Here is a 72,089-nt window from a genome sequence, read left to right as displayed (position 1 = left end):
TCTCCTGTGATAAACACAAACTGAGCTTTCGGTCAGGTCACACTAACAGTCAGAGGTGAATTTATGTGTCATCAGTCAGAAAAGAGGTTGAATCTTGCTTTGATAATAGTAGTGTTGGAAAAGTAAATTTTTAACTCCTTATACGTCATATTTCTCATATATATACTCTCCAGAAATGTCTTGCTGCAAGATGTGTAGCAGAAGAACCTCATGGTTACTTTAACTGAATGGCACAATCCAATGCTTTGCTTAGTGCATTGACATTTCTCTTGACATGAAATAAGCTGACATTAGTCCACCTATCACAGCCAAAAGCAGAAATGCCCTTCAAATGTAACAGGTTATAATGACTTCTACTAGAACAGGGGAATTGGTACCTGGCTGAATTTCAATAGTTCCCCTGAATGCCCTGACTGACAAGTTAAACACGGTCCTATTGTGTATTTCTTGCGGTGTTAAGGCAGACACAGAGCAGCAAAGAGTACCTAGGGGGTAGGGGAAGAATGTGGCTGGAGATTTTGTAGGTAAAGCCAAATGTGCCTTTGCCATCTGTTCCAGTGCATAAACAGATTAGGAGTGTCATGCTTTTTATCTGGATCAGCTCATTTCTCTCCCATTAAGTCCCTGATACGCTATGTAAGTCCAGCTTTACTTTGACTAATTTGAATTTAGAACAATATTTTATCTCACTGGGCCACCAAGGCAAAAGTGATAACATAAAGGAGAATGTTTTTCCTGTCCTGTAATTAACATTTCATAGCCCCTATCTGCAACAAATTATCAGTTCAGAGTCTCTTCTGTTCTCTATTCCAGCCTGCTCAGGCAATTGCTGTACTAGCAGACATTAATGCATAGACTGTTTGAGACACTGTGACATCACATAGCTGGAGTTTATGAATACATCTGTGGAAGCTGTCATACAAAACCAGGGAAATGGAATCTTTCCACAGCTGTAGATATTGACAGAATTCATTGAATATTAATATGGTGATTGCAATAAGCAAAGTGTTTTTTCTTAGCCTTTAGAGAGCACCCAACCCTGTCCTGATTCACGGTGGGATTTACTTTATTAGCCCCTAAAAATAATTATTTGTTTTCTTCACTGTGACAATTTGACATTTCACGTATGAAGACCTATCTTAAGCAGCCTCTAGTGGCCTTCTTTCAAAATAAGTCCCCCCCCTCCTTTTCTGTGACTGACTAGCACAACAATAGGCAAAGTGTCCCGAGGAGGGAAAACACCATCTCACTTGCTAACAATTAAATCACATACTTTCCTAAGGCTTACACTGGGTTTCTTGGTGCTTTTTCAAAAATTAATCATCAGCCTCTAAACAGGGCTGGCAAGTCCTGTGATGTAGTCACAGGAAACAAGAATACTCAGTTCCCTCTAAGTGACTTGATGTGCCAGCACACTGAAGACACACCACAAGGAGGTGTTAATGATGTAGGAAGTTCCTACAAGCACCTTTCCTAGCTGGTTCCTCACTAAGATCAGATGGATTGTCTTTCCTCACATGCTGTGCCTTGAGCACTGCTGTCCTAATCCACAGAAACACATTTCCCTTGTGAAAATCCCTGGGTGAATTAATATCTTACTTCGCCTTCCATTATGGAAGTCACATCAAAATATTCCTTTCCAAGTTGGCTAGGCACAACTAGCAAATTTTCAAGCTTCTTTTTAGCTTATAATAATGTAGTGATGCCTCTTCAGTGTTGCCTGAAAGCAATAGAAGGGGATACTGCATATTTCTTTGATATTCTCTATGAAGGCTAGCTGAAAAATACATTTTTCTCTCAGGAATATGCTTCGTAGTTCTTCAAACATTATCACACTTCTTTTTGCTGAGGTTGTAGGGGACTTTCTTTGTTCCAAGAATCTTATGATGATAACCAATGAGCCCGAAAAAAATTATATAATATAATAACTCTTTTTATCTGTTAACATAAAATCCAGTATTTCACAATGAGCAATCAGTGAGCCCACAGAGGAGGTGTGACTTCCTCTTGAAACAAGGAAAACTTTATATCCGATTTTTATGGAGTGACTATTTTGCTTCTACACATTGCAGCAGGTAAAATTTCTTTCCAAGAAATGCTGACATCCATTCACTTTCTACTGAAATGAATGCAATCAAAACCTTTAACCTGATGAAACCAGCAAATTTCACCATCAGGAAAGTTGTCCATGGGGATCAAGCATCTTAAAAGAATTGACCTTTCAAAACTCAATGGGATGATGCTATTTTGCAGCAATCATCTTGCTGGTGTGTACTGAAGGACTTAGACAAGTATATGCACCTACAGAGAAGAGTCTCTTTTCTTGATATGATTCCCTATTCTATAAACACCACAAGATATACAGCATAGCTATGTCTCTCATTGGAGTGTATTCAGAGGGTCAGATTTTCGTTTCCTCTAAGGTGCTACGATGGAACCATGTTGTAGATAAGAATTCAGACCACATCTGACTAGAAATTTGTGGTGTATTAGAGAAAAAAACAAACAAAAGAGAAAAATAGAAAAAGGTAGAGAAAGCTACGAGTGCAGCTCTTTGTAGAAATGGGCAGAATATATTAGGGAAGCAAGAAGAAAGTTTTGTTAGCTGTAGCTGAAGGATAAAGGAGTGTACACAGGTTGAAGCCTGGCTAACAGAAGGGATGATAGAAAAAATAGTTATATCAGACATACTGATGGCAAAAAATCTTGGACAATAATGCACTTTGCCATAACAAATGATAAGGGATTTCTTATCAACCAAGTCAGGATGAGGAAAATCATAAAGGATTGATTAACCAGAAATGGCAAAATCAGAGTCTGGGGGCTTATGTACCTGTCATTCTGTTTTTCAGATATGTACTTGCATTTCTCTGAGATAATGGACAATAATGTCAACAGGAAATGATTCATTCTGAAAATGAGGATGGCTTGACACATGTCTCATCAGTGATTTTTATCCAAATTAATCATATGTATTAATGATGGCAAATAATTAATCCTGAGGGAATTCTAGTTACTTAGCTATAACCCAAAATTTAAAAGACATTTCACTTTCAGTATTTTTTTTTAACACATATCTTATTAATATGTTTTCTTATCATTATTCCCTCTGCTTATAACTTTAATTTTTAAGGACATTTCTTTTTCTATTCCCCTTTTTATACAAGAAAGGAATATTTCAATATCGGATGCATAAATGTTTGATAAAAAGACTGTGGCTAACCATTCAAATAAGAGTTTCTTATAAATGTTCTTGCTTATCAGTTTATCATTCTACTTGTCTCCTATAATGTTAATCACCCCTTTTTATCCTTTTTGGTTTTTTATACAAAAGCATAAAGGCAGGAAAGGTCCTTACTATGTATGTTTTGTAGCAATTTTGTTTCATCAGCTATAAAATCCCAGCTTAAAGAAAATCAATGTGACAAATTCAGTAGCAGCAGGACTCCACTTATGCTACTTTGGGCATACAGTTGTAGAAATTCAAGTATGTAAAACTTCCTTCCCTTGTCCAGTACGATCCCTGCCAATATCCTTCAGGGATGCAGGGAAAAGAAAATAATGAGACCTGTGTCTATATTTGAAATGCTCTGCTACAGGCCATATTCAAAACACAGTTATATAAATAAAATATAGTTATTACATATTACCATGATCTCTAGGTCAATGTTGTGTTTGAATACACATATCAGCTTGCCAGTAGCCAAGGCAACCTACTTCCCAGTGCTTCCCAAATAGTTCCTACATGCCTGTTGCCTACTACAGCTGCTGCTCCTGATCTTTACAATGGGTTGCTGGGCATCCTGTTTCATTTCAGTCTGACAGCAGAACCACTTCCCAGCATCAGTTCAGTTAGGTGTTCACCCATTTGCTCTGCTGAAAACAATAACTGAACTGAGAGAAAAGCCATGGAATGTATAGGACGTATAGAGATGGTTTATAGAGAAAGTTAATTCCTGGACCAAAACTGAACCTTGTTGTTCTGCCCCTCTCACCTATAAAGCAAATCAGCAATGCTAAATCCTCTAAATACTTACTGTGGCAAACATGCATAACCTGGTAGCTCTGTGGTTACAAATAGGGCTCTTTTGGGAAATATCTTTGACAGTCACTATGGAAAGCTAAGCTTAGACACTGAGTCTGCTATAATTCTTCAATCCCTTAAAAGACAGCATTACTATAGTTTTGACAAGAGAAGGACACAAGAAAAATAGGTGACATTTCCCCTCAATACATCCTGATGGACTCCTAAAATGCAGCCAATTCTGCTTCTTCACACAACTTGGCGTGCTGTTAAACAGCAGAATGACAAGAAAATGATGAATTCGGCTGTTGGTAAATCAGCAAGAGATTAGGGTGGCTCACCTTTAGCCTAGTGACATGACTGCTCCTGGCTCGTAGTGTCAGGTAGTAGACATTTTATTGATGAGAGGGACTCAAGCACTGTTTGAAGGTAACAAAAAGTATTAACTTTTCTTGCAACAAACCTCATGTTCTGCTCACCTCCAAGTTTGCACTACATTTTTGTCTCTGCTGCATGGTCTGCTTTTGTTTCTGGAGTAAATTTTATTTTTCATTTACCCCACGGAAATGCATCTGTGTAATTGATAAAAAACGAACATATTTTTACTCAGCAGCAAAAGAAATGCACAAAATGGATAAATACAGTAAAACTGGTAGGTATAACCTCATGACAGCTCTAGCTGTGATAGAATTCAATATTAGTTGGCAAGAGAGGAGTAATATTATCTCTGAGGTGACTAATGAGCCTTGATGCATTGTTGAAAAAGTTCTGTGAGAATCTCTGTGATAAATGGAGGTCAGTTTTAGCCTGCTGGTCTCCTGGACTTAGCTCAGGGGTGCTAATGTTACATGGTTTCCTCAAGAACTGAGCCAAAAGCTCTGTCTTTTTCTGTTTCCTGCTTGTGTTCAGAGATGCCATTGCAATACACATCCATGCAAGAAAGGCCACTCTCCCCTGAAGCCAGAAGCTTGATACAATGCATGAAATCTTAGTTAAGTAGTGAGTCTAATTAGGTTTCACTGTATCGCACGACAGTATTTTGAACAAGGAGAAAAATATGTACTTCTTTTATCAACACCTCCAGTCTTGTAGTCAGGGGAAAGTATCAATCAATTCCTAAATTGAAGGACATGTTTATTTGAATGTAGAGCTTTAGAAATGATAATGCATGAAATTGATTCTAGTATCATGATTTGCTCTCTCACCCAGAGAGATCATCAGAGAACATTTTTTTCCACACTGTTTTGCTTTTTCTTCATAGAATAAAGAGTAGCAAAGGAATGAAGAGACCACGGTTACTTTCATACCCACTGTTCTGAAGTATTTATTCAGACATTAGCAAAATCTTCACACTCTTTAGGTCAGTCATTTGAACACAACCTAACCTGGAGCCAATTCTTCTTTTTCAGTGAAAACTGTTCTGAGAAAATCACAGGAAGGATATGCTAATTGTAACACTATCAGATGGATTTAAAATTTTTATGTCAACAGGTTCAATACTTTCCTAATTTATGATGCTAAGGCTGCTTTGTTATTTTTAACAATAATCCTTTACTGTGAAAATAATTTTTCTCATTTCAACAGCACTTACAACATTATACAGATCTGTGCATTATTCCTGCACAGAGCATTCATAAAGAAAAGAGCAGGGATGCTTGAAGGGAATGACTTCTTTAGGCAAGTGGGGCCAGACACTTCACTTAAGAGATGTGCAATATGATACCTAATGCACTTACCTATGCTCCAGCTCCAACTGAATCAGATACTTCCATTCACTGCAAAGGCTTGATGAGTATGCATCGTCCTCCAACTATACCTCCCTGATTGGGAAAATTTTCTTGCAGATTGTGTTATTAGTATGCTCTGTCTCTAGTTATCATTAAATACCTTGGTCCAACATCGTAATTTTAAACCTATATCACAGAAAATTAATTTTTCTCCCTTAATTTTTCCAGTGATCCCAATGAGTTTTCTGGCCAGCTATAGCTGCCACCATTGCAACACTGTTGGTTATGTCTGCTCCTCTTCCCAACAACAAAGCAAGTGCTGGTGGCTTGGGAAAGGAGACAGAGATGAGAGAACACAATGGCTTTCCTTAGGGCAATGTATAGGGAAGCAGATCTTTCTCTCCCCACCACTGGATTTCTCTTCTCTGTTCTGTTGCAGTATAGGACTCCTGCCTTTAACATGCTGTTCTCACACCCTGCTGGCACATTTGATCATCAGAGGAATGCACTTTGTGAGCCACCCCTCTCTTTACTCTTTTTCTGTGAAAGATAAGAAAGAAGAGAACTGGGCAAGATCATGCTGCTATTGTAGGACAAGGAGAGACACAAGCCTGGCCACAATGCTGGAAGACATCACCAAAGGGATGGTGCTCTTTCTGCTCCTGCTATTGTAAATGAGGTGAGAAAGAGGACAACAGCTTTTGGTTTTGGCAAGATTTCACTCCTCCAAGACTAGCCAGCATCTCCTGCTACACCTGAGCATCTCCTTTCATAACAACATATCTCAACAGACTGCACAGAGAGATGGTGAGGATAATGATTGTGCTGTAAAAGCCCATCCTCTGTGATCCTTAGCCAGCTTTACAAGGAGTGAACCCATCTTTCATATAGTTCACACTTGAGTGTGATATTGTGATACAGAACTATCATTCTGCTGGGTTATTTCTCAAGGGCCCCTTTCTTCTTCAGGAAGAAGGATACCTTTCACATTACTGGAATTCTGAGTCTCAAAACAGGCCAAAATTAGGGAACCTAGTGCCTAGCAGTAGAAGAGCTCTTTTCAAAATACATTCATGGAATAAAAGAAATATTTTCTATGTTTCTCCAGCCAGCTTTATTTCTGATATAGGAGAAAGGCTTTGTAAAGGGGCCACATTGCCTGGCAACAAATATATAAATAATACTTTACAAGACACTGTGAAAGTGAATCTTTTGTGGAAGCTGTGCTGAGAGAGTCTTGAAAACAATCAAGGAGGTGAAATGACTAGTAATTAAGGAACAAAGTATGAAAGCCACAATGTCTGCCAAAAAGCAACAAACAAACAAAGAGCTAGAACATTGCTAATCAGTGTTTGGATTAGAGCACAAGATAGGGGAATTCATTCAAGGAGAAAGAATGTGACTTTCTCCAGATAAAACAGCTATTGCTGTAGGATGAGCATTTTTTCTTCCTATTTTCCTTGACTAATTCTTGATAAAACATGAGAAAGCCACAAGAGCTGAATTACAAGAATGTCCCTTTATGCAATGTTTTCTCCTTTTCTTTGTCTACTGAGGAGTCAAGGAGTTTGTGTATTATGCATTTTATTCAAAATCTCCCCACATACAGTCACATAGAATTAGCAGTGATCAATCTAAATCAAGGCACCTCATTATCATCCTCAGGAGGTCACTGTTAAATAGTCTCTTGATTAGAGTCGACAATTCCAAACATAATATTAGGCCTCTGTAAAATATGTGTGCCAATTTGATCTTCCTCATTTTACCAGAAAACATATGCTGGTTGGAAGGCTGTACGGATCTCAACTTCTTTTTTTTTTTGTAAGCAGACATTTTGCTATAAGAAAGGTGATAGGTCAAGCAAACACAAGAAGACCTTCCTGTTCATGCTGACACATCCTATTGTGAGTAACAGGTAGTTTAGGTACGCTCAGCCTGGTACAGTCCATTTGCACGTTATAAGCTAGAGAAAGAGAGAGAGAGAGAGAGAGACAGACCCTTGTAAAGCCTTCTGAGAACTGAGACAAAGTAGAAACAGAAGTAATATTTCTGTGTGCTGCTTTTTTCCCCTTTAAGTGCCAGTAAGAATTAACTGTGAACAGATGGGTAGTCATCAGCAGTCTCTGAGAATTTCAACTTGCATATATTGCCTTGCAGAAAGTAATTTGCACCGGTCTCAAGGAGGGCACAAGGAATTCCGTAGAAATGGCACAAAAAGGAACAGAAAGAATGTGTCCCTGAGTTGGTCCAGAGGGCACCACCACATTCACCACTGCAGGGTAACAGATGTAGCTGCTGCTCTGTGTTGGTATGGAGCCCTATAAAGACATCAGTGTGGATGCTCTCTGATGCCTTATGAGAGATAAGAGTTGGTAGCGTGAGGACAGCCAAGCACTAACGTGACTGAAGGACCTTCGCATGCAATCTGGCTTACATCTCACCAATTCAGAGCAGAGACCGAGCTAACATATGACTGTCTGCACCTAACTATTTAAACCAGGGATGTTTTAACCCTGGGAGTGTTATCCATCTTGTGAGCCAGGTAAAACCAGAATTAGGTTTTGCTAAAAGGAGAAAGTGCTTTGTCCGATGAATACAGACCGTGCACTGCAACTTGCTAGAAGGGGTTATTTGTAACAGAAAGAGATCTAAGCCAAAGGATAAAGAACCTCCTGGATAGAAACCTGTTTTTCTAGTAGATGAAAATGTAATGTGGCCTGTCATTGATTTGTCATAACAGAAAAAAATCAATAGAGGAAAAAAGTTTCAAACGGGGAGTTTAATTTAGATGGTGAAACAAAAACAACACTGAAAATATTTGTATCCAGCTGGAAACTGGAGGTGGCTTGAAATTGAATCAATGTAATGAAATGTAATTTAGATGGATAACATCCAATAGGTATAGCTTAACTCAACATTGTGCTTCAGATCCTCACTTCTTTATTATTTTGAATGTCCTGAAAATCTCTCTTCCCACCTAGTGGCTCTGACTCAAACCATTTCTCTCCTGCATACCTGCATACCTATTGTCATGTTCACAACAGGAAAAATTCATCAAATCAGCTTCCAAAGTATAGCTAAGGGACAGGTGGTGGAGGGACTATCAAGCAGTTTTCTGGCTATATGCTGAAAATGTTGGCCAACTGCTGCATGTTAACCCCAGCTGGCAGCTCAGCCACACCCAACACTTGCTCACTCCCCCAGGAGAATGAGAGAGAGATTCAGAAGTGTATTTCTACCTCAGAGTACCTGCTTTCCCAGTTTCTGCACTAAGTAAGCTTTAACTTTTTTAAAAAGGCACACAGAATGGTACAGCATCTCAGACTTTTTCAGTTTTTTGAATTGAATAAAAATAATGAGTAAGACACAATCCAGACCATACCCTGTTATTGACCCATCTGTTTTTCAATACACAGAGGTTAAGTCTCTTCTCATGCCATTCAGACCAATTTTCCTTTACTGTTTATGTAACACATATTCTCCAAGGCAACTACTTGACAGATCCAAAGTGTATTCACAGTTTCAGAAGTAAACAGACACTGCTGGCAGATATGCCAGAAATAGGATTTATTTTATGTTCTCACAATTAACCACACAAACAACATCAAAGAATTATTCCCAGCCGGATTATTAATACTGCTGCTATTATTATTGTTGTTGATGATGATTCAGAGAAAGAATCAAAATGTGGATAATAAGTAGCCTGTGTAAGTACAATACTTAAAACCTTTGAGTGTTTTAACGGTCTCGTTTACACTTGCATGCTTCCAACACTTCTGAAACCAAATTAAACAGATAATAGGTGCATGTAAGGAAATTTGTAAGGTCATTGTGCTTGTTTACTGCAGTTATCTTTGAAGCAAATTAAATTTGCTGTGTCTGTTTCATAGGTCACGTTTTCAGGCCAATACATAGCAGAATTTCAGCTGTGTGGATCTGAACTTACAGAGTGTTGTATCAGTCACCATTTTATTCAAATGCCAGAAGTACAAATGGTTATTTTATTGCAAATAACCATACCTGTTGTTCCTTTTGTATACAAGAAGAGAGGAGTAAGTGCTCACAGTCTGCAAAACTTTGCACACAGAAATTACAGTGGAACCAATGGCAGTTAACTAGGACTAAGCATCCTAATATTTTTTTATCTTCTGTGTGTGCAAATAGCCCTAAAAAGAGCAATGATCCTAAAGGATTATGGAAGAGAAGAGCTAATAAATAAATGTAGGGTTACAGGCCAGGCAACAAAAATATATTAGTAAGGCAAACTTCATTAATAAATGTAAATGAGAAAAGAGATTTGGTTCTGAAAATATTTGTGAATGAGGGCTTCCTTTCCTTTTTGGTCAATGAAGCCTTATTTACTTCTGTAGAGGTATAATTCATTTTCTCTGTAAAAACAATGTCTTAGACAATCATTAGTTCTATCTGCTGCTTAAGTGAGTTAGAACTGAATGGATGGAGAGTCATCTGCTATCTACCAATTTAAATAACTTGAACAGATTAGAGTAAAAATAACCAGATAGTGCATGTTTACTTTGTCCCATAAGAGGTTAAATCATGGTGTTTGTCTTCACTGCACAGGGTGATGCCATGCTATTGCTCCAACTCTGCAGCTGGAGACAGCATAGTGACTTGTGGAATCCTCCATTGAGCCTTCCAAGAAGTTTTCTAACTGGTTTAAATAATATTCTGCACTGATTACATTGATTCCAGACTACTCTTCCACATATAGTGCTCATGAGAAACTAAAATGGGAAGTGTCCATATTGCCAAAGTTGCTATCCATAAGGTCCATCACTCTCACAAGGTTAAAGTCAACATACAACATGGGGCAATCTTGTCAGTTCATCTTTTCAGATATCTTCCATCCCTAATTTTTCCTCATTTGATCTACTTTGTTCTAAACACTGGAAGATCAAAAGGGTCATAAAGTTTTGACTGCATGTTGACCTGCAGCCTCATTTTTGTTTCGTTTTGGTTTGGTTTTTCTCCATTGGACATTTCCAGCCTACTTCTGTGTTCTCTCATAGCCAGTTGTTCACGTGAGTGTTCTGAATGAAATATTTAGGCAAGTAATAAAAAGGTTTCCACAGAGAAGCATCCAATATTCAGTAGCAGATAGCTGAGCTGCAAGATAGCATTTAGATCACAAGTTAATCCTAATGATGTGACTGCAAAGCTTCACAGCTGGAGAAATTTTTGAAAAAAATATTCACCTCCTATTTTAACTGATATTTAGATTACATCTTCCAGAAAGAGCAAAATATATAAGTGAAGGAAAGGTCAAAATTTTCTCTCTCTCTGGGATTTTAGTATTCTATTTTTCTACTGAAATTATAAAACCCAATACACATGTCAACAATGTCAAGAAGAGCTTAGAAAATTTGAAATTGTCTGTCTAATTCCTGTTGACTAGGTAGAATTTAAAGCTTCAAAAGATGAGGTTGGTTTGCGTGCAAAAGTTTAAGCCATGTAAGGTTCAGTGTATTGAAAGCAAGGGAAAGAGATATGAGTAAGACAGGCAGATGGGAATTTTTTCTGCAACACAGGCACACATCCCCATTCTTTTTGTCTTGAGTTTGATCGATATGTAAATATCTATTAAACAAAAATATGGTCACTGTATTTCTTTTCAAGGGGAGCATTCTGGTTTATTATTATATTCAAGACCTTCCTCTCCTCTCTTGCACCTTCCCCTAGAGTCTGTGTTTCAATGTCTGCAAAACTTTGGACACATTTTTAAGGCAGAATAAATGAAGGTGTGAAGGTGGAAGCTTAAAAAGGCATCGGCCCCTATCTCTCCAGGCATCAGCTATGTTCTCTGATGTCACTGTTGCTCCATCTCTTGGTCCCATAAACCAGATATGGGCACCCAGAAAGAAACTGACTCCTTTTTGCTGTTCACCTTGTCCAACATTTCAAGGTTTTCTTGGTACAGCTCCTCAGATAATCACACTGATCACTTTAGTTTTCTTTCTCATTATTTATCATTCTATCATACCACCCATGATCATTTCAGCAGCTTGGAGTTTCCTTAACCTTGATTTGGTCTACATTGCAAGCTGAAATCTTCTTGATTCTTGATGAAGTTGAAATCATCTTAATTTCAAACATATCTTTTCCCCTTCAGACTAAAAGGGTCAGTCTCACTATCTTCTGCCTCTATTGCAATATCCATATTTATGTCCACACCTAAGCCCATTTCAATAGTCTAGTTGCAAAACATAGTTAGAAAATTAAGTTTATGTATATATATATATAACTCCTTTCTTTCTCTTCCCCATTCATTGGATATCTGCCTCTCCAGCACAAAGGTTATTGAGGAATTAACTAGGTATATTGGCTTGGGTATGTCTGCAAACTGAAAAGCCTGGATGCCTATTCTGAACTGTTTTTCAGAATATATGAAAATATGTGATGTTCCTGAAGGAATCCTGTACTCAGAAAATAAGACCAACCTGGTTCCATTCTGTACTCTGAGAAATACTAACAGACACTAAGAATGGCGTTTTGTAAGAATATTAAAGCCTGCTTTCAACCAGAATGCTGTTTAGATAATTGTGTGGTGTTGAAAATATCAAAATTATTCAAAGAGTAAATGAAGGAAAAAAAGTGGAATGAAAGAGACAAAAATCAGTGTAATCACTGCAGTTTGCTCAAAAGAGAAATCCAGATTCATTGCAAGGAAAGACCAGATATTATTTTTATATATGTCCACACTTTCCCATTAAACACTGGTATTGTGCACTACAGTAAGGAACATGTGCATCTATGAGTTCCATAAATATTTAAAACATGTAAGCATGATAATCCATGAATAAAATATATTTTCTAAGAGTTTGAGTTCACTGCAGAGTGTTGTCAAAACAGATGCCTGAAGGATATTTTCTAATCTTTCAGTGGACCAGCCTGTAACATATGGCTATATAATCTATCATGCATTTCTCAAAAACTGCTCTGGTGACTCCTTTTAGTAGCCATGATGCAATGTGAGACACTTTAGGTAACCTAAAAAAGGTCCTAAAAGGTAAGCTGAGTCCTCCACAGGGTGGAATTTATATCTGAATTACAGCAGGTGTAATGCAGTGCCTACTAGAACAAGTCCAGCTATTAGTTCTTGCTTTTTTCTTGATAATGCTATTTTACCCAAGAGGAAAATGAAAATCTTAAATTACTCTTAACTGGCTTCTCTCCTAATGTCTCCTTTACCCTGAATTTCCCTCAATTTTAAACCACTCTTGGGATCCCTCTTTAGAATAAGATTATGTTTAAATTATTCTCAGCCCTCCTAAATCAGTACTATCAACATTGTTAAGTCCCTTTAGCAAGTATAACACAATACAAACACTGCAAATAAAAGTTCAATATTTCCCAATTGTTTATCATACTGTTATAACAATTAAATGTTGCTGATCGGTTCTGACACTGCAGCTGCTTAGGAAGAGAGTTAGATGTACAGGAAAGATAATGTAGCATTTTTTAGAATATGTGGCTATGAGTGGCACGTCTCTAAAATATTTTCACACTGAAGAAGCAATGAAGAAGGCATGAAAACACAGAGTAAGGGCAAAAGTTCCCAAGATCAAAAAGATAAAAAAGAACTGACTTACAAAGGCAAAGTGCCTTTGAAAAATCAAAGTTTAAATATGTTCAAAAGTATTTAAAGTTTAGTGAAATTTAGGAAGAGAATCTGAATAATGCCACACTAACGCATGGTTTCTTCTTCAGCATGATAGTTACCTTTCTGTAATTCAGTGCTTTGGTCTCATTTAAGTAAACTTGTGCTTCTAATTTGTGACATGGAAGAGGCAACACTGGGAGGCAGAGAGCTGACACCTGCTTGCAAACTGCATCTTAATCCTACTATCCATGGCCTGGAGCTCAGTTTTCACTCTTGTGATTGTTCAACAAACAGAGATTTTGTAGCCATGTCTTTTCTTTTTTTTTCTTTTGGTTAGTATTAATTCAGGTTGCATTAAAAAAAATCCGTGACTGGTGTAAAACTAAGGACATACTGCAGACCTAGAGCATGATAGAGACTTATTTTATTCTGAAGAAAACGTGACATTTTATCAACTACAACTCTTGCCACGCTATTTATTCAGCAGATTTAAATATTGCCCTTCTGATAAAAAAGTAATGGGCTAACCTTCTTAAATTATACAGAAATTCTGCTGTGCCTATTCAGATCAAACTTCCAGTGATAGCTGTTGATTTTGTTTTATGATTACAGGAGTGCTCCTAAAAATGGTTATCAGCAAGGTTAAAAAAACCTTGGATCAAATTTGCAGTTATACAGACTTCTACCAGAGAAAGCAGAACTTATTTTAAGGTGCCTAGACAACTTAGTTTCAAAAGTCTAGATCTTTAATTCTAAAAAGAACTAATACCCAGGTCTACTATATGAAAAGAATGTATGTCGTGAAAACATATTTCCACTTAAATGATAAAATGTTCTCTCAGGGAAGGACATGATTTGTTAAGGAACATACAATGCCTGTGAAATTTTGGAAAGTCAGAGTGACAGTCAAATGAATCACCACTTTTTGGATTGTTGTACTTCCTAAATTATTAGGGGATTGTAGGAGAGACCCTCCAATTCACTTTACCTCGTTAGTGTGCACACTTTACCTTGTTAGTGTTCATACCTTAAGCCTTGGAAAGTATCTTACAAGCAAGTCAGGACTGTGAGAAAAAATGATTTAGTGTCTCTTTTCAGTGAATGACAAATGCTGAATACTTTCCAGAAATGTGGGTATCAATAATACCTTTTCAATGTATCTGCCTTTCATCTCTCTCATTTCTCAGTATAGGCTTTTATATACAGGAGAAGCTAATGTTTCATCCTTCTGACTGTCCATGGTGCACTGAATACTCTTGTGATTCCTACAGATCCTGTGGCTTTATCAGGAGCGAAGAATGTGTACAGCAAAATACAGAGTGAAGGTCTGGAGAGGAATAGTCTCCTGTAGTAAATCAAAAAATAGAAATGTTTTGTAATTCATCAAACAGAAAACAAAAGTGGGTAGAGTATTGTTATGTCAAACCCTACTCACTTAAAGAGTCAAGCTAATACTTAAATTCATGCATTTATTTTATACATGCTTTATGATTTTGAAAGAGTTCCATTAAAACTTTGGAACCCCTCTCATTTTCCAAAAAGACTGTGAATAAAATAAGGTGAGTATTGTGTGTTAAAAGTAATTTCATGAAAGTGGTGTTATGCATTGTTTTGTATATGTTTGCTGACAAAATTTCTTACAATCAGTAGAAGTAAGATAAGGGCACAATAATGATGTAGTAATGTGGCTGTGTTTTCATCTTTTAAGTTCTGTTTTGAGAGATCCTTTCTACTCTATGTCATACTGGACTGAAAGTATCATTGACAGAGCTGAGTAAGACTGTTTCTGTTTCATGTATTTTTAATTGAGAAACCTCATGTTTTTCCCAAGTTTGTTTAGTTACCAAGTTCAGATTGTATCGTTAAACACATATTGTGAAATCAGTAGCATATTTTTTCACATCTGTCCCAACCTAAATTTCTACTATTTTTGCAAATTTTACCAGAGGAATTCCTCCCCCACACCCTACCATTTTCCTATTCACCCTACCAGTACCTATAATTTCAGAAAAAGGAATGGTGAAGGAAGGAAGCATAAATTAATTCTCAATGAGTAAGAAAAGGGTTTTTTTACTCCTTCATGCCTATTCTATGTTTTTTGCACTTATTGGTGTGTTTGTATGCAATGGAGGTACATGTCACAGACAGACAAAACCAAGGAATGGACACGAATATACATCCCCTGGTCTTATAAAAAGGCACATAATATGTATCATGATCTCCCTGAAACAGTCCTTTGTTATGCTGCTCTTCACTTGGGCAGATTTCTTTAGGCCATTGTGCAAGAGGACAGATAGGAGCTGCTTCTGAAAGTACAGGGTGTTACATACTCTAGAGAAACCTCAAAAGGTAGTCAAAGAGGTTGCAAAGACTTAAAAATTCTATTCTTAATAACTCATGTTTTCAATACTTCTCAGGATCAAGTTACTCTGTCAGCTCCTTGAAGCATGTGGACAAGCACATTGCATAACATTTCTGCTGTCATTGATTCCTCTCCATTCATGTTGTAATAAAGTATTTTCTTTGAGAAGGGGACACTGTCAACATGAAAAGCTGAGAAATATCCATCTAGATATTTAGTATGGTTTCCTTATTTGTAAGCACATAAGTCTTTTAATTGTTTTTTTTAAAAGTTTAGCTATTTGTTACAAAGGTCCATAATACTTAATATATGAGCTTAACCTCTTATATAATTAAAACAGAAAGTCAGAATATTTAAAATATGTTGGTAAAATCCTGCAGAAGCTATTGATTGCATTTAAAAATTGTTTCTTAAACTGGCTTCCCTTTTGTGCCATGAAAGATAAGTTGAATCTTTATTTGCTTAGTCTATTTTCAAATACACATGAAGACCGGTGAAAGCAGGCAAAGGAAAAAGTGCAGTGAAGTCCACACATACATCAATATGTTTTTTTATTTAGTTCCATGAGCTTACTCACTTGAAGGTAACACCACGTTTTCAAAAAGTTCTCATCAATCCTAAGCTAACAACACTGTGGTTTATACCTTCAATAATGTTACTTTTATGAAATGGTAGAGAGATGTGCATAACTTCCTCAAGTGTGCATGTAACTTTCTGAATGCAAACTCTCCTAGCTTTTAATGATGTCTGTGGTCTTAAAACACTTGGCCTTTTCTGAAGATGTGAGCATGTATTCTTAATATTGCTAAAGATAACATCCTTAAGATAGTTATCCTTAAACCACACCACCGGGGAGCAAGACTTTATATTTCACAAGAGCAGTTAACTGAAAATAGGTTCACCACATACATCTCCAGTCACCTCACACAGTTCCAACTCCCAGTACATCATGTAGGAGATATACTTTCAACATCTTATGTAAATTAATGTAAATGAGGATAAGTACCAGTGTAACAAACAGCCATCGTTTAGCTCCTAATCCTAGAACATCAGGCTGAATTTTGAAATTTTGTTCTTTGCCTTGAACGTTTTGTTTCGAGATGCTGTACAACATCCATCACTGACATTCCTATGAATAGACTGGATAAACATCTGTCAGAAATACTTTAGCTGCATTTGATCTTGCCTTGGGGCAAGCAATTGGGTTAGACATCTTTACCAGGCCCCTTCCAGCCATGTATTTATGACTCTTTGCATCTATCTTTCAAGCTTGTTGAATACTAATCAGCAAATTTCTGATATGTGGGGCTTTGACAGAATGAACAAAACTGTTACAGGTCTGGTTCTAACAAGTCTCCAATACTGAATCTTAAAGCTCTTTGAAGCCTATGTGTGTAAGGATGATTAAAAAAAAGAACGGGAGATAGCTTACTCTCTTTAAAATATCACTGTCTTCACTTTCTGTCACAGCCTCCATACTACACCAGGATGTGCAAAACAAACATTTTGTAATTGCCACTGAGAATTCCTGAGGCAGTACCTCTCAATGAGTAAGGTTCTCCTGTCAATAAATACGACACTGTGGTTTTCCAAATATATGTTTTAATTAAAGATTTTAAGGAAGGCTAATTGCTTAGAGTCACTTTTCCTAAAGTCCAAACATCTGGTGAGTTATCTTGAATGTACTTTCCCTCAGGCATATTATTAACTTTAATGATATTCCTTTAAAAGTTGCTCTTAACAGCAACTACAAGACCTGCAGTATAGAATGTCTGATTCCTTCTCATACCAAGATTGCTCCCTACCAAATCAGACACAGCAGCCACTGAGATTTGTCTCTATAGGTGACTACATAGCTTTCAGATGGGTATGGTCTGTACACTGAGAATACTACAGCCATACTTCTAGGGATGACAGCCTAATCCTGTGAAGTAAAGGGAAGCTTTGACAATCATTTCTGAGTTAATCAGTGGCAGTGTTTTCAGTTGCTTTCTTTTTTTTTTTTTTTTTAATAATAAGCTTAAACTTAGACCATTTGCAAAGAAAATTTTCTATATTTCCATATTTACAATTAGGGAACTGAAACAAAACTAAATTATATAGGGAAGCAACCAAATCAAAAATAGATTTAGGTCCACATCAATAATCTATATATTATGTTCAGTTCTTATTGTAGTACGAACTCAGATGGATAAAAACAAAAGAAACAGTGTATTAAGACTCTAAAGAATGCTTTTTCCTGACTTGTAGGCAGCAAGCCAGCAGTCAGGAAAAATATGTTAAGCACACTGTGTTAACTCAGATATACTGGCTTCCTCTGGTTGACTGCATCATCATAGGCTGGGTAAACTTGTTTAACAAGCAGATAGACACATCAAGTCTGATTTTAGTGAGTTTAGATCAGATACATGAGGACAGCATTCACGTAGGAATTTTTTTCATATTAATTTCTGAGACCAATATTCAGCAGTTGAGATAGGCAAAGAAAATTAGGTGAAAATATGACTTCTAGAATGTGAACAGAAAATAAGGGAAACAAAAACTGAAATAGTTGTTTGGAGCAGAAACAGGAATCCAAATTTCCCTTACTAAAGTTTAGAGCGTAAACTATTGGGCCAGAGAGAGAGCACATCACTGTACTCCCTCTTCTCCTTCTTCAGCACGACGAATATTTAACAATTTCAAGCAAGGGAGAACAGTTTTGATGTGGACCAACAAAAGGCCCTCCCTCAGGACAGCTTGGTCATTGCCAATCTGAGACAGGTGTAGATTCCAATGAGATCCAGGTCTATTTTTTCCCACAGCCTGCTAGTCTTTGAGCTACAGGGCAAAAAATTGAGGAGCCAACAGCATATGTTCCTTTGGCATCTTGGGCAGAGCTTGGCTCTCTAATGTAAGAGGGATGCCTGAGAACTTCTAAGGGATGAAGTCCTTGCGATGAGGCACACTCTAAAAGAGCACTCCTCCTTTAATTCCAGTGAGGCTTGGTTGTGCTCAGTCCTGGGATGCTTCTGGTCAGACTGCAAGCAGGACTTCAGCATTGGCAGCTTTGATACTCCAGGCCAAGGTAGCAGATAAACAGGATTTGGAGAATCTAATTTTTGACGGTAGACATCCTAAAGCTTAACTACCTACTTCCATTGCTTGAGCCCACATCCCCTCAGTTCACTTATCTGTGAAATGAGGATTATTTTTTTTCTTTTGTAAAAAAATGGTTTAAATGTGTTCATTTAGCAATTTATTTTCAGCCTCGGGAAAAACTGAAAAAATTTTACTCAGAATTCTTGTTCTTGCCTTTTTATGCCTTCTCCCACTTCTATTTTTGTTTCTTTCAAGATAAATTGGTGTCATTTCACTTGTTCCTTTCCTGCCAAAGACAAATTACATCATTTTCTTTTTATTTCTTTACCTCTTTTAGCCCAGAGAGATTCCGTAGCTTCTTAAGCAAATAATATTATTTGACTTTTTCCTTTGCCTCTATACAGTTTCCAAGTGAAGTATTGAGATACTTTCCAAAAGAGAAAAAGTTGTTATCTTTTCTTTCAAAAATTAACCTTTAATCCAGATCTGTCTTAAAGCCACTGTAAAGTTTCAGAATAACTTTAACATACATGGAGTTAGGACTTAAAGGACTAACTCTCATCGTAATTTACACCAGAATAACAGCAGCATTAACATTACTGACGTATTCCAAAATTTTATAGATAAAAATCTGGTTTCACTTATATCAGAAGACTTGTATCCTCTCTGCAGTAAAATGGATGCTTCTCCGTCTTTTTTTCTTTGTTATTTTCACAGAATCACAGAATATGTTGAGTTGGAAGGGACCCACAAGGATCACCGAGTCCAACCCTGAGCCCTGCACAGGACCATTTTCAAGAGTCACCCCACGTGCCTGAGAGTATCATCCAAGTGCTTCTTGAACTCTGTCAGGCTTGGTGCTGTGACCAGTTCCCCGGGGAGCCTGTTCCAGTGCCCAAACTGGGGGCAAGAACCTCTGGGGGAAGAACCTTTTCCTAATATTTAACCAAAACCTCCTGACACAACCTGACCCTCCCTTGGGTCACCACAGAGAGGAGGTCAATGACTGTTCCTCCTCTTCCCCTCATGAGGAAGTTGTAACTGCAATGAGGTCTCCCCTCAGTCTCCTCTTCTCCAGGTTGAACAGTCCAAGTAACTTCAGCCTCTTCTCATACAGCTTCCCCTCAAGGCCATTCACCATCTTCGTTGCCCTCCTTTGAACATTCTCTAATAGCTTAAAATCTTTCTTATTTCGTGGTGACCAAAACTGCACACAATCCCCTTTTATCTTTCTTCTTCCTATTTAGTTTACATTTTGTATTCTATATAAAAATCTTTTTCTGTATACATTTTATTATGTTTTGGTTCTTCATTTGTATACTACATTGATTTTTTCCTTTTCTTAATTTCTTTGCAAGCCAAAAACTAGAAGAAATAATTTATTTGTAACTTTATTTCAGCTAGGTTTGAGATTATCCTCTGCCTCCTGCCCTAATCCTGTTGACAATATGCCTATTCTATTTGTTGTGGAGGCTGCAAAGTGCTACTTCACAACCCACTAAAAAGACCCCTCAGTTTCACACAGAGAGGGCACTATTCTGAGGAGTTTCCATTTGGTTTGGCTGCTACTTTACACAACTGCTTAAAAATATGTTTGTGTTGCTACCCTATAAAAGGGCAATTCTAGCTAGTAAGAGAGAAGAACTACTATAATCAAGTAATACAATATATATTTCTGTAATAAAGTGTTTTTCACTATTATTGAAAGACCTAAAAGAGTCTGATTATCAGTTCTTAAAGGTAATGTTCTGGCTGATCCTTTTGTTCAAGAGTTGGTACCTCTGTGCCCTGCTGCTTTTCAAGACAGAAATCACCGACTCTACTTGATTCAAAGAAGAGGCTCATGATTCTGGGAATTAGGGCAGTAAATACTGTCCTGATTACAATGAATAAGAAAAACAAATGGTCAGCTTTGACTAGGGAGAAAATTAGACAGACCTTGAATTCTAGAATGTAATTAGACTCATTAAGGATTGATTAAAGACAAATTGTACCTGACACATATTTAAAGTACTCATGTAAATGAAGTGGTTCAAAGATAAAGCCATGAATATATTTCACCTGGATATCTTCAAAGCTTCGTGTACTTCATATACAAAAGGATACACTTCAGCTCCCTTTTTGTTTAGTGGTTTTCTTAAAAACAAAATAATTGCAAGCCAGAGTAAAAGGAATCAGATGAAGTTATTCAGATATATCTTCTGTGCTGAATTGAATTAACTGTCATTGGCATGTTCTTGGACATCAGCTCAGAATTTTGGAAAATTGAACTTGTCTGGGTGCCAGAAGAGGCTAGGTGAGCTCTCCTCTAATTAGAAACTACTGAAATCTTTCACACACAATAAATTATATAATCTACAATAAGTACATATTCATTTCCATAGTTATTTTTAATTAAAATGGCAAATAAAAACACATATACTAATGTAATACATGCATAATTGATAGAATAATGTTACATGGGATTTTATAAATTGATAAGCCAATAACTTCAATTGTTTAGTCCAGATGATGATCTGGTCTTGGATGGTATCTGGAATCAGAGGCAATGAACTTTTAATCTTAGTCTGTGTTCAAACAGCTCCCAAGCACTACATTTAAAATAAATTGCACAATTGTTACAGAAGAACAATGTTTTCCTCTCCAATGCTGAATCAGTTAACCCATAGTGCCCAGAAAATAAAAACCTTTCTACACAAGATTTCTGAAGGCATGTCTGTCACTCCTTTCTTTCCAAAGTTGGATACCACATTTTCGTGTTGAACACGTAAGTGGTGATGAACTCCGAAGTTAAGAGTCTCTAAGTCTTCCATGTGAAGGAGTTTCCACAGGTTTTCTGTACATGGCTGTGCATCAGGACACAGCTACGCCTTCTGAAGCAGAATCATCTCAGTGCTTCAGGGACATTTCAAAATCATGTATAGACAGGGCTTGTATAGGATGTGTTTATAACAGAATACTTCTTTCAAGAGATATCTCAGCTTCAAATTCAAGATAAATACTGAATATCAACCCATGTACTGCACATTTACAAGAGGTGTCATAGTGAAAAACATATTGTCTATCTGAGAGAAAGAGACAACCCTCTTACTGAACCTTGGTGGAAAACAAGACCTCTAGAAGTGCTCTGGAAGCATTGATTGTTCAGAAGGAAATTAGGAAATGCATGAGACCTCCAACACTGGTAACTAAAATAAAGCCTCAAGCAATAATGTCTCCTAGATTTGAGGGATGGTTTGTTGGCTACACATTGTTTTCCCCTGTACTGCAGTTCTTCCTCCTTTACTAGAAAGAAAATCAGACAGAAAAAGAATACAATGTTTACCTAGAAAATTAGACCACTCAGATGTATTTGCTCGCTTGAGTTCAAACTGAATAGCTTTCCAGACTCCAGCTTGCTCTCCACTGATCAAAATGGGATCTCAAATATCAAGCTCCAGTGTATGCTCAAATGTTAATACCTTGATTTACTTATTTTAATCTGTGAACTGAATCCTACTTTGGCTGTGGCAATAGGAGGCAGAATGAGGATCCAGGGAACTACAGACCTGTGAGTCTGACCATGGTTCCAGGGAAGGTCATGGGGCAGATTATCATGCAGCATATACAGGACAGCCAGGGGATCAGGCCCAGCCAGTGTGGGCTTATGAAAGGCAGATCTTGCTTGACCAACTAGATCTCCTTCTATGACAAGGTGACCCACTTGGTGGTTGAAGGAAATGCTGTGAACCTTGTCTACCTGGTCTTAAGTGGAGTTTTTGACATCACTTCCCATAGCATTCTCCTGGAGAAACTGGCAGCCCATGACTTGGACAGGTGCCCTGTTTGTTGGGTAAAAAACTGGCTTATGGCTGGACCCAGGGAGTGGTGGTGAATGGAGCTACACCCAGCTGGTGGCTGGTCATTAGTGAAGTTCCCCAGTTCAGAAGATCAGTGCTGAGGCCAGTCCTGTTTAGTATCTTTATTAATGACATAGATGAGGAGATCGAGTGCGCTCTCAGTCAGTTTGTAGATGACAGCAAGTGGGGCAGGATTGTTGATCTGCTGGAGGGCAGGAAGGCTCTGGAGACAGATATGGACAGGCTGGACTGATGGACTGAGGCCAACTGTGCGAGATTCAGCAAGGCCAAGTGCCAGGTCCTGTCCTTGGGTCACAACAACTGCATGCAGCACTACAGGCTGGGGGAAGAGTGGCTGGAGATTTAGAGTTCTGCAAATCTCAATTTAAGCATGCACAGCTGCTCTTACTTTTGCACATGTTAAGTATTTTTTTAATTGGGTCTATAGGACTTTGATACCTCTGTTTTTTAAAATCTATGCAAACAAAATGTGTTTGTGCTTTATGGTGATTTTGCTATATTCTTGTCTAGCAATGGTTTAGAAAGACAGAAACTGTAACAGCAATACCTCAGCAGAATGCTTGATTACCTCTATTGAAAAGAATTTCTGAGAAATAACGATACAAAACTCATCATTTATAATGATTATATTGTCTTTGGGAAAAAATAGCTTCTGTCTCTGTCATTTCTAATGCTTAAAGTGTAATTATTCTTAACCTCTTACATTAATAAGCAAAGCAATCTAGATACTTCTCACAAGGATGTTATCTGCTTCAATAAAAAGGAACAAAAAACTATATAGGTATAGGAAACCACTGTAAAGAGGTAAAACATACCTGAGTTTTCCCATGGTTTTCACCTGAGTTGCAGAACTATCTGTAACAGTTGAATTTTCTTTGTACTAACCTCTAAGGAGCACGTGTTAGGGCTAGAGGGGGCTCAAAGGCTGGTTCACCTGAAAGTTGTAACACTTCGTAACAGTGGTAAGTCTGAGGAAAAAAAAAAACATTTCCATGAAAACCCTGAGAGGATGGTGCTCTGTGTTCCTCTTAGCTACAAGCTTTTAACTAGAGTTCACCTGTTGCTTTGCCCGCATAGTAAAAGTAGAAATAAGAAGTCATTGTGATATGTTACACAGAAATCTAACACTTTCTGGGAATGCAGCTGCTTTGGTCCTTGAGTCAGGAACATATTTTCAAAGGCCAGTTACAGTGTTACTAAAGCAGCTTCTGCACTGGGTGTTGAGGGCTGTCCTTGAAAAGAAGATTTTGGTCTTCTTGATAATGATGCAGGGAAGAAATCCCTCACCATGTCTGCTCTCATGAGAGTCATTTAATGCCATGAGCCATGTCTAACAGGTCAAATAGATGCAGGACTTTAGGTGCAGGGGATATCACTTGATCAGCCAGAGAATAAAATTACATTATGTCATTTATACACACCTAGTTGCATTCAGACATCCAGTCGTCAAAGTTCACATAAGGACCATCTCCTTGTACCTCTGTCCCCCAGGGCAATCATTAGATGGTCACAGCTTTCTGTACTGGCCAGAGTTTGACTTAAACCCATTGACATTGAGGGAGAGGCTCTCTGTCCCTGGATCACTGCAGACCTCATGCTGAGGACTCTCTCCAACTTCCAGCTGCTCTGTGCTGCTGGTGTTACTTTTAGAGATAGGACATTATTTCTTGTTTGGTTTCAGTGTAACTCCATAGCAAGTATTAGTTTCAAGTAAGTTACCCTAGAAAAAATAAGCATTGACTAGGACCCACATTTTCTATTATTCTTTCTCCAACGAGCCAATCCCTGCCTTTCTGGTGTTTTAAAAATGTTTTTCTTATGACTAAAGATTTCTTTTTTCTTTCCTTTTTTTTTTTTTCCTTTCAGTTATGTCTCTGAAAGACTGTAAACACTTTTATATGAGAATTGTAAAGCATTGAACGTGCATCTGATTTTAAGCTTGGGAACTATTACAGTCAATAGCTGCTTCTATAATTTGCCCTTTTTATGCTAATTCTTCCTCACCTTGAAGGGCTTATTGCCTATACATCCTTTGTTTGTGCTTCCATGTCTCATTTACCGAGAGTGGCACAGCAGGTTCACAAAATTGAGAATTAAACAGACAATGGACAGGATTCTTCTCCCGTCTCTGTCTCCGGTAAATTTTCACAGATACAAATGAAATCTTAAAGTCCATATTTTTTTTCTATATTGTTCTGAGATATTTGAAACCTTCTTACTCACCCGATCTCAGAACGACCTCTGATTAGCTATTCATTTCCTTTATTGCTTAAATATACAAATATACACAACATATATGTGTGCATATACTATTTATTCATACAAAGATACACATAATATATATATTTGTGTGCTATGTCATAGAAATATATACATAAATAAGATATAAAATAAGTGCATCCAATAAAGTGTAAGAATGCAGTGTATACAACATTCTTTAATATTAATGAACAATTAAATTTAAAATTTTAATAGGAAATAATTGAACAAAATTAAAAGGACCAGTTTTGGAGCCCCTCACTTCACAAGGCTGCTGGACAAACCCAAATATACTTGAGGTGGGGGAAGTGCAAGAGGGTGAGATGGTGCATCAAAGGGGTGGGGGGCAGAAACACACAGCAGTTTTACACCTAGTAGTGAGACCATCACAGGGTGCACACTTGTGTTTCCTTATCCTTAGGCTGATGACCCTACCAAAAGTTTCTGCTCTGTTCCCTTTTCTGCACTATCCTGCAGCAGTGAAAGAAGGAACAGGTGCACAAGGGGCAGCACTGTTTGGAGAAACAAGAGAAAAGGCTGATCAGCAAAAAACACATCCCATACTCTCTTAATAAAGTTCCTTAGCACGTAAGTTACGTTGGTAGTCCAGCAGTCCGTGAGTAAACAGGTCTATGCCACAACTTCAGTTAAAATCCACTTCCTGTGCCCCTGGTGGGAAGCTTTGGCAGTAGAAATCCCTTTTCTGAAGCCAGTAAAAGGTCAGTTGCTGATCTGAACAGAAGCCAAGTTGTAACCTGACTTGCAAACCAAGATGTTTACAACTCACAGAAGGTAGCAAGAAAGAGCTATGAAAGAAACAAGAACTACAGCTGAATAAAAGATTGAATTATTCTCCTCAGTAAATATTGATATTTTTCCTGTAGTCAGAACCATTTGAATGATTTGTTTAAATACTATGATTCTTTTGTTTCCTTTTTTTAACATTCTAATAGTTATATTAAAATGTTATTTCTTTTGCCAGGTTGAAAATTATCACTGAATCCTTTTTCCTTGTCAAAAGGTGGGATCATGACCTTTCTTTAAAATGATTTTGTTCTGGAATATTTATGATTAAACCTGTACCTAATTATGACTTTATAGTCCTACTGAAATTAGTTAGAAGGCACTCAAATGAGTACAGACTAATCTCTACCATCATACTATTGTCTTGAGAACATCATATACAAATAAGCTTCTAGACTATTAAACGGTTTGAACTTCCTATGTGATAGTTTGGTTGCTATGCAGTTTATCCTTAATTGTCTTTAACTTAGAATTTTGTGTCCTTAAGTACCTTGCCTGCCTGACTCTTGCACAGCTTAGTTTTGCATTGAATGTCCTGACTTTCTCATAACAGTGATTTGTGGAACTGAACTTATTAACTATCTGACATTGATCACTGGGCTGCTAATCTCAGGAGAGAGTCAACTGCTGTTTCCAGCTATAAATGCTTCACAGAAAACCTGGATCAAGGTCTTCATCTGATGGCAGCTGATATCTCTATTATATGTAATAAAGTTCTGATTAACCAGGAGGTAACGCTTGATGAATATGTAGCAGGACAGTCAATGACAGAACATTATGACAACTCACAGAAAGAGTATTTAGAATATTATTTAAATGCAAAAGAAAAGCTTATTTTTCATTGCTCAACAGATTTCTTTCTGTCTGTCCTATTAATGGCAAGTCTCTGTTCTGCTTTCTTGCAAGCTTTTTTCCACCTTGCCTTGGATACAAAAGGATTATGTAATGGGAATAATGGAGAATAAGAAAGTGGAAAGGTGCAGCACAAACTCAGCAAAATCCAATAAAATAGAGATAGAGAGCATGAAGTTTGGATCTGCTTAGAATTTATTGTTGGAATGACTGCATAGAAGAAAGGGTACTACGACATTCATTTGTAGTTCAGGTGTAATTCTGAGCCAGGAGAGTAGAGAGTTTACATTCCTGCTATGTTACCAAAGTACAGAGCGATAACACCAGAATCATGGGAGGTTTAAAAGAAAAAAACTGTGAATCATACATGTTACCTGTCTTTTTTTTTTTTCTTTTTTCTTGTCATATACTAAAGTGTCTGTGATGTATTAGACAATAGAAACCCAGAAAAGATTTCTGGGCTGTGGAAAACTGAAAAAAAAAAGAAAGAAAAAAAGAAAAAAAGAAAAAAAAGTCTATGAATGGAGAGTAAATGTGGACATCCAGGCTTAAAATACCAGCAGGGCATAAAAATGGCTTACTCTGCTGACACCTGCAGTAGCAGGTCGATTTCCTAGCACCCATATACCCACAATTCCTAAGGGCAACTGGACTCGAAAGAGAGGCAGTGCCTAAATCCTGATGACTCACAGATTGACAGACGTGGGACAAGACAGAGAAGCATATCTGAAGGGTATAATGAAGTGCATCCCAAACCAGCACACTCCTCAGTGGTTTCTTACTCCTTAGTAAGACCCCAGGTAGTGTGGGGAGAGGCTCAAAAACTCAACTTTCGTGTCACTGTGAGCAACTCTGGCCGGGCTGCCTGGGTACAGTGTCCCAGTGCCTGAGGGCTTGCAGGCTGCTCACACACATCCTGCCACTGGAGGTACTGGTGCCTCAGTGTGGGAGACTGAAATATCTTTTGCTGTAACCAAATCCATCATTCCTTTCTTCAAGGTGTTGCGTTGAGCTGCATTGTTGTTGTTATCTTGCAGCACTGTTTTCTACCAGACAGTTTGACAATCTTAATTTCAGGAGTATATAAAAGACGAAAATCAGCATTGGGTTTATCCCCTCCTGACCCAGAGTTCTCAAAGAGTTCCCACTAGAGCACTGGAAGAGGATTAGGTTAGGGAATACTTAGCAAATGGCACACCCCTTTGGCCCTGATGGGATGAGCAGGAGATTTGGACAAGATGACCTGTAGAAGTCCCTTGCAACCTCGAGCATACTGTGATTCAGTAATCTAATTGAAACATGGGAGGTGAAACAAAATGGTGACCCTCTGTCTCAAATGGGGAGGGACTTTCTTTTTGATGTACGTTTGGGTAAATTGGATAGGGCAACAGATGAGACACAGAACAACATGCAAACATGGGAGGGAGGATGTTTTGCAGAACTGCTGAGGTGAAGTAAACAGACAGCTTGTCTGTTGAAGGGGCAGGATTTCCAGGGGTAGTAGGGCAGTGGGGCAGTGGATGACAGGAAGGAACAAGACTTTTCCAGGAGTTGGGTTTTGGGCATCTGTCTTTTCTGTTCTTGTATCAGAGGTGTCTATAGGAGCATAGTACTTCTTCGTTTGACTGTTAGATAGTGAAATATTAGCCACGCTAATTATGACTGTGGTGCAGGTTTTACAGAATATGAATCTCCCTGCTTTCACTCACTCTGATCCTAGATGAAAAGTTAAACACGGTGTTGTAAATTACCCACAGGGGATGACAGGATGGTGCAGATGAGGAAAATTAAGTGAACGTGGAGCAATGAATTGACATCAGGATCAGACTGGATCATTGCTCTTCTTGATTTCCCGGTGTCATCCCTTCTTAATCTAATCTTTTTATACTGGCACAGCATGAGAAAAGTCAGATAGGCAATTCCAATTTCTGTTTGGTCTGAAGATTGTCTCGCCAATCTAACACAATGGACGTGGCACAGAAAATATAAAAGAAAGAAATATGAAACACAGAAGACCCTACACGAGTAGGATGAGGAAAGAAAGGGGCTAAGAAAAAATGGAAAATCAGTGCTACAAGTGAGTATGAAACGGATGTAGGTCCCCCAAAATGGGGATGCAAAAAATGGATGAAAGTAAACCGGTGAAGAAAACAAGCACACTGAGAAATAATCATCACGTGAGGGGTTACAAGAGTATGTCAGTGTTTTTCACAGCATGCTGAATAGTAAGTAAGAAGTGGGTTGGAGGAGAGACAGGTATTGGATAGGCAGCAAGTCCTTTCTGTCAGACATCATTTCTGCATTATTTTATGTCTCCTCAAGCAGGATGCAGAGAGGGGAAGAAGATGTTTCAATCCTGACTGGGGCCCTTGCGTGCCATCATAATAATAAGACTTAACAATCTTAATAATAGTCATTATAGTTGTTTTGTTCCATCAAACACTACGATTTCTGCACTTTAGGAGAACCTGAAAATTCATAATGAAAATGCAAGCTCTGTGTACTTTAGTTCAACTTTATTTGATTGAGAACTGACACCCTGTACAGGCTCTCACTGTTCCTGAATTATTATGGAAGAAATAAAAGGAAAAAGTCTAACTTCTCTGCATGAACTGGAATGAAATCTTAGCAGGTCTCAGGTGGTTTTGCAAGCATTCATTGTGCTACTGCTGCAGAATGTGTCCCTGCATTGTGATCACCGCTGACAGACCCGCAGCTAATTTAACAACCATTTTCTTTTTCCTAAAGGAAATCAGAAGACTATTCACATAGGTCAGAATTCTACAAATTCAAACTCTCTAAGTGTGTCTCATAATAAATAAAGAGGGATTTATTTCTACTTGGAAAAGGGAATTTAGTAATTGCAAGGGACATGCCTGAGTGTCCCCTGACCAATAACAAATGGTACATGTGACATAAGGTGTCTGTGATGGGTGCCACAGTAAGAAATAACATTTCTTTTGTCTTTTATCTTAAATATTACGGCAAATCCCAGTGCCTTAAAATATTTAAATTAAGGAAAAACAGACTGAGTTCCATGCAGCAAAGTAGTGCCTCTTACAAACCCCTGAAGTAAATGGATATGTTTTTCCAAAACAACTGTGTCACTGAAAAGCTCTTGTCACTAAAAGGTTATAAAAAAGCCCCTCAAAATCTTCAAACCACCAGTCCACAGATGCCAGGCAAGAGAAGTGGACTTTACAGCTTGCACAAAAGGATAGAGGTCAAAACTTTGCCAGACCCAGGAATCTCAAAACTGTCTTTCTTAGACAGTGTAAAAAGGCTGAAGCTTGTAGCTTTGTCAAGAATTATTTTTTTTCTCTCAGAAAGGGCCAACTTTCCTTCTGTCCCTGTTACTGACGGGCTCTGTGATGTGGGGGAACTCACTGAACTTTTTAGTACCACAACCAGCCTCACTGCAAAATAAAGGCCCTTAGAGCACTGTCTTCTTTAGGATTGTGAGCCTCAATTTGTTAAGGTGTGTACACAAACCTCAGCTTGACAGAGTAAAGGTTTGTTTCTTAATTATAATCTATATTTGTTGACTAGTGATTTGTGTATTTAATTGGGAACAAAGTCAGCTCTCTAATATGAATGTAGGAAGGGTAGAGAAAATATTATTTCCCACTCAGATGGGATTCCAAGACACTTATTTTTAGGTCCTGAAGTACTTGACTGGGGCTAGGGGAGTGATACACAGTTGCCCAGCCTCATGCTACAATAAGGCTTCCACAAAAAGGAGGCAGCCTTGTACTCCTCCTTAAGAGGGTTGAGACAACTGTGGAAGGTCCCGAAGAACTCCACAAGCAGAAGGGTGACTGAGGGAAGTGTGATGAGACGCAGAGAGCTACTGGAAGGAGAGATACTTCTCTGAAGTAAAGGAACATTAAAATGCTCCAATAACCTAAAATATGCTCTAAGTAAATACATACCTATAATATTTATATATAATAGGATATATATATATATAGGATCAGATGTACAACAACTTTGCAAAAGAGGACTTTTCATTGTGGTCAACTCATTGACCACAAGGAGATAATGTGCCCTTGCAGAAATGGTGGGCAACAACATTGCCAGCAGTTCAAGGGGAGTGATCTTTCTCCTCTACTTAGGGTTGGTTCAACCACATCTGGAGTGCTCAGAGCAGTGCTGGGCTCATCAGCACAAGAAGGACATAATTATGCTGGTGTGAGTCCTGTCAAGGGCCACGAAAGTGATTAAGGGACTGAGACACCTCTTGTATAAGGAGAAATTGAGATAGATGGGAACATTCAGCCTGGAGAAGAGAAACTTCAGGGGATATAAATATCCGACTAAGGGGACTAAAGAAGGCAGGGCTGGACTTTTCTCATTGGTGCTCTGGGAAAGGACAGGGTAGAACAGGCACAAACTAAACCAGAGGAAATTGTTTTAAACATTACAGCTACTCTTTTTTTACTGTGAAGGTAGTTGCATGCTGGGGCAGATTGCCGGAGATTTTGTGAAGTCTCCATTGTTGGAAATTTTCAAAACTCAACTGTGTAGCAAGGGAGAAGGACTAGAAAACTCCCAAACTAGAGGTACATTCACACCTCAGCAATTCTGTGGTTTTGTGATTCTGTAATCAAAGAAAATCTTCTGTCGCCATGAGAAAAAATAACTAGGCTGATAGGTAAAGAAATGGGATGCTGAAGAAAATCAGCAATTTTAAAAAAAACGACAGGTTCTTTCTGCACTTGATTTGCATTCAGTTGAACTAAGGCATTAAAGAGCTGTCAAAAGAAAATATCCCTTAGTAGTTCATTGCAGGAAAACATCAAGAACAAATTTACACATATCTATCCAACATCCTGCTAATCTATGTTCATTAACCTTCAAAACAGTATTTAATGATCTTGGCTTTTATCTAGACCTATGGATTTCACCTTGAGAGAAAAAGTTTATTCTGCTTGGTGTATTTGTTGACTGTTTGGAATGAAAAAAATACGAGAAGCTTCTGAAACATCTTGGTGAAGAGATTTGAACTTCTGCGAGTGTCTCAGATTCAAGTTTTAGGCTATATCACAAAATAATACTTCATCTGAATCAAACTAAGCTCTGTTCTGTGTGTTATATGTTTTATACTCAGTATCATCCTTATACAAGATTTTGGCCAGGCACAGTACACTCCAGTTCCTGCCTAGCACTCCAGTAATTTCAGTGGGATGGTGAGCAAATGGAAGCAAGCAAACTGGAGAGTACTCTCAGTAGTTATCCAGGTGTAAATAGTCATCCAAGCGTCCCCTGACTCAGAAGTACCGAGGAGGAGGTCCCGGGCTCCACAGAGCTCATGGCCATGAGAGTGGGCAGCCATTTGGCAACCTGACTATAAACAACCAGGGGCACCTCTGACTTGTTGAGATTTGCAGTGGACAGACTTGCAGGAGATCAAAATGTCAGCAAAGGGGGAAGAGATAGAAGCAATTAATCAGCAAGATGAAAGGAAAGGAAAGGCAGAGCAAGGGCTAAATGAAGTACATTTTCTCTTTATTTTTGGTTGTGTTTTGGTTTGCATTTTTGGAGACAGACTCATTATTTCTTGTAAAGATATTATCAATGAATATAGCATTAATAGGCAGAACTATAGCTTGGAATCGAGACTTATACTGAGAGGCAGATTGGGTTGGGACCCCTTAATTTGATTTCTGCTATTCTTACTGACAAATCTTCCTACTACAGGGTTTCTACTTCTTTCATTGCATGTTTTAATGGATAAACAAGGACATAGAGAGTAGATAATGCTCTCTGCCTGGAGTTTGAGCAATCTTAGAGGTCTCTAGAGGGAATTTAAATATTTGGTGTTTTCCAGTATGTCTATTCATCTTAATAAATTGGTACTAGGCAACCAGCCCAAATACTGAATGCATGGTCAGCAACACTGTGTAATTTTGAAAGCATTCTCAAGTTCTCTTTTGTTGTCATTAAATTAGCTTCCTCTGAAATGAAACTTGGAAATCATTTGGGAATATACCCTTTCTGGGCCCTGCCAGGAATCAGTTGTATGGATAAGATCATGTGAACTTTTATTTATTCTAGCCATTCTAGAGCTCTCCTGTTCACCTTGTTGTCCTCAAAATATGCCTGAGAGTATCCTATACATTCTTAGTACATTATGCTACTAAAATTGTTTTTAGTGATTGCAGAAAAGTTTCTACACTATCTGGGGCAAATAATAATTCAAAGTTGAAATAAATAAAAAACCTAGGGCAGCTGTCATGTTTCAAATCTTTGTGCATATCCCAGGAGTTCAGGAAGCAGCTTTTCTTTCTCTGTTGTGGTGCTTCTGGCAGGCAGTGTCTTGCTTGCCCCATCCTTGACAGACTGATTCATGGGCTAGAGGAGATCTTAAGGTTATGAGCTGAGAAGAATATGAACAGAATATGACCACCATAGAGCTTCATAGAGTTTCATAGAGCTGTAGACAGAACAGTGTCATGCCTACCACTAAAATCCTGCGTGCATACATAGGGCACTTTGAACCTTTTTTAGGGACTGTGTGTGCAGTCACACACCATACATGCAGGAAATAAAAAGGGAAGATGTCACGCAGGATGTGACAGTGAGGGCCTCTGGTGAGTAAGCATAAAGATCAGTAGAATGGGCATAAAGGCAAATATCGCTCTAAATAGTGTCCAGTCTGGACACATCCACTCTGAACTGAGGGGAGGAGAGGGGAATTTAGCAAGGGTGACTCCTTGGTCCACAACCATTCCTTCCTCCTTGGGGCCAGGAGGAACATGCCAAGCATCAGGGAAGGATAATGCAAAGGAATTATCAATGGTGATTCTCAAGCCTCAGAGGATGAAGCAGTGTCTCCTGTAAACCCTGTTATCAGAGGCACATTCGGCAGACCTATTAGATGAAAATGTGTCTCCAACAAATGACCCAGTACACTTGAATATGACTTTTTCCACATGGAACAGCTTGAGAAGGATTTAATAAAGCAGATGGTAATGGCCACTTTTGGACCATGGGCAGGGCCCAGAGATAAACAAACTGTTTCTCAAAAAACAGTGCAAGTTCATTGTATTAGGCATAAATGTGATCTTATGCAGCTTAAACTTAGCAGCCTGTTGTCAACTCAAAAATGGATTTATGTCCCTTTAACCTTTGCTTGTATTTGACTGACATTTAAAATGAAAAGTTCTCCAGGATTATGTTTGTATTCTCAGTTTATATTCTGCCTGTTTTTAAAGATGTGTTGATCATACATGAAGCATCAAGATCCTGATATGCAGATGTTACAAAATAACTCTAACTATGATGAAATATTATAGTTTTGTATGTCAGTTAAACTAAACACTTCATGCTTGCTTTAGTAAACACCGTACAATTTGTAGGATTTCTAAAATCTCATTATTGAATAACTGATCATTCAAATAACAAAGCAGCAGGGAATTACACAGTATAATGACCTTCTTCCAGTTAATGAGTATTGTTATTTGTTAAAAAATGGTGTTGGTTTCAATTATTTCATGGCTTTATTCTTTGACCTTCTACATCAAATAAGAAATGTTCAATTAATTGAAAAGTAGGGACAATTCTGAAAACAAGATACAAGGCTAATGAATAAGAGGACATACTTTTATTTAGATACTAATGCAAGTTTTAACTACAGATAAGCCTAAATGCATTCATATGTTCAAACACAAACACAGGTACACAGCACACAAATATGTACTTTCTCACTGGGTTAGCATTTTTGTAGTCTTTTTTTCTTAAGGGTGTTGTGCATGTAAGGTTTCTATGTCCAACTATTTGAGATTTTCCAGTCATAACCCATTGCTTCCTGTCCCTGAAACCAGCTAAGTTTGACAGATGAGGTCTAATTAATAATTGTGGTATGCTTTGTGCACTAAAAAATAGTACCACAAGGAACTGTTTAAGAGGTGGAACTGGATGTGGCACTTAGGGATATGGATTAAAGGTGACTATGGTGGTGCTGGATTGACAGTTGGCCTAGATGATCTTGAACGTGTCTTCCAACCTTGATTATTCTGTGATTCTGCAATAAGTGACTTTCATTTTTCTTGTATCATAAAGTAGTGGCTGGGAACTGCACTAAAAGCGACCATCTCTCCTCTTGAATAAAGTAAAAAATGTACCATGTGAAAAAAAAAAAAGAAAGCCAATTTACTGCACATTAAACTCCCTTTTCTGATGTGCAGCATTTAGGAAACCTTGGCTCAGAGGAAGTGTACTGAAAGTTCTCTCTGTTTACACAGTGCTAAATCTCTGTGTTTTCCGTCTCAGTCCCACCAGCAGTTTCAATAGGCAAAGGTTCACAGTCAGGTACAGAAGTTAAAAAAGGTGAAACCTTAGGAGTGACCAATATGTTCAAAAAAAACCACTGCAGCTGGAAAAAAAAACAGTTTCAGTTGTGGTCAGAAAGAGGTAGACAGAAATTTATTTGTGGTGTCAGAAGACAGGGAGCCAGAGTGGAGGGTAAAAAGAAGCTGGAAAAGAATTCAAATTCTCAAGGACAGGTAAGAGCCAAGAGGATGGAAGACAACATCCTCTACAAAGACAGCATAAAAGATCATCTAAAGTACTTCTCATGCTGTTGAAATGGGTTTTTTTTCCAATTCTAGCAAAACAAACAAATGTAATTGGGTGTGACTAATTACATGTTACTTTAACAAATATGCTTCAATTCACTGTAGTTCTTCTCATCACAACATCTGCAAAACCACTGAAGTTTGGTAATACTTGCTGCTTAAAATTCTACACTGGGTGCTAAATTAATGAAATGAAGATATTTTATAAATTCTTGCAGCTATTAGAGAAATTTAATTATTCAAAAATATTACTGAAACTGAGAGAATGTGCTGTACAAACGCTGGGGCACCAGGGAAATTAAATCATTTTGCTGAGTGTACATAACGTATCACTTTGCTGCTTCCAAATTGCCTCAGAGCAATCAGTGAAATGACTAATTTTTCAATGAACAGTGGATTTAAGCAGACCTATTGGGTCCTCTAGTGATGTCCCTTGCTGATACAGGTAAACATATCAATAGCATTTTCACATACATACCAAATTCTCACTTAAAATCAGTTAGATTCCACTGTAGGAAAGATATTTCAGAAAGTCTGTACTCTGAGTATTAGAATCTGCCAATAAAACTGTGTTTGTAGTTACTTAGCTTCTATTTTCTCCAGACCAATATTAATTAACATAAATTAGTCTTCTCCCTCTCTCGTGTTTAGCCCATGCAGCTTTAGAAATTTACTCAGCTGCCTAAATCAAAGGTTAATTAAATTAAATCTAATTAAAACTTAAAGGTTTTCTATTCCTTCAAATTGTTGAGCAGCCTTTTTTTTTTGAGCAATGAATTAGTCTGTTTTGGTTCCTTCTTTATTTTGTTTGGAGAATCTGAACTCCAAAATACAATTTGCTAGTGCCTCATCTGAGTGTCAAGACTTAACACCTTGACAGGATATCTACTGTCAGATTGACTCAGAAATACCTTCTTTTTTCCATCCCTCATCACAGCAGAAGTTATAGAGAGACAGTAAATTCAGAATCACCATCTGATCCACTGATGCCTACAAATTTTTGAACACCTTTGTATTTTGTATCTGGTAACTCTTCTGTTTTAATTATTAATTTCTCAGTGGAGGATTTTTCATTTTACAGTACAAAATTTCATCTTATTTCTGTCATTACTGTCTTTAAGGCATGTAATCAACAAAATGAATGGACTCTGCAAAAATACTGACTTTTAAAGTGCATGAGAGCTTTAACAGGTGTGTGCAAATTAAGATCTAAGGGAAATCCATCTGATCTGTCAGCCTTTGCTGTGCAATTCTGTGCAATGTGCTCTGGGGTGGCCCTGCTCGAGCAGGGAGGTTGGACCAGATAATCCCACTGTGGTCCCTTCCAACCTGACCCATTCTGTGATTCTGTAATTCCCCTTGACCTCTTCATATCTTTAGCAAATGCCATTAGTATACTTCTTTTTTTTAACAGGTACTCTAATTAAAGAAAAAATTTCCGGGATTGTAATAAATCTTCCTTCTAGCACAGTAGTTCCCATTTCAATGCAATATAAATATCTTCCTTTCAGCCTGTTTTTTGCTTGCTTTGCTACTCATGTAATAATCCTCATGATCTCTAGTTTCACTAACAGTTTTCTGTGACCTTCTATTAGGTGTATGCTGAATCGTAAGATCTGCTGTATTTCTCTTGATTAGAAAATACACACTGTTGAAACAGTGAGATATCAGACTAGCCAGGAATTATGTGGCATTGCTGCTTTTCACCTCATTTGCTTCCATATCTTTTCTTGTTTTTTCTTTGCTGTCTGCTGATTTCTGACCCCTGGTTTCAAAGCCTTAGCAAAGAATGTGTCAAGAAAGATTTAGTCCCTGGGTTAATGAAAGGTTAATTCACAGTTACAGGGAATGTAAGCATCCTCTTGGGATAAGGGACATAAGAAACTTTTCTTGATAAGATATCTCCATATAATAATTTTAATTTTTAATAAAAATAATTTTAATAATAATTTTTAATTCCTTTTACAGAGGAGTTTTTTATGAAAATTAATATAATACTGTACACAAGAATTAGATTCACATTATCCCTCAGATTTGAACATACTGTTTCTAGAGGCAGCCAAATTCCACACTAAATACACATGTAGCTGTAGAATGCCTGAAAAGCTTATTTTATACTGCAATGAGCAAGAACTCATGATGTAAGCAATAACACACCTATGGATGCTCAAAAACAAGATGCATTTTTTTTTTTTGCCTGATGTCCACTTGCGTGACATAGTCATAAAAATTCCTGACTCATTAATTCTAGGTCATTATACGTTGCATAACTTGTGTTTTTAAGTGTTTTGCTTAACTGCTTCTCATTCTTCATCATTAATCATATGAGAAGATTTAATAAAAGCTGTGTAAAATCCAAAGGTCATTTAAGGTCTATAATTTTATTGTGGCATGGGACCTTTCAAAGGCAACTATCAGGCAACTATCAGCAAGACAAGAAGGCATGGTCTCAAGTTGTGCCAGGGGAGGTTTAGGTTAGATATTAGAAAGAATTCCTTTACAGAGAGGGTGGTCAGACATTGGAATGGGCTGCCCAGGGAAGTGGTGGATTCTTCGGCCCTGGAGATTTTTAAAAAGAGACTGGATGTGGCACTTAGTGCCATGGTCTAGTAACCGCAGCAGTAGTGCATCAAGGGTTGGACTTGATGATCTCGGAGGTCCCTTCCAACCCGGCTGATTCTATGATTCTATGATTCTATGATTCTAAGAATCAAAGAAGCAAGGTCCAATGAATCACAGTGAGACTTAGGTAGTCAGTCTAACCCACCTGCTTTGGAAATCCCATCTTTGACGAGATCAGTGCAGTTAAGAAGTCTTTTTGACAGATCAGTGGTAAGAACTGTATCACATATCCTTGGGGCTCACTGCTCCACAGAGAGAGTATGTGACTCCACTATTACCCTCTCCTGAGGGTGCAATCAGCCTCTGTGCATTAAAGATACAGTCTACAGGATGCTGTGGTCAGTCTCAGAAGAGCTGGTTGACATTTTCTTTAAAATTCTTGGTGCACTGATCCTGGGCTTTTAAGGACTTAATATAAAAAGATCTGGCTTAATTTAAAGCTAAAAAATATCTACTCGCCTTTCATTATACCATTTCAGGATGTACCAATTAGCAGTAATGGACAATCATATTCTGAAATTCTTCAATAATTTGTTTTAGATAGTATATATCTGTACCTCCACAGTCTTACTTGCACATTTATAGAGCCTATTGTCTGTAAGTCTGCAATAATAAATTAACTTAATAAAAAAGGCAATAAGTAGCTGTCTTGTTTATGATGTGATTATCAGGAGGGATATATTTTATATAAATAGCATTGCTGGGAATATTTCTGTACTAATGGAAGATGTCTCATAATTTAATTTTCATTTCATAATTTAATTTTCCCCCATCCAACATCCTTAAAACTACTATAGATAACTTTGTATGTTATGCAATACTTTCATACTGAAAAATATCAAAGGAACACATCAGTTGTTTTTCTAAAGTGTTTTATTTGAGGAAAAAATCGAAGTTCTGAAAATTTAACTTTCTAACTATTTTTATTTTCTTTTCAATAACAGGGGTTTATTAATATGTTCTTTCCTATGATATTTTAGTATGCTTAAGATATTTATAGATAAACTAAGTAGGTAATTTTTAAAACAGTAACACTTGGACACATTAACTGTATGCCAAAAAATAGACAGTTGAAACTTATACTTGAGGAAAAAACAATAACCAAAATTGTGCCAAATGGCCTAAGACAATGTAGGGTATATTTTGTACATTGTGGAAAAAATTTGTTATTGAAATTTATGTTTGTCTTGGTAGATTAAAATTGTATACATGCATTTGGTAATATTTTGGTAATAAACTTTGTGGACTAACTAAGATCAAAATTCAGACTCAGAAAACATGTATATTTGTTCTCCCTCCATGAAACTGTTGAGACTGAAAAATTATATACTAATAGGTAAAACACATGGCTAGTAAGGACAGAATAAAAACACAAAGTAGAAGACAAAAAATGAGAGATAAAGTAGTTCTGGTCAGAAAGTAATTTCAGACCTGGTTTTTGGTGTGGATTTACTGGCTCCAGTGACGAAATGAAAGGCAGCCTCATAGAGTAAGAGCAGCCTTGAATCCTTCATGCATATCATCAAATAATTGCTTGTTAAATTCTCATCTGTAACTTCTAGACAATCTCTCTGCTTCTGATGGGTTGCACCGGTTGTCACTGGGAATACAGTTCAAAGGAAACCTAAGTGCAGAATGCTATCCACTGACTAGTTTAGACTATATTGGTTTTATTAGTCATTATGATATCTGAGGAAGACAAGCCCCAGGTGCATTTTCAGGTTTGATATCCAGATAGATCTCTGGCCAGGCAGAGTTCTTCTGTAACCTGGACATTTGATCCCAAAATATACGAAATTTCATTACACTAAAGTGCTTCTTTTTCAGAAATAACTGCATTTTAAACTCTGCATCACTATAAATTGTTCTTTATAAATTATATTATATGATATTTTATTTGGCATTCAATCTCTTCAATGTTCTCCCACAGACTTTTTTCATAGATTATGGCATAAATGAAGCACATTTACTGAGTAAGCCTTAACATTATAAACTTGGATTCTGTTTCATCTTTCTTTGGAATGTGGCAGGTGTAAGGTCAAGCCAGAGGGAGTCTAGGCTAGAATTTTAGTTCAGATCAACTGTGACTGCTTTTGAATTTCTTCTCCTGGTCATCCCTGTTTTCTGCACTTTAGTTGCCAACACAGAGTTTTGGAGTGCATGACCTGGCTTCTTTTCAGGTGAACCCACAATCTCATGAGATGATCTCATTCTTTTCAGATGAAACTGAACTGGAAGATGGTCACCAAATGTTGCTGGGCCACAGGTTGAGAGTGCCATAAGTCAAGGCCTCAGGACCAGGCTGGAGCCCTCCTTTTGGCACTTCACCACCAAAATCATGTGTAGTGTGTTCACTGCACCCTCAGCACCGATGGTTTCATCTCTAAGATCTGCTCCTTTTGAGTCATGGTAATTTATAATGTGGATATAACCTCTTTTGTGAATGTAACCTTTATATTGAAGTTATTGTAATTCATGTGCTGGCCAGTTACGGACTGGCTTATAGTACAAAGGAGGACACTGTGATAACCACTTGTAATAGATTTTGTTATAGCAGTTCATTTTATCTTAAATGTTTCCATTTCCATCTCAGTCACTCTGAAGGATGTTACAGATTTGATTTATTTTATATATATACTTATCATTGGTTGTCTTCTCAGAATCTTGAAAAATACTTTTCTCTACTTCTTTCTCTAAAAAAATCAGTTTTCTTTCTTCATCTGCTGGAAGTAAAGTGCACAATGCATTTCTTTTTATTTCCTCTTTTTATTGTACCAGTGTCATCATTCATGGTTTTGTTAGTTGATCTTTACTTTCTCTTCTGCATCTGGGATTAAAATTTACAAGATATTTTGAGATCTGCAAAACTCAAATTGAGTCTAAGAGACTAAACTCAGAATTCCTGCTTTGAAATAACTTATTCTCATCTAAGAATAACAGTCATTTGGGAAAAAATACACATTGAACTGCTTCAGGTTTCAATTTTTTTTTCCTTGAAAAATAAATCAGTGTGTAACGTTGAATATTTGAGATTGATAATGCATATTATACACAGGATTAATGATAACTTGTCATGTAAGATTAGGGTTGATATAGACATGTGACAAGTTTGTTACTCTTTTGAAGTAAGAACTTTATTCAAAGGAAACAGTTCTCACTGTAACAGAGTCAGAACAGAGGAAGAACATCAGCCCTGCCTGCAGCCAAGGCACAAGATTGAAAGGTGTAGTACCCCATTTATTCTAAAAAGTGAACTCCAAACCAAAAATCTCATTCCAGACTCTCAGGCTGTCTCCTTTCCTATTGAGCTACCTAGTAACAATAAAGGAGAGAGAAATAAAAGATAAAGAGTGGATATGGGTTTAAAGTGCTGTTCCTATTAGCCTGAATTCTTACAGATGTTTTAGGATTGTGAAAGATGAATGCAATATTTCTTTTAATGTCAGGTGTAATACAAATGGATTTTATATAAAAAGTAGAGATGTAGGATAGAAGTAGGGAGCATGGCACCAAAAATCTCACACTGCCTTACTACAGCAGAAAAATTGTTTATTCCCTATGGTTACCACATAATCACTGAAAAATGGGAATACTGGTATACATCCACAATCCTAACATTTGCAGTGGATTAATATAGCACTTTTGTGACAAATATATCATCAAACAAAATAATGTCCTGTCCTCAAAATGCATTGTAAGGTTTCAAATACTGGAGAAAGTTTTCTCCTAATAGTTCAAAACAAAGGAGCAAAACAATTATCCCTCAGGAGAAAATAAGGGTTGACACAGTCACCCTTTCAGGATAAGACCACACAACAGCCACTGCTCTGACTGATGTCTGCATAGATTTAAATGAGCAAGCATTGCACTGACATGGGCATTGTCTGTAGTGTTTTCATAGCAGTGTGGAGTTCAGTGTAGTCAAGAAAAACTAAGCAAGAAGTGGAGCTTCTGCATAATCCATACTGAGCTCTCTGCTACCACGGTTAGCTGCTATCTGTAAGAATCAACAAATCTAAAGCTATGTATATGTAGGTGATGAAAGATCAGAGCCTGTTGCCAGAAGTATGCAAACTTTGCACTTAGTAATCATGAGGAAAAATGCCCTGAAAACTGCAGATAGAAAAAGGAAATATTCAGAGTTTTATTGTTTGCCACAATGCCAAAGCATTATTAATTGCAACAACTAACTAAAGTTTGTGATTATTTGCATTTATAAAGGTTTTATAAAGTAATTATGGAAGTTAACATAAGCTTGAGCAACTGCTTTTTGTGAATAACAGACTCATTTAGTTATTTTTGTTACACTTACGATCTCTGACCATAATTTCTTCTACATTCTCTTACAGAAAATAATTTCTACAATGCAATTTTCATCAAGGATTTAGCATAATGTTAAAATAATAACATTTTATTGCAATAACCCTTCATCAATCACTATTTATCTATGCTGTCATTGCCAGTCTGCTCCCTAAAATTTGAATTTCATCTATGAATACAAACCTCAAAAAGCAGACGTGGATGATCTATTCTAAGACTTTCCACTGAACAGATAAAATTTGCTCAGATGTAAGGGAAAAGCAGGCATGTTATTTGTTATTCAGAAGATTAAGAGTATTCTGTGAGTGATGCATTAAAGGCAATACTCTCAAGTACAAGAAAACAAAGAAACAATACTTCCCACCCCTCTAAAAAAAAAAAAACCACAACCAAAAACAACAAGAAAAGAGAAAGAAAATAATAATAATAAAAAAAAATCTTAACAAACACCCCCCAAAAAACCCAACTCATAATGTCTTCTCAACCTTTCTTTCAAATTGGAATAACAGTGGATAGTACCAAAGTATCATAAAGTTTCTTATGAGTTCATAATTCAGCAGGTACTTTTAGTGTCATATTTGTGGGTTGTTGTCCCTTTTCTCCTATCAGATGCCACTTGAGAATGTAGATAAATTGCTCAAACATGGCTCAAAGAGTTCTGTTTCTGCTGCTCCTCTGAGAACATTTGGTTGATTTTTGTTGTTCTACTTGGGTTTTGTTTGTCTGTTTAATACTAGTGAAAAAAAAACAAACAACACAACAGGAAGCTGCAATGTTGATAGTGAAAAGTATGTTCTGCCTGCTGTGTTCCCTTAATACAGCCTCAATACCTCAGGCAGAGCAGCCTCTTACCTGCTGGCTCTGACCAGAAGCAGAGCATGGAGTGGGACATTTTGGGGGAATACAGGGGTAATCAGTTAATTTTTTAATACAGCTTGTGAATTACCTTTTTTTTCCCATGTCAGTACTGCCAGTCATGAACAGGGGTCAGCTTTTAACTTCCTCTTAGCTGACATCGTGTTAATATGTGTTCTAATCTGAAGATGGCAGTTTTCATCATGAAACAGTTTTCTATTTAACCATTTTTTCAGGCTCTCAAATATATCTTAAAGGAGATTTCCTTGAAAAACTTTTAAATGAAAAGGGCTCCTCTAACAGATATCTTTGTAAAATATTGAAATGTGTTAAATCCAAAACTTTATGGTGTCTCAATAATTTTACGTTGCTTCTCATGAAATGTTAAGATTAAGCATTGCTATTTTTACTGGTGAAATGGATGCTTAGTAACTGGAATATGGTTTTACTAATTTATTTTAACTTTCAAATCATGATGGGAAAATAATAAATGCCATCTTTTTAAACAGAAAGATAATACAAAATTAAAATTTTGATAATCTCAAATGGGTGCTCAGTGACAAATGTCTTTGGAAAACTCTTCTTCAGGGAGGACAAAAGTATTTGATATGATAAGTTTGATGGATTTAATTGAAACATGATCTATCAAAATATAACCCCTTTTATATTCTCATTTTTAAATTCAGTATCCTTGGTGCTTATACCCATCAAAATTTACTTTAATTAGGTCTCGACTGCATGGCTATAGAAAGTCTGTCTACCAACTCTGTCTTGATTCATTTATGGGTAAGAAAGAAGGTGTCTTTTCAGTCAAAAATAGAAACCTTCCCCCTTGCATAAACAAGATTGGACTCTTAGAGGGATGTAGAAGCATTAGCTAAGTAGGTTTTTTATTTAATTTAATTTTTAAATGTCCTTGTATCTCTGAATGATCTTTGAAATACAATGGGGAAAAATGTAGTAAATGATCAAGGAATCTCTTGCTGTGGTGTTTCTAATTTGGATGCAGCCAAGGTGAACTGCACATCACATGAAAACTCTCATGCACTGTAGTCTGATGATAATGCTGAAAACTGAAGTGTTGAACAGACTGTTTTGGACAATTTAATCTGAACAAAACCTCCAAAGATTTTATGGGTTCCTCAAAGCAGTTTACATCATATGGGTTTAAAAATAAAAAGCCAAAACAACATGTTTTGAGGGATATCAATAAATTCATGCTGTCAAGAATTTATAGTTTTTCCTGTATGGCCACAATTTTATCACAGAAAATGTATAGTGCCATTTGTAATAGATGGGGCTTTATTAGATGAAAAATTGACCCTTTCAGAGGAAGCTAGTGTCCTTCACTGGTTTTATAATACAAACATAAGTCTTGGAAATAATATTTGGACCAGCAGTGCATGATAGGAAAAGGGGCAGTGAGAGCCCTGGAAAGATGCAAGCTACTGGAAGTAAATGCAAGTGGAAAATTAAAACATTTTTAAGAATGTCTCCATGAAAAGCATTTTCTTTCTCAGTAAAGAACTGAGTTATCCCTTGGCCAAATTATTAAAAGTAGGATAATTTCTTCGCTATAATGTTCACAAATCTGACCTATTAAAAAAAAAGCTAAGATATTTGCCATTTCTAATTGGTAGGTAGAAGGCTTACAACTGTTTTCTTTTCAACAAAATGTCTGGAAAAGTCCAAAAGGTTCAGGAAACAACAAGAAAGCTGAAAAAAAAGTAATTTGAGGAAGTTATGATGCCTTGAGCTAGAAAGCAACAGATTTGTCTGAAATCTGGACAAACTTGCAAAGGGCTTTACATCAAACCTAGAAGTAAAGAAATCCTTGTGAGATCTGAGACAAGTGGAGAGAACTTTTGTACTTCTGTTTCCCTGGGGAAGTAGGAATGATATGGTCTAGCTGAGAACTAAGATACCTCAGTCAACGAAATAACAGTACCCAGATCCTGCCATTAAATACACAAGATGAACGTAATGTCAGCATTTGCTTTTCTGCACAGATTCCAGAACTAAAACACTTCTGATATGAGGTCTTAGTATTTGGAAAGAAAGGATGTCTTGTAGCGCAGTGTTTATATAGTGCAAGCTTACAATAACATTTTAAAAGGTTAAATATTTGCATTTGAACCCATAAGTGAAGAACAAGGAATAAAAAGGGTGTTTTATGTGCCTGAATACTATGCATGGCATATTGGAAGGAGACTCCACAGACAAGGTTTATATTACTTACTTTCAGTGGCATATGTCACCCTACAAAATGGAAAACTGATAACAAAAAGGAAATATCCCATATAATATGAAATATAGCTAGAACATTAAACAGTAAATGCTCCTATTAAACTCTGCAGAAACTATATCATAAGAACTTTATAAACTAACAGAATGTAACCTACTTTGGACAAGAAGCTTAAATCTAAAGCTAAACATAAGAAAATCTCGGCCTCAGTCTCATACTTCCTTAGAACCCTCAAGCTTGCAATCAAGAGTAATCAAATATATACACCTTAAAAATAGCAACAAGGCTTGTTCCTTTGATTCATATTCCCCGGTTCAAATAATACCTTCCCTCAGGTAGTTCAGGGGGCAACAACCAAGGCAGTCCAGTTTAATTGACTTTGTGACTCTTGCACAAACACTAATGTAGATTCAGGGCTAACTAAAAAACAGTGAACACAGACTGCAGTCCTTTCCACAGGACATATTAATATATTCATAGGTGGTTGTTTGTTTTCACTCTGTCGTAGGAATGCAGCACATATGAAACTTGTATTCCCTTGGCAAATCTGATTTAAACTGGCAAAAGAATTCCAAATTTATTGCAAACAACAGATACGTGTGCCTGCAGACACCAAGAGTAGGAAATGAGACTGAAAAAGAACAAATAAAAAACTCTAATAAGAGTGTAGCTTTAATATAAGCTGGAAATCTCTCTTTGGTTGATGTTATTAATGATAAATTTGTAGGATTAGGGTTTTTTTTCCGATTCTTTAACATGACTATGAAAACAATCCCCAGAAGAAGTGTTTTGGCTTTTTGCTCTTGTTGATCATTTTCTGATACCATCTTTTGTTCCTCCTCCTGAAGTGAATAAAAGCTGTAACCCCTCTTATCAGTCAGAGGAGCCTCATCTCGTAACCTCTGCAAATCTCAGATTGCGATTTGACCAACAACTCTTCAGCATTTTGCCTTTGATCTCTGCTAAATAGGTTAGATAACAAGTAAGGCTTTGTGTTTTAACAGCTGTTTTCTCTACTCTGTTCTTCCTCTGTAAGGTATACTAGCACTGCCTGCCTTATGCAGGACTTGTATTAAATGCATATCAAGATTTTTTCAATATTTAGAGATTTTATTTCTTGCTTATTTGTGCTCCAGAACTCTTGGTAACTCAGGTCTTAGTAATTAAATCTACTCTACAGCTGGCATTTTAACAGCAATACCACTGGCACTGGTGGTTTGCAGGGCAAATTTATACAGAAATGGGATATTTTCATTACAGTGTCTTGATTCAGTTCTGACCAGAGCTCCTATGTTTTCCCAAAACACTGGGAAACTGTTTTCTCATGAAACTGGTTGACAGACAGTAGATCTCTAGTGTTATACTTAGTTGTGCAGCATGTAAATAGCAAGCAAGGTTCACCAGGCCTTAGATGTTTTCATAACAAAGGTTGTTATTATATGCATCTCTTCTGACTACGGGGGATAGGTCTCAGTCACAACTAAGTATATTTGATTTTTTTTTTATTATTTTTAACTTCTTCCCTGCATAGCCAAATTGCTGCTGCTTCCAGGGCTCTGTAGCACATTGGTATGGATGTCAGGTGCTGCTTTTGGCATAATTCCTTCATAAGTCATGTCCAACACTTCCATTTTGTGGCCAGCTGGCACAAGGAAATAACTTTTAGTTTTCTATGCTTTCATTACTACACCTTGATGCTACACATAAAATCCTGTTAGCTGCCTTCCTAACAAATGTTTTATTATTATTACTTAAATTCCTGCAGAAAACTCATTCTCAGAGTTAACTTGAGTTTTCTGTGCTAGTAAAGCACAATTTAGTCTTTGGGGTTTTTTTTCCCTGGAAAGAGTATAAAGTATCTTACCTATAATAAAGCTTTTCCTTGTTTTTAAGTCTTCAATAGCTGTCATAGGAGGACCATGAGGAAAAGATCCTGCAGGTCCAGAATTGCACTGTCCTTATAGTTCTTTACGCAGCTACAAGCAGAACAGTACAAATTCACTGGACTGTTGTTTTTTTTTCTGATGAGTGACAGAAAATATTCTACTGCCAATGCTAAAATCAAGACCATAGTCTCAAATCTGGTGTGCAGATTTGGTCTGAAATAGAGTTAATTTTCTTCCCAGAAGTTAGTATGTGCTCCATTTTGGATTAGTGCTGAAAACGGTGTTGATAACACAGAGATGTTTTGGTTACTGCTGAGCAGAGTTTGCGTAAAATCGAGTTCTTTTCTGCCTCTCACACCACCCAACCAGTGAGGAGGCTGGAGGTGCACAAGAAGTTGGAAGGGGACCCAGCCAAGACAGCTGACCCTCACTGACCAAGGAGATATTCCATACCACATGGCATCATGCTCAGCATCTAAACCAGTGGGAAGAAGTGGGGGATGTTTGGAGTGACTGTGTTTGTTTTCCCAAGTCACCATTGCCTGTGCTGGAGCCCTGCTTTCCTGGGGATGGTTCAACACCTGCCACCAATGGGAAGTTATGAATTAATTCCTTGAATTAATTCCGTGCTTTACTTGTATGTATTGCTTTTGTTTATTTATTAAAATGTCTTTACCTCAACCCACTAGTTTTCTTAGTTTTAGTCCTCCTATGCTCTTCCCCTTCCCACTGGAGGGGAGTGAGCGAGTGCCTGTGCAGGGCTGAGTTGCCAGTTGGGGTTAAAGTGTGACACTTGTCTACTGCCAAAATCTTCATTTGTGGTTCCAAAATTTTAACTGTGATATATGACCCGTACTTGTGAGTATTACTGAAAGCATATTTATGAAATGTAGTTATACCCTCTTCCTTCGGGTTTCCCAAGAAGTGCTTAAAGCTTCTGTTTCACCCAGCTTTTCACAGTCTTACAAAAACAAATGCTGGAAAGATTCCACTGCTGTCTTTGCAAATAGCAACCATCATTTTCCCCCTTTTTCTTCCTCCATTGTCCTCTGAAACTCAGAAAGGTTCCATGGTTTCTCTGCTGTTCAGAGCTGGTTAGGCAGGTTAGGCATGTTCTCTTCAGGAGCCCTTCTGGCTCCTGCTGGCAGGAGCTTTCATGCTTCCTGCTGGCAGGTGTAGGACAAGATCAGTCCTTGCCTCTTTTCTGATGTAATTTTTCATTTGAGAACTAGATATGGGTACACTTCTGACTAGAACTTTATAATGATTTAATGCTATTCTCGAGTCCTAACACTTCCAGTTGCTCTAGGGAATACACCCAAATGGATTGAACTTCATTGAATCATTCCCTGATTTTGCAGTTCATTCAGCTGAAATTCAGGGGTTTGGCTGCTTGCTGCTCTGCTGCACACATAACAGGGACTTAGCTTTATGTTCACCATTTCTGTACCAAGTCCAGTTCTTTGTTTTCTCCCTGAAATACTCGGCATGGTCAATCTTCAGTTTAAAGTGATAGACTCAGCTCATGGCCACCACAGTGTGGAGGGGTGAGATAACTGGTTTTCCATTATCATCTAAGAGGTGTTTGCATGTTGTAGTTGTTAAGGAAACTGCTCTGCATGCTATCTTGTTTGATGTTTGGGAAAAAAAAAAGCCATTTTTTTTTTAATCTTAATATAAAATATTATTTCTTGCTTGCGTCCTCAAAGCTAGACGTAGGTGGTCTCATGCTTATTTCCATTTTCAGTATTTGGTGTTTGATATCCTTACAGAAGATGTCCACAACCAGAATTTACCATATAACAGTTTATTACAGCTATAAAAAAAAAAAAAAGTGTGAGTAGAGTCCATGGGCTCAAATTTGCTCCTCTCAGCTTCTTCATCGTGCTCCTCATTTTATAACCCTTAAAAGTATATATATTCCTTGCCTTCCCTTTGTGTGTATAGAAAATGGTAGCATAACAGTCTATTATACAAAACACATTCAACTATCTACCTTGAATGTTGCCTAGGAAGTCTTCTGAGTAAGACATGGTTTTGTTATCTCCAGAGAGGCATTTCAGTCACTGCTTCGGCCAATATCTGAACTTTGGTGGGTCTGCATAGCCCTTCCTTCCTCTACTTCTAGAGGCTGTTTCTTCAGGCTACACTTCCCTATACCTGCACATTAACCTACAAACAGCATAATGCCATACCTTCATTTTCCGTCACACACAATCCTGCTTAGCCTTGCAAATCCTTCCCCCTCACTCCCCACTGGACCCTCACAGACACCTCTCCAGGTGCTCCATCCCTTGCCACTGCAGTGTACTCCACCTTCGCAGAGCTGGACTCCTGAAAACATCTCAGACCCCTTGACTGGAATCTGTGTGTTGTTCAGGCCTCAGTCACTGTCCTTTTCACCTGGGGCCTTATTCCCACATCTGGCCAGTTTCTTCCCAAGCCTTGGCACATTTTCTTTGTGAAATCAAATGACATGGCTGGCACTTTGACTTAGCAAAGTAACAAGTCCTTCTCATAGGCAATGTCTAACAGCTTTTCCCCAGCTGTATCACACCTTCAAATAGTGAACTTGAACATCAGAAAAGTTTTCAGAAAAACAACTAACAGAATATTTTGAAGGCTATGAAAACATCAGACAGAAGTATTTCCTGGTTGCGTTCTGATAGATTTCATTTTATTTGCATGAAGTATTAGTAGAAGTTTATTTGTTTAAGAGAAAAGCAAAACTCATAGGTACAGTTTTTTTCTTAGTGGTTAATTATATCTTTCTGCTTTACTTCATGTGGGAAGTCTTTAGGTCATTGAAAATGGCACATTTTAAACTATAAAGTCATAAATTCACTCTTTATGTGTCCATATCTCCCCTAAAACATGTGCACAAGTATTGTTACAGTCTAAATATAAACTGAAAATCATCCTGATTTTTGTTAAATTGGTCACTTTTTAAAATTATACCTATTTAACTTTGGACTTTTTTTCCTTTAAAAGTGTCTTCCTTGTGAAAAGTTTTATCTTTTTGAAGTTTTATCAGACACAGCAAAAAAAATAGCAACAATCCTTAAAGAAGGATTGACAGAACAAATTTGTATTTGTACAGAGTTCTAAGCAACAAATTCCACCATCTCTAACTGAAATGAAGCACTGCAAAAATCCAGATTATAAACTAAGCTAAAATCCTGTGTCTCACGGTATGGTTCCCCAGAACTCCTAAAATCGTAAGGAAGAAAGAAGCAACTTCTTAAAATATTAATTGCTATCTTTGTTTATTCTCAGTCTAGGAGTGGATAGAGACTGTGATTTATTAAGACTTTGATAAAGTTGTTTCATGAATTCTGTCAAACAAATTTCAAGGTAGTCTGTCCCCGGAATTATTTTTACAGACTTCTCTTATCTGCAGTTCCAAATAATAATGGTAAAAAGGCTTCTTCTATTTCTTTGGAGTGAAACATCTTTTATCTCCTGAAAATAGCTGAAACATCCAACAAGAAGGGGAGGAAAATAACTAACATGTTGAGCTGAGTGAAACTAAAACAATTGGAAAACAATTTACACTAAATTAATTATTGGTTATATTGAACTTTTGTTTCTTTCATCTTTGGGGAAAAAAAAATCAAAGCATTTCATATCTTTCCAAGGTACCTCTGGTGCTGCATGTTTCATTATCATGTGATCATTCTATTTGCTTTAGCTGCCTCCTTTTCCTTCCCAGAACCCCAGGGAAGATTTATTTTTGGGGAGCTGTGAAGCATAATATAAGTGTATCAGTCCCCCACCCGTGGTGTGCAAAGGAAGGGCTCGGCAGCAGGGAGCAGGCTGCGCTCCATCGTGGCTGCTCGTGGCTGTGCCACCGTGCTCAGGGCAGGGGGCAGTGGTGCCCCAGGGCCCCCACACCCAGAAGTGCTGCTGTGTTTCTTTTCACAAGGCGGCAAAGGCACCCTCTGCCAGCAGCTTTTCTAATTCTGGATCTGTTCTGCCTCAGAGACGAGTGAGGTTTAATATTTGCTTTTGAATGTTTGATGACCTGCTGAAAATGAGCTGATGTTTTTCATTCTTTGGGTGTGAGATGCATGTCATGTAACTGGTATTGATCAGTCACCTTTGCAGAGATGTCATGACCGTGGTAGTTGTGTGGGTATCTGCTGCTATATCCTTAAGAGTTGCTCCCTTCACCTTAGATCTTCACCAGGATTGCTAGGAAAAACCCTTCTGCTGTCCTTGAATCCCTTCTCCTTAGGTCAAAGACAATACTTGCACCAAGGCTACACAAGACTGCGTGTTGTTTCTACCTCTAAAGGAATTGAATTTTGGTTTCTAAAAAGGCAATGATACATTTCATAGGAGGGACTGTAGAACACGTTTTATTTTTGACTGTGATTTCCAAATAAAGTTATTTTGAATCTCAAGGAATAATGCACAGACTTTTGCTAACCAAGTGACTTCTCTTCATGCCCTGGTGAGCTTGAGATTACGTTAGGGGAAAATTTCTTGCCTAGTCAATGTGTACAGTTTTCTGTGTGTTTAGGACAGTTTTCTCCCACGTTGAAGTCCCAATAGGCAAGTTGTGTCCACTGGCTCAGAACAAAAACAAATGATGCAATTCATTCCTAAACAGGGTAGCGAACAGAAGATTGATCTAAGCATTTTAATGGCTTAAAGTGTGGTACATAGGCCTATAGATACACTTCTGCAGAAGTAAATATGTAATTAGTAGTACAGCTGACAATCAACTACCATTTGTTTGAGTAGCTCATTGTAACTGATGGCCCTCTGATTTAGAGTATGTTATATAAATAAATTCCAGCAAAACAACATTTAATTCTTTAACAGGCCAGAGAAAATTATAGTTTCATCAATCAAACCATCCTCCTCCTTCAAACGAGGTAATAAAACATTAAGGCATCATGACCTCCATGTACTTTAAACCATCCATGCCTGCACTCTCTTGCTGAATATTCCTGGTAGTACTCCCCACTTTCTCATCTTTAATTTGTTTTGCTTGCTTATATCCTTCCTGAAACCACTTTGCCATTGTACTTTGTAGTATGTTGTGTATGACTGGCCATTCTTGCAGATACTGTTAGAGTCTAGTCATGTCCCTATAAAGGAGAATATGGGACAGACACAGGAGAATTGCCACATTCACCTTATCTTAAGGAGTAGAAAATGCCGAAAAAACTGAGGCCATGACAGTTAGGAGTACTTACAGTTGGAAGACTAATTCTGTGTTAAGTACTGCACAGTTGTTGAGCCAGAAGACTGAAAAGATCAATCTGTTTCAGTATTGTCCTCCTTCTTAAAAGTCTTTCTTTTTCCTCCTGCATATTTGAAGGTATCATGGTTAAAAGTGCTCTGTCATAGACATGTAAGTGGAGACAGGCATTACCAAACCAATTTTGCAAATTAATAACCTCAAACATGAAGTATCTAAAATTCACTGCAATCAAAGATGAGAAAATTATCTGGTTCTCATAATAACCAATTTAATGTCATACCCATTGAACCACACTGCTTCTTTGAGACATCTGGTGAATCAGAGTGCTCAAGGTGCTCCTTTAATTATACAGTCATGGTTTCATATGAAATGTTTTGTTTGATAATTATACAAAGGATGATGAGCCTGTTGCGAAATCCATTTGGACGTTTCTTGCAACTTTGTGTCATTGAAACTTCATGTAATATTATGGGTATTTTAAGCAACCATGAAGTTATATGTTTTTCTTTTAGAGAATACAGCACAGCTTGAGGGTTTTTTTCACATTTTAATATTTATGTATCAAAGTAATTTTCCTTTCTCACCAACGATAATTATTTCTAAAGGTATATTTTGAGAAGCTAACAAGCACTTACCATTGCCAGTTTCAAGCCTAAAAATGGTCATGAATCATGTAAGGATGGAAAATGAAATCTTTTACAAAGATAAAGATTACTTGTAGAAAAGCAGGGCACTTCTGTCTCTGTTTATTATTACTCTTTGGTATTTTTCTTGTGCAAGTACCTAAAGACTAAGAGTAGTAATATGAAGAAAAGAAAGAGACCAAGAGGAGTAATGGAAGAGACAGAGGGGGAAAGAAGCAGTTGAATTAATAAGGAGAAGACCCAAGCTACAGAATTGCCATGATTAGTGATTTGACATAATGTAGAAAGTCAAATCTCAGAGCATTCCTACAGGTTGGTTCTTCTCGAGAGGATAATCTTCATTACAAGAGTTCCCATCTCCAGGTTAACTCGTGGGAAGACAGAGTAGTTTGTTTCCCCTACCATATATACAGGTTAAGAAGCCCCTAAAACATTGGTATTATTAGCATTAGTAATATTGTCATTATAATTTAACCAGAATTGGGCAAAAGCAGGTAATACATTCATCAGATATTGATAAAATCTCCTCCGGTGAAACAAGACGGTATGGAAATGCATGCTTGAAAAATATATTTATATCATTGTTGAAAGTGATAGGCGTGCATTTTATCTAAATCCGAGCTTTGCTGGAAGATGAAAGTTCTGCAGAACATGGACTCTGGAGATGGAAATCTCTAGGAAGTTCACTTCTCTTTTCTTGACAGCTGATTGATACCGGTAGAATTAATCACATTTTAATGCAATTTATAGAGTCATACATGTCAAAGAAAGCTCAAAAATTAATTAAGAAATCATCTAAAATGCAAATTAGATAAATAATGAATTTATTAGCTGTTGTATTGTTTCCTCAAAACATTAAAAAAAAATTGTGTTGTGAGACCCTGCATGTTCCTGGCTTCAAAGACAAACTGACATTCTTTTCCTCCTGCACTTACTTTTTAATTGAAGCAAGTTACTTGTCGAAGTGTTCTGGTTGATGGAATTCTGCCAGCCTATTTTATTATAACACATTTTTATTCACAATGAAAGAAAAGGTTATTGCACATGTCATATCTTTATTACACTTGAAAAGCTGTAAGGCATGTGTCCTAAAATGAAACAGAAAGTGATATATCAAATTATCTTTCCATTATCCACAAAAAGAGCTGTATGGCAAAACAGTGCTGAGTGGACACTGACATTCCATGGTGACTAATTTTGGGTTTTTTCCGTTTACTTCCCAGGAGAAAGAATATTAAACACACAGTTCCACAGGAAAACTTGGAGACTGATGTAAGTGGTGTCCTCGTAAGTGGGAAAAGCTGTCACACTGTTGTTGGACTTGCTTACCCAACTTGAACTGTAGAGGAACTCAACAAAAATAAGCAAATCCTTATTAATCTGAAAAAAGCCTTTATCCACATATATACAATGTAACTGCACACAATTTTGAGTGCAAAAAAATTTGAAATCCCTTTCCCAAAATATGGAAATATGATTTCAATTTTAAAAGAACTTCTAATTAGCAATATGCATGTGTTTATGCAACAGTACAAAAAAGACATGATTTCATCAGGATCTCTGAATACTACAAATATATTAACACTGTATACTAAACTCAGGAAAAATTACTTTTAGCTACCTGTGAAATTTCTTCACCTACTGGGCAGATTAAGCCTTTTTTTTTTTGGCTTTGATGTTAATTGGCAGGAAAGAGTGCAATTCTAATCTCCAGGCATATTCACCCTGCGACGTGCAAAGATAAAGTTGTGGAGGTACCAAGTAAACTCAAAAATTAAAAATTACCACTGGGCATTTTGTTCAGGACACGGGGGCAGGATATTCTAGTCAGTTCCCTGTATTTTCAGAAGGATTTTTATTTCTGCATACACCAACAAAATGCAACTAATAATTGCATATTACAATATTTTAATATCAAATCAATAGAAATTAGTAAAAACTAGTTATTTGCTCTGAAAACAAATGATTCCTGAAAAGAAAAAATTAACAGCAATGATAAGCATGCTGTCTAGTACTAGGACTGACAGACACACCGAAAAAAAGAAAATGAAGATTGGACTTTGGTAACATTTCATCTGTGCAGTAGAACATTTTATTAGCTGAGTTTTATGTCCCTTTTTGCAATAATGAGAAGGAATAGCACAGTGTCCAGACTAGCAGGCATTAGCAGAACACTTATTTGAGTCATGGTTATTTGTATAATTCCATTGATTTAATTGTAGATTTTTTTATTAACAAAAAATAAAAAGTGGTACACTGAAGTCTCAAAAAGCCAGGGTCCACAAGCCAAGGCAAATCACACGTTGAGAGATGATACATGATGACAGGAGACAGCCCTAGAACCATAAAATGCTGAAGGAAATAACATTCAGAGTTTTCTCCCTGCCCTTTTGCATTCAGTGAAAGGCCATTCAAAGAAATTTTACATGAAAGATCAAAATAGGATGAGATACCTCATGATTCCTTTTCCTCACAAAACACAAAGGGCAACATTTATAGCTAGATCTCAAAAGTCTTCCTCTTTGAGAAGTGGTACATTTTGGAAGCTGGGATTATGTCTTAGGAACTTTCTACCAGGAATCAGCTTCAAGAAATAAAAGAGAAAGAGAAATTTGTGCCTTTGAGTCAGTCACTCGGTCAGGATCAATTTTGTGGGTTTTTCTATGTGCTATGAAGTCTTCAAACACTTTTGAATGCTGCATCTATAGCATGTGAGGGACTGGAACTGTCAAACCTATTCAATCACACAGCTGTCGAATGGACCTTGGGCCCTGTTGTTCTTAGCTCTTGGATATTTATTTGCATGTGAAAGGACAAACTTGGCCTCTGTATTTGCAAGATTCTGTGTGCTATAATTTATATATGTACATCATAACACTTACATTTTTAAACCAGATACCAGTATAGAGCAAATACATGACCTTAAGTACCAGTAATTTCATCATCTTCCTGCTGGTTTCCACCACTTCTTTTTTTTTCAGAGAGATGAATGTAACTGTATATAGTTATGTTCTCATTTGCAAAGGTCTCTAACTCCTGTTTCTATTTATGGACTAAGAGGATTTAATGGACTATAAGACCTTTCCGTGTGAGGAACCAAGCTGTGCTCCTGCAGAATGTCAACTCCTTCAATGAGCAGAGAAGCAAACGGAAGGTTGATTAACTGGAAATTGCCTCTTTTCAGGTAGTGGTAATACATTTTGAAAATTCTTACCTGACTGGCCTATTTTGGCTGATGCTCATGTCCTCCAGTTGGAATGTCACTGTATCTATGCCCACGGATTTTGATATGTGTCTCCAACTGCTTTGTTTTCTGCTACTTTAATCCACTGGGCATATAAAAATATACTCTACAACTAGTCCCCAGAAGATGACAACTGACTGTAGCCAACTGAGTTGCAATGAGTTAAATCTTCACCTTTGTTGATCCTTCACCTTTGACTATGCACTTGCACAAACTCAAAAAAGCCTCACAGCCACAAATCTGGAAGCTGAGCAAAGTACACAAATTTTATTCTAATGACTGTGAAATGGAAGACCAGTCAGTAATGTCAGTGTAAGGTAAGATAATTTTACACTAGCTTTGTGATGACACAAATTGCTACCTGTAGGACTTGATGGGAGAGCATTTGGTTGGAACCGGCAAGTCTCTCATCTCTCCCTTTATTCTGGTCTGGGGTGGAAGCTGGGAATGTTTTTCCAATTTTATTCAGAATGCATAATAAAAATATTTAGAATACTGACAACCTGAGAGTTTGCCTCCTCACACCAACAGATATAATTAATCTTCACATGCAAGTAAACATTCATTTGTGGTAACATTTTGGAAAATGTGCATGATAGCCATAGTGCTGATGTATGGTAATCATCCTTAATCATTTGTTGATTTGGAAAAATCATTTGTTGATTTGGAAAAAGCATTGCTTCACCTAGATCTCTGATATTTTCTGCTGGCACATCTTGGTTCAGGTGTTTGAAGGCTTAGTGACTGAAGAAGTTTATGTTCTGCCAAAGCCACATGGGATGGTTGCTTGGTAACGATACTTGTGGCATAAAAAGTATTGCATCAGGCATATGCCTGTTCCTACCTCTTTTTAGGGGACAGAGAAGAATTACAGAGAAGATATATTTTATTTAAGGAGCCTAGAAGATCTAGAAGAATTGCTACCTGAGAGATGAAGCTGAAAAGGGAATGCTTTGAAACCAATATATCATTGGAGACTGCCTTCAGTAAACCACTGCAGAATTAAATTAACTTCCACTGTGACTCTCTAGATAGCTGCCATGGGAAAATAACCTGCTTCTAGCTGCTTGCTGAGAGTCCAACCCCAGCAAGGCTGCTACCTGCTATGGAGAGCAGTTTAGGGGTAGGGTCCTCCACATTTTACCCTCAGGGGGACTTCCAATGTATTTAAACATTAACCAGCTAGGCCATAAGTTGCTGTCTGCAGCTGTAACACTCACCAGGCACTACACCAGTCTCATCTCTCAAGGGGAAGCACAGCATCCCACAGCAGCCTGAATGTCTGGGGACAGTTTGTCCCCAACTCCCATTGCTCCCATGACCCACACAGCTCTCTGTGCCAAGATGACAGTACCCAAACCCACAGACTGACAGAAGCAGTATTAGTTGAACATTAGTATTATGCCTCTGTAAGGGCCGGATGGGACCTCTATTACTTCTTCCTCATCGTCTCAGCTGTTCCACCATTTTATTAGTAGGTTTATTCCTGTGTCAGTCCACTTGCTGAGGGAGTGATATTACATTCTTTAGTAACTAATAAAGGCTAAATAATGAATAAGTGATGGCAATGCTTAGATAGACTGAAGATGTATTTTACCTGCTGATCTAATGATATCATGGGCTATTCTCATGGCTGTCAAACTACAGTTTGGAAGCAGTGAGCATCTGTGAAGGATCTGAGGGTCTTTCTTAAAGAAAGACCTTTACAGCATCCCCAGTTCTGCTTGTTTTGAGGATGGACAGAAGTCTGCTGGTCTCAAAGGTTAAAGATTACTTGAGCTTGGAAAAAAAATGTGATGTACTACAGAACCACTTAACAACTGAGGAACCTCCAGAAATTGTCTAGTCCAATCCCACCACTCAGAGGAGTGTCAGCTAAAGTATGTTGTCCAGCATGCTGTCCAGCCCTGATTTCAGAGGAACTCTAGTCCATAGCTTTTACTCTTTTCAAGCATCTCTTGAGTCCTCAGAAGCTCACCCTGAGTTATACCATAAACCCAGATGTGGCCAGGTCAAAAGAAAGAGATAAGGTCTTCTAGTCAAACTCCCTGTTCATTACAGTCAGAAATGTTTGTCTATTAATTGTGGCATCAAGTCCAATAACCTCTGGATTAGAGAAAATCTTTCAAGCTGATATTTTAATCATGACTTTAAAACTCCAAGTGACAGAGAAGCCAAAATAACCCCTGGACAAATTATTCTGATGATTAATTACCCCTTCTATTAAAAAAAAACCACGGAATTTTAATTTTTTGCAGGAATATGATATGCATGTTTGCTAGATTAAAAAGACTTCTATTGTCAGGATTTTTCCTGCAGATAAATATTTATGAACCATGATATTCATACTTTTATATGCTCTTGGCTAAGATATACCCAGTAGCAGTCATAGGATAGTAGTCCATGCAATTTTAATAGTTATTGCATCACTTTTTTGCTGTACTCCTACTTAAATAGATTTGATGTGATCCATCATTCTATAAAGAATTGAAAGAAAAGTAAACAGTGCTGGTTAGCTAGTCTGAAGTGGGGAAAAAAAATCTAAATCTTGCAGAGAAGTTTGTCATCAAATCTCCCGTGGCCAGAATCACATTTTCTACATTTTGTTGTCATTAAATGGAAACTTAACCTTGGGCACAAAATGATTTCAAATAAACGGTTGCTGAACACTAGAGAGACAGGAAGTTGTATAGTGCTTGTGTGTTCAACTTTAGCAAAGTTGTTTTCTTTTTTCATTGCCAACCCAGTTTAATCCAGCATAACTCATATTTTTAGTTGCACAACCGGAAGGGTAAAATATGTCTGGGGATAGCTATATTCTGTCCAGGGAAAGGACTCATGCAAGCAAAGCCCAGAATCCGTCATACCCTAGCACCTGCCACTCCCTTTATTCCTAACTCCCTCCCCATGCCAAAATTCTTCAATCACATCAATAGAATCCTGGAAAAAATAGAGCCTGGAAATACCTTAAAGTTATGACAGCAGACAACCTGACATGGTCTGCTCTTTCCTTCTGAATTAGCTAACCGTGGTTCTATCAGTCCCAACTGCAGACTGCAGATTTATGGCACCAGCATGAAGCCTGCTTTTAGAGAGCTGGAGGCTTTATAGATCAACAGTAGTGATTTATTCCTTCTGGAAACAACACCGGGTGTAAAACACTGGCTTGCTGAATTCTTCATAAATTACTATCTTCCTAATAATGCTGAAATTCTGATAACCTCTCAAATTCCTTTCTTATTTGAATACAAGACCTACACCCTTCTGGCTAAGAGCCGATGCCAAAAGTCTTCACAGAGTTTCTCCCTAAGCATCCGCAAGCAAATAGGGATCTCACAGTAATCCAAAACTGGGAAACTCAGTGTCAGACAGCGAGCATGTCTGACAGTGGTCATCCTGTCTTCGTCCTGAATACTAAGTTGTACCAGCTGTGCCACAAATCACTGCAGCACACTGCTGCAGCCAGTTCTTGTGAGAGAAAACTCTTCAGCACCTACCACTGCTTGTTGCTGGAGACAGGTAACTGTGATGAACCTGAGACACCAGGCTAGCACCCACCTTGTCATGAAGGACCCTCAAAAACAGTTTTCTGAATAAATAAGTCTAGTAACATTCCAAAACTCACTGAAGACTCTGAAATTTCACCTGTTTAGCTCGGTGTTTATACTTCTTAAGAAAATGAGTCAAGCTTTCTCAGGGCCAGTCTCCAGTGAGCACCCCCAGATGAGCTGCGTGGGGGGCTGTCTGCAGCCACAGCCTGGCTCTCTGGAGCTGCATCAGCCATATGCAGTGTCACAGGTACACAAACACTTACCTTTGGAAAATCAACACCAGCTAATTACTATTTATATTATTCAATTACAGGTGAATAAGCATAAATTTCTCTACACCTCTTTGCAAATCCCTGGCTTATAATCAAAATATCAGCACTGTTTTTAAGAGCTTCTCTCTCCAGTCCCTGCACTGAGCTTAGTAGATTACCAGTTACACTTCTCAGCCAGTCACACGTTCCCTGCACAGCTGTCTTCTCTGTGGTATGTGGTGGAGGTGGTTTAAACAAAAACCACAGGAGAGGAACACTGTAACCAGCCTGGAATAATACGCCCTTGGCTGGAAGACCTGAGGCGCTTGGCAGTGCCTGGGCTGAAAAGCAGACATAAATGCCAACTAACATAGCTAAGGTTTGCTTTGAGTCAGAATAGAGGCACATGGCAGGAAAATGCCTATGAAAGATGGCCTCCTAAAAGAACAACTTCTTTGTCCAACCCAGAGATGGATGTTGCATACATTGTTTACTCTCTCCTGCTTTTTCCCACACGTGTGGACTGAACTTTTGCCTGGCCTCAAACCCATTTCTAAGTATCGGTATTTGGTGCCATTCCTAATGAACTTTTTCCTTCTTCACTGTGATTCTTGCTAACCTGATGGTGGTATATTTGAGAGAACAGAGAGACTTCTCCACCAGGAGACCCGGTAGAGAAGACAGATTTAGCTGTTTTAAAGAAAAAATTATAGCTATGATTCTCCTTGCCACCAGCCCTCTACTTTTCCTTTCAGTCTCCTGACTGTCCACAGACAACTTCTAGGTACATACTTCCCTGACACTGGAGAACTGTCACGCACAAGATATGTCTGCTTTATACAGTTAGACTCTGTATTGCTGACTAGTAGCAGAAAAGTGTGGGAATAGGCATCAGTGAATGACCTTGTTTAGATTTTCTTCAGAAAGAAAAGCAAAGGGTTTCCCTGGAATAGTTGGAAGAAAGGAAGCAGCAAACTGAAAAAAAAAGTAATTTACTAGTAATAAGGAGGAAGATCCAGAAGTGTTCAATGTCTATGTGTGCGTAAAAAAGAAAATACAAAGATGCTCCAAATTTCTAATTCTCATGGGAAATTCAGGTGAAAAATTCATCAATTTATTATTATTTGTTTGCTTTATATTATTATAAAATCCTCTTCCTTTGCTTTATTTTTTTCAGAATATAAACAACAGAAACTGTATCATGATCCCTCTACAATCATCCTCAAATTGGAACCGTGTAGGCAACAGTACTGTGTGCTGTACTAAAATAAATATGCATTTTTCTTCAGAATATTTCAGCAAATATCCTTGCATAAGATCTAAAGCCAATTTGCACTCCTTAGCTCTGTCTTTGTTCGTGGAGAGTTCAGGAGAGTTTTGTTTCAGAATTACCAAGCTCTATTAGAGCTACAATGTCATAAACTATATATTAAATGTAGTCAGTTGTCAGCACCATCAATTTACATGTTTGGTGATGCTGTATCATTTATACAAAAAGAAGAACCTCTAATGGACTGATGTTAATGCTGAGAGTGAGGTCAGTTTTTTATCTTGATGGCTGAATGCATATCTTATATAAGATTTTTAATTTCTGAATCCTGGTTAAAAAACCTCCAGAAATTAAAAGTTGTTTCCTGTTCAGATGTTTACTTTTACTCAGACAAATAAATAGGTAGATGTGTTCATATATAAAGTTTAATTAAGTGCCTGTATGCGTATATAAAATACGCATATGTTTTTATCTGCATATATAAACATTTTAATCATTATTTTATATATATATCATCTATCACTCACTTCTATATGTGTTTCTTCAATATTTTGTCTTGCAATGTTTACAAAATGATCTGACCTTGCTTCAAGAATAAAGTTTTTGCTTTAGCAGAGCTCAACCGACAGTAACAGAGCTACTGACAACCAAAAGCAAACGAGTCCATGCTGGTTGCTGAGGCAGTGGCCCAGGACTACCATAGGTCAAGGTTGTTACAGAATCATACCAGCACCAGGACAGTTTTGTAGGTGTATCTGCACCAGCTGGCTGGTGGGAGGAGTTTCTGGCTTCAAATCTTCTTGCTGTGTCCTGTATGAAATCAAGTTGTCCACAAACCCACACTTGACTCATATAATTACTTTCTCTTTCCAGCAGAAACAGTAGAAAAAAACCAAAAACATATTAACCAAAACTGGTTTATATCTTGTTTCAGTTTTAGTTGGATAAACAAGCAAAGACAGTAAACCACATTGTCAAGAGACAGAATTTTCCATCCAGCAAAACAGTACAGAAAAATCCAGCAAAATTCTCCCGAAAGAAGTCTTGCCCTAGGCAGCTGAGAGCTCCATGAAATACTGTGAAAACTGTCCAGCATTTTCACAGGTTCTTTACAGGATAATAAAGTTGAGATTCCCTTTTACTCCTTTCATCCTCCCATTTGTGTTATTTCTTTTTAAGGTCAGGCTGACAAGCAAATGAGTTCTTTACCATATTCCCTTCTTTTTCTCCCCTGACCTGCTCCCTTTTTTTTTTTTTTTTTTTTTTTTTTTTTAACATTTGGGGTTTAAAATGTTTCCAGGTATGAAACAGAAGAGCCAAGCAATCCCAGGGGCTGCTTTGCTGGTACTGGGCAGGTACCTGAAAGGGACAGATCCTAACTCAGGCTATTCAGGAAAGATGCATAAAAGAATAGGTAGAAAAGAAATTGTTTCGGCCACCAAGCCTTTTGTCTGTGTTTGTGTATGGCTTTTGACATATAGACAGTTCAGAAACCATAACTGTTTTCCTAAGCCTATGGAGGAAATGTATTACAGATCCATGGACTGATTCTAGATCCACTGTCCAACTCTGAGACTAATCACAAACCAGTCCTTCCCTTCTTAGTACCTTTCTTTTTAAAAAGATCTTCAGTGATCAGAACACAGGCACAGCCACCCAGGCACATTGCTCTTCCTCATGACAGATAAATTTTGTTAAAATATAGACATACGAATTTTAATTTCACCTTTGCTTAAAGACTACTATAACAAAAGACTGGGTTAGACTTCTTCCCCAAAAAGAGCCTCAGGCCAAACCCCAGGACTCAGATACCATGGAGACCTATGAGACCGCAACAGAGAACAAATTCTGGAAAGCAAGCTACTAAAGTCAGAAGATTGTGCTGTTTGCTTGTTGGTCTCTATCTGCATTTATTAGTGGTTTTTTTAGAGAATGATTTCAAGGATCAAATTGTCCATCGAGTTCAGATTCCTTTGACGTTTTGAAACTTGTATATGAAGCTAAAGTTACCAGTCTCTCAGACTGACATAAAAAGATTTCAATGTAAAGCTAGATAATTTTCCCCACATCTAATTTCCTTGCATAGTTTGGCATTTGGGTTTTTTTCTTCCTTCCCCCCCCCATCCTAATCTGTTTATTTCAAGAACATTCTTGACGGTGTAAGACTTGTCCTCAGGGTAGTTTTGAGTTCTGTCTAACCCAATAGCCTGTCTTTTCAACAGCAGATGCCTCACCAGAAGGGACAAAAAAGCTATTAAACTATTCCTCCTAAGATATGTTAGAATCTGGTCCAATCTGTAACCAAAAGCTCATATTCTTGTTAAAATTTTCTTTTCCCTTGTAGCTTGCAAATGTTTTGAATCTCCCTTTAACTTTTCATTCCTGTTACAAAAAATCAGCATCTGAAGTAAGAAGTTCCTACCAGTTTTCCTTCTCTTCTGCTGTTCCCATTTTTCGTATTTATAGCATTTTGTTTATATATAGACCAGTCTAGAACTATTTGTCCTGGTCAGAAATTTATGTGCCACCTGAACACAAGTTATTTAAACAAGTTTTTTACAGTAACATTGCGAATTTTCTTTCATCTGTGGAGAAATTCATTTGTTATCATATTGCCAGAGTTCAAAGCAGGTAGGAACCAACCATCAGACAGCAACAAGGATACACCATGAACAATTAGTTCTCTCTGATGTTCAGCATATCAAGATTTCCAGCCTTCATATCCCATTAAGTGAAACTGAAGAAAATACTAAGTTTTGAAGAATGCAAAAAAATGAGTCCTAAGCGCTACTTTAAATGTCCTAAAATGCAGATTTACATTTTAAATACTGAGTGGAACCATATTTATAAAGAAAAGGAAAAAGGAAAAATAAATAATGCAGCATCATTCCACACTCCAGCTGGGAAAATCATGCAATGTATATGCATGATTTAGGGTATCAGTCCCCCTGTCCAACCTCTGAACACAGCTGGAAACAGCTGTCAGTGCCAAGCCAGAAGGAGGTTGACAGGCAGTCTGGCATCAACAGGGACCTTGCTAGTTGCCATTAGTCAGAGTCATCTCCTAACGGTTTTTAAGCTAATTTAGACTATGAGGAAAGTAAGAATAACATTATATTAATTATTACTTTCCCTCTCAGCAAGCAAAAGCAATATTCCCTGTAGTTGTAGCTGAAAACCACAGAACAGAGTTGAAAATAGTCAGCTCAAACAGCTATGAAGTTAGAAAATGCATTTTCTTTCCCTGATACAGGGAGATGAAACTAATGATAATACAAACATTTTTATGTAGAGAAAAACAAAGTTAGGAGCAGCAGTTCTCTAAGACAATATTCTAAATCCATAAAATTGCTCTTTAGCTTTCTACACAATAAATTGCTAAAGAGCAATTTTAAAGAAGTTCCACAAGAAGAAATTAACATCGTTATTCCTTCTTAAACAAATAGCACAGGTGCTACAGCCTTTATTTAGTTATGGAGTCTTTAAGCAATATTGTCCTCCATTAAGGTGCAAGTGAAAAATAGTCCCTTTTTAAGCAATTGCATTCATTTAAAGTGACTTTTGAAGTTGTTGTTTTTTTCTAAAACAAAAAGGCCCATACATAAACATCACCAAATTAATAGATGTAGAATCCACAGTGCCATAGAACCTGGCTAACAACCAAAGATTCATATTAATTTCAAAAATTGGTTTCTACATAAAATCATGGCGCTGTCTAGATGAAATAAATAGAAACTAGTATACAAGACTTGCTGTTACTGAATGGATTCATACGTATTTATACATATGTGTGTGCTTCAGACATCTAAGTTTACCATTCCATAGACAACCATACCAGATTCCTTCTTTGCCTGTAACCCAGCTCAGGTGGAAATTCAACGAATTTTAACCTCCAAAATCCTGTATCAATTATTGGTAAATCACATCAGGGATTATGCCTAATTACTCCACTTGCATGAGGATTGAAGGTATGTCTGATAGCATCTCTGTGTCATTTACAAGGACTGAAGTAACAAAGATTTTAAGTAAGTTTTTCAATCAAGAATTTAAGTAATGGAAGAACAATGCATGGGGACTCTTGCACAACACACTCCCTTAACAATCCTGGCTTAAACTCCTATTTTTCCAAGCAATTATACTAAGGACTTCACTGTAAAGGATTAAACTGCTACTCTGTCTTTCCCACTCCCATTTTTTCTCTCTTGAGAACATATAATGCTGAAAAGGCATTATTTCCCATGGAAATGTAGAATCCCACAAATGGGTTAGCATTCTTCCACCAGCATATGTAAGAGAGTGAGGATCTGAATAAACGAATCCTTAATATTCAAGGTCAGGTTGGATAGGGCTCTGAGCAACCTGATCTAGTTGAAGATGTCCCTGCTCATTGCAGAGGGCTTGGATTAGGTGGCCCTTAAAGGTTTCCTCCAGCCCAAATCATTCCATGATTGCATGATTCTATAATACTAATTCCATTCTCTAATTACTTTAGGCAGGAGTGTCATAGCAATTTCTGGGGGAAAAAAATCAATTATGAGTTAAAAGGATGTGTATTTGAAGCTATTACAAATCATGATGAACATGTCAGTCTACAAATGAATCTATGATGCTCTGGTTCCGTCTTTCAAAATGCTATTTTCAACACCACTCTGCACACCAGCAATTAGTAATTTGTATGTATCTTTATCTTGCCTCACCTTTTGATCCCAGAGACCATTAATTGGAGCAATTCTTTCCATTACCATTTCAAATGGTTTCGTACAAGAAAAGTGACAGTTGAATTTTTTTTAACACAGCCAGGACTAAAAATCATTTATGGTTTTATGAGATAAATACAGTGATATTAATCTCCACTAAGAAATGAAATGCACATCAATACATCCTGCAAGATCTTCCTTCAGAATGGCTTTCCGGTCTGTGAATGCTTTGAATGAACCCATATTGTCCTGCTCAGCTGATTTATATGCACTTTGTGGGTTTTGAGACAGTTGTAGCTTCAGCCCTTTATTGGCAAAACTTTGCTCTTAAGGAACACAGAGATAATAGAGGAGTAGATCTGTTCTTTATCTCAATGCTCCAATAGCTCAATGGGCAGTCTATTGATTTATGCGATTAGGGCATGTCCTGTAGTCCCTGAAATTGTCCTCTTTGTATGATCTAAAGACAAATCAGAGTTAATGTGCAGTAGATACGTCTGAAAGATAAATTTGTCCCGTTATCCTGACATTCATCACCACTTGCTATGCCCTGTGCACCTTAGATTGTTTCCAGATTCCATTAAGACCAGCAAAACTTGTAATTAATGATTGATTCCATTTGTTTTCTGGCACTGTACCTGTAGGGTTGCTGTCAAAGGAGTGTTGCTGGATTACACTTTTACTTATTTATTTACTTGTTTCAATCTCAGTGGTTTAATGAGCCTGCATGACCTCCAGAAAACTGATGGCAGGACAGTAGGAAAAATGTCTGCTTAGAGGGACACAGCCACTGGCATTTTGCAGCCCAGCCTGCTTGTAATGCTCTGGAACCTGTGTATGCACACACTCATGGAAAGAGCAGAACATCTGACCATAAAATTATGACAACTTCAAGAACATTTTTGCAGGTTAATTCAATTTTTACAGAGTTTAAAAACACAGGAGTATTTAAACTATTCTAGAAATCAAGAGTAGCTGCTTCTCCTACACAAATACATAGCATGCACTTAATATGACAACATTCCAGTTTCTCATAGACATTAGGGAAGGTAATAGATGCCTTTAGAGAACATGTGAGGTTAGGAGCAGCTGTCTATATTCTGTTCTCTCTCAGATTCAGTTTTCCAGATAAGTCAGTATTTACAATGAACGTACTCAATGCCAAGGCCAGACCTTCAACATCTCTAAAGGGATGTTCCTTTACCTCAGTTGCTGATATATATCTCTAAATAATCTTTCAAAACCTTGTCCTTCCACAATTCCGTAACTGGAATTTTTCTTTCCAGGAATCTCTGAAGTGTAAATAAAAGCTGAGATAATTTTGCAAAACAGGTCCTCCTCAACAGCATTTGTAGGAAAGGTCTTAAGAAGAGTTTTAGAACCCTCCTTAAGTGAGTGCTTTTATTTAACGTGCCCATTGTGAAATTGCTTACTCACTCTGAATAATTCTATAAAAGTACATGTTTTAAGGAATTTAAATATTGGCTAATTTTATATTGAAGCTAAGTGTAATGAATTGAAGCAAAATGAATTGAAAAAGCACAATTTAAATAGTAGTGTTATAGAATTCATATTATCTTTATGTTTGATAAAATTCTAACATATATATCTATAGTTTCATTCATACACGACACTTTGGCATTCACAATTGAAGAAGCTGATGAAAAATAAGTGTAAATTTGGAACACATTTGAAAATTATAACTAATTTATCTGCAGCCCACATACTGATCTTAAGTGTCCTTTTTTCAAAGAACAGTCTCTGCATATCAACCAAATAAATAGTAGCTGAATATTTTGTTTCATTTAAGGCAACAAAAACACACAGGGTCACTGTGAGAATATGTAGGTCCCAGCCCACTGATGAAGCTAAGGAAAGAACAGTCAGCTTAGCCTGATATAAACTTCTGAAGCACCCACATCCTCAGGAAGGAGCTGCAGGTCTACTTGCCTGAGCAAATGTAAAGTATTTTCAAAGTGTATTAGAGAGTTAAGTGCCCTAGAGATTCCCTCATCTTTTCTGAGTAGTAGAATGGAGTATCACTCTCACTTTTCCCTCTCCATTTTTGTTCTGGCTTTTAGGAATAGCATTATGGCAGATGCTACAAAAGATATCAAATAAATGAAGAAGTGGAGGTGGGTAGCAGTTGTACTAAATGGGACTTTATTCTATGCTCATGACCTTGACCTCTTGCGATCACAACAATTTGTGTATAAAGAATGCTGAATTCTTAGCCTGTTTTATGGGAGGAAAATTCTCCAATGGAATAATAAGATAAAACATCATTACTTCAAACTCATAATTTCCATATGTCTGCATGAAAATTATCTGCCAAGGGAATAATAAGGCCCTTCTTTGTGCTTCTAGCAGTATAAAGTGTTGCTAGGAATTCAAGGGAGAAAGCTGAACAAACTGACCTTATTTAAACTTCAGTCTACCTAAATTCTGAAAAGCACTTGCATCTATAAAATGGCATTCAGTGGATAAAAGGAAAGATTGGAGGAGTGAAGTTTTCCTGTCTTTCCCTCTAAAATGCCAGTTACTCCTCAGATTGCACACCATTTGCTGAGCCTGGTGAGTCACAACCTTGAATACTTCAATGCTCGCCATACAATTGCAAAGACTTGGTTTGTAACAGACTACATAAAGTAATCTAGCCAAAACAGGTTTAATTTAATTCTATCATTGACGAGATTTAAAACTGGTCCTAGCAAACCTGCACACAAGCAAAACCCCAAATATCGTGCCAGGACTGAACACAGAACACAGATCAAAGGTCCAACTCAGCAGTTTTCAGAGCATTTCCCCTTCACGGTATCACTCTGGTTGTGTCAACCAAACCTCCCACCAAAGTCCTGAATGTCATTTTTTGTTCCTTTTGTTTAGAAATTCGATTTGATGTTTCTGTGCTCGTCATGGAGAAATCAGGAGGGAAAAGAAAAATGCTGACAGCTCTTTCACTCATAACTGTTGTGTTTTCTGTGAAGTTCTGCTACTCAGCATGTCAGTGCAAGTGTGTATGAACTCTTCCACATCGGTAAAAGAAGGGGAGAAAATAGTGAATTCCTAAGAGACAGGAGTTAAACCTGTAGACATACATGATCTTAGTACAAAGATATGAATAGAATCAAATTGCCTGAGCCTTAACTCATTAATGGCCTTAAATATTCAACAGGGAACCTACGCTGGAAAAAAACACCACACTCACTAATAACCAGCAGTATTGGAAAGAGATGCTGGGACCACCATTCATACCTAATCAGGACATGCTCCAAGTTTTTATTATTTCCTTGGCTACTATATGGTTCTCATTTCTGTGGAGTTACTTTATGGAATAGTCATTACTCTGATAAAGCCTAAACCATTATTCTTAATGATGCAATTGTTTCTTAGTCTTCTCCCTTGTTCAAACACCTTTAAATCCTAATCATGGAAGACACAGTTGCTCAAATTCTGATCTCACTAGAAGTGTCATAAAATGAAATATTTAACTACATTGAGTCAAAGGAATGTATTCAAATTTATAAAGGCACAAAATAGAAAACTGATCAAGTATATCAAAGATAACAAACGTAAAATTCAGTGCTACATCCTCATGAAAACAGCAAACTACAAGGACCTGTGGACCTTCTTGAAGGAAAGATAAATGAGTGGGTAACTGATCCAGAAACAAAACAAAATGAAAACAACATTTATCAACAAATATTTAAAAAGTGCTGAACTGCCCAGAACATAAAAAACATTACACAGGGACAACATCTTCACTTCAAGTGAAAAACCTAAGAAATCAAAGCACTCTGTGAATAAAGGGAGCTAAAAGTAAACAAATTCCAATCCAACCAAAACAGAGCAAAATATTGAACAGATCTAGGGAACCAGGTAGACTCTGGAGGTCAGGCAAAACATTAGTAAAATTAAACATAATTTTGAAAAGATTAATTTATAAACTGTCTAAACTTTTTCAGTGCACACTTCTTAAAGAGGCTGTGTTTTCAGAACTGTCAATTGAGGGGTTTTTTAGAATGCAAAAGCAATAAAAAAATAAAATGGTACTGCTTCTGAAAAGAGGAGCTGCTCCTCTCCCCATTTTCTTCACCCTCGAAATAAACTAAATGCAGTCATCTTGTTTTCTTTGAAATTATTCGGATAATGGTTGTTCTTGTAATCTTTTGTAGCCTATACTTCCACTCAAATTTAAGCCACTGTGTATTATTTGAACTTTGATACATCATCTATATACCACTGTACATAAAGAGGAGTAGCAGATCGATGTGATAACCATGGCACTGAGCAGATAAAATACTACTCAGCTGCCTGTGGTCCTCAGGGGAAAAAAAAAACAAACACAAAAGCAAGCGACAGTCTAAAGATGCCTTCCTTTCTTCAACTGTCAAGTGAGGAGTTTTATGTGCAGACACATAAAACAAAGTGTACAAAATGCTGCTCTTCCTGTACCGGTGAGATTGGTAACCAGCTTTCCTAGGTGATGACCCTGACCTCCTGTATCACTTAGCATAGATTAAAAAAGAGAGCAACAAAGTTACAGACCTACCAGTGAATTTCTTTGGACTCCTGTAGCTGCAGATGTGCAGGTGGAGGCTCTCAAAGCCAATAAAGACCCTGAAGTAGTGCCCTTACTTGCTAGTGGGCTTTACTTTAGGGGTTAATATGGTTAACCTGTCTTCCTAACTGTCTAGAAATAGCTGACTGCTCTTGCTTGCAGACACTGCAGAAGGTAAGGACTGTCCTTTGAATACTGCAGATTGTCTCAGTGTGAGCAATTTTTCTGCCACAAAGATCACCTTGCTGTGATGAATTTTTAAATCTCCAACATTTAGACATCTTCTGGGAAATCTTCAGATGATTAGTTATCTTGACTTTCCAGGTTCTTTGTTTCACCACAATCATTCAAAATAAAGTCAAAGATCAAGTCCCTGACCACCTATTATTGCCCTCTGTGGTTTTTGCATTCAAACTTTGCTTCTTTGCTATTTTTTCTAAAGTCTTTCAAAAGTATTTTCTTTAATTCAATGAAAACCATTTGCGTTTTTATCATATCTATTTATATTTTAATATTTACAATTTTCCAGCTTTGAAGAAATGAAATAATACAAGTGTCACTTCTTTATTAAAAGTCAGGCTAATATGTGATGCATGTTTTGGACTGTTAAGGAGGCATAATGCTATCCAAAATTCATTCAGTCATAAACAAGCTTTTAGGTCTGTCTTTTCCCAGCTCTGATAATATATTATATTATATTTTTTCCTGCATAGCAAAATACAGATTACATTGCAGTTCTTTCATTCCAAATCCATCAGGAACACTTTTTAAAGCTGTCACTTTGTTAATCATTTTGTGGAAACTATAGCAATTGAAAGAATTTTTTGTTGTTGTTGTTTCAGCTGATTTTGACAGGCATTATGAATTGTCATTTATGCATAACCTTTTCGTTGCAATATTACAGCAGCTTCAAATCAACTGATAACATATCACATATTATCTAATACCTGCACCTGGGATTTTGGGCAAATCTGTACTGACCATTCGTCACTTGTAGAAAGACCTGGATGCAGAAAACTCATCTTTTTCCTGTCATGATGCATAGACAAAGCAAAATTTAACCTAGATATGCAATTGGACCCTGCAGTTGCTAAAATAGCTGAAGACGAATGCACACACACTGTCTTCATATAGAAATAATATAATTAAATTTAATTAAGCCCATCTTTGTCTTTTCTGCTTTTGTTTCCAAATAATTCCTGCTGAAGATCTCAATCTGTCACCATGTCCTATCTGGTACAGTTCCTTTTCCCACCGTTGGTCTCAGAAAAGCTGGTCACAAGCAAAGTAACTCAAAAGATGGTGTGATGAGTTGACTCTGACTGGATACCAGTTGCCCACCAGAGTCCTTCTATCACTCCCCTTACTCAGCTGCATGGGGGAGAGAAATATTCAAGTTTACCCTGCATTTTCTCCCATTTGTTCAGCATATGTTTACCTGTAATTTACTGCCAAATGCTGCAAGTGTTGGCCAGATTCTGGCAATCTCATTCTCACCAAAACATGTCATTGTTGTTAAAATGGCCACATCAATTTCCACACTGCCAAATCCATACATA

The 72,089-nt window shown here is 37.4% G+C and overlaps 1 long non-coding RNA gene across 4 annotated transcripts; it reads left to right on the top strand.

The window, feature by feature from the left end:
• The first annotated feature begins 25,627 nt into the window (after positions 1-25,627).
• LOC135414202 (uncharacterized) lies at positions 25,628-62,380 on the top strand. Of its 4 annotated transcripts, none has more exons than XR_010430621.1 (7): positions 25,628-25,793; positions 25,917-25,955; positions 40,012-40,200; positions 54,180-54,228; positions 55,982-56,517; positions 60,926-61,099; positions 62,207-62,380. It is a non-coding gene; the product is annotated as an uncharacterized LOC135414202 (long non-coding RNA). The 4 variants fall into 4 exon arrangements; XR_010430620.1 differs by having other exon boundaries at positions 55,938-56,517; XR_010430622.1 differs by lacking the exon at positions 40,012-40,200 and having other exon boundaries at positions 25,631-25,793; positions 55,938-56,517.
• The last annotated feature ends 9,709 nt before the right edge of the window (positions 62,381-72,089 follow it).

The sequence above is a fragment of the Pseudopipra pipra genome, chromosome 5 (genome assembly GCF_036250125.1).
Source record: "Pseudopipra pipra isolate bDixPip1 chromosome 5, bDixPip1.hap1, whole genome shotgun sequence".
Classification (NCBI taxonomy): Eukaryota; Metazoa; Chordata; class Aves; order Passeriformes; family Pipridae; genus Pseudopipra; species Pseudopipra pipra.
Note: the sequence above shows the minus strand (reverse complement) of the source record. Positions and strands in the feature narration are given on the sequence as shown.